Raw genomic sequence first — 70772 nt, 5'->3', positions numbered from 1 at the left:
CCCGGGGTCCCTCTCTCACAGGAATCCGCTCCTCACAAGAAGCTGGTTGACCGCTTCCTCTGCCATATTAGCTGCCCAGAGCTCCAGTGATTTCATGTCCTAGGGGTATTTTCATGTAACAGGTAACGCCTAGACCCCCAAATAGCCAGAGATATTTATCTCTAATCATGTAATATCGGCACAGGGACAGGCATTTGGAGCTATGCTGAAAATTGTAGATGGCCACTTCCATCCAAAGCATCCTTTTATTTTCCCACTTTCCTCCCAACATCAGATGAAAATCTGGCCAGCCAGGGCCTTGCCTCCCAGATCAACTACCCAAATTCAGTCTCACGTGTTTAGCTCACGATCTGGAACAGACAGATGAATGTAAGCTCGTGACATGGCCACGGAGTTTGGTGCAGCTCTGGTCCAGCTCGCCCTCTGAGGCCTCTGAGCATGGGGTTCACTTCTCCCCAGGCCCTGGTGCTTGAAGGAGGCATGGTCTCTCTGGGGTCCTGTGAGGGGGCCCAGGCCAAGCTGTCTTTTGAGATTACCAGTACCTATATTTTATAAAACGAGGAAGTGTCCAAACAAGGTTATGAAACTTATGATCCATTTAAATATTTACACTGCAAAATTTACACTTGCAACCCGAATAATGCAACCTCGTGGTGCTAATGTACAAAATACTTTCAGGATTTATAACAAATATTTACTTATCCCAAACTCTTACACAAAATCGTCCAATGGTAAGCTAGATGGCAGTTTAAAGTTGAACAGCATGTACCTTTTTTATTGTTGCTCTGTCGCTGTGTCTCTGCATCTGATTATAGCATCACTTATTGAGAGATGAGGTCCATGAAAATGAGACCCAGACCACCCAAGCTCTTGCTTGTTTCTCCAGGAAATGCCTAGGTGGCTCTCCTACCACTGGGCTGTGCTGAGTGACTGCTCCAAGCCTGATCCCAGACCCCGACGCCTCTCTTGCATCAAGCCTGCCTCAGAGGCCACCAGCTTCTCCTCCTGGCCAGGTGCAAATTCTTCTTCTGATGCAGGAGACCTGCCATCACGCTGCTCTGCCCTCCCTCCCCTCCGCCCGCTTCTAGGAGGGTCACCAGCTTCATCTCCTCTTAGTGCTCAAGAAGTAATTCTTAAGTACAGTATTGGAAAGGGAGAGTCAGTTTACAAAGGACAAACATTACCTCAGCCAGGTGACTAAGGTCAACACCAACAGGCATAGGTCATGTTGATAGTATATACCCTTGATATGTAATAAACCAACAGTGACAGGTCATGTTGGTAGTATGTATTCTTGATACATAATGCAAATGGCACTTTACCCCTGTGATCTTCCTCCCCAAAAGCCATAACCCCAGACCCATCGTGAGAAAAATATCAGACAAATTCTAATCAAGGAACATTCTACAAAATTCCTGACCATACTCTTCAACATTGTCAAGGTCATCAAAAAACAAGGGAAGTCTGAGAAACAGTCACAACCAGAAGGAGCCTAGGGAGACATGACAACTGAATGAAATGTGGCATCCTAGAGCAGAAAAGGGACCTTAGGTAAAAGGTAAAGAAAGCTGAATAAATTACGGACTTTACTTAATGATAATGTATGGATATTCGTTTTTGAATAGTGTGTATGTACCCTCCTAATGCAGGAGAAACTGGGCACGGGGTACACACACTATCTCTGCACAACAGTTCTAGAAATCTAAAAATATTCTAAAATAAAAAGTTTAAAAAAAAAAAAAAAAAGACCCCTCTACGCTTCGGTTGCCTTCCTAGGAACAGGAAGGGGGTGATAACCAGAACATCTACTTCATGGAACTGTTGACAAAATCAGTACGTAAAGCTCTTAAGCAGAGCCTAAATCAGAAAATATTTGCTGTGATGTTAGTATTTTTTGTAGCCGAGAGATGATGTCTGGAAGGAAGGCTGCCCAACATGGGGGGAGCTGCATGGTCAAAGGCCCTCCCACCCCCCACCCCCAGATCACGATGGCCATCGAGTCCTGAAGAGGATGGACGCCCGGAGAGGAAGAGGAAGCAGGTGTCTGGGAGACCTCCCATCAGTGACCACACTCAGGAGCCTCCTTGGAATGCGGGAAGTACAGGGTGTTGCTGTGACTTCTACAAAGGCATCCTGGTCTCTGTGTTCATGACCCAGGGCACTGGTGAGCACAATGGCCGGAAGAGCTATTCACCGCCCGACAAACAGACAGTGTCTGCCGCCTCCCTTCGTCGCCCAGGAGAGCTGCTCACCAAATCCTGCTGAAGCAACCCCACCTCCACCAGGAACGGTGGACATGGCAGGCCCGCCAAATAAACATCCGGGTAGCCTGGGCCTCCAGCGCCCCCAGCAGCCAGGCTGCCGCAAGGCCATCTCACAGTGGCCAGGCCCCCGCGTGGGACTTGCGACAAGCTGGCTTCCTCTGAGCCTTCCCCTCAGCACTGACGGAGCTCCACCTGCAATCAAGTCCCTAAGGGCCATGGCCTTCCCAACAGGTGACAAAGAGGCCTGTGCCAGGCCTGAACCAAAAGTCATAGGAGTGGATGTGAATTCCGCCGGGTCGCCGATTCGCTGTCACCCAACTTCTCAGTGCCTCGGCTTCTGCTCTGTCGCTGGAAGAAACACCACCTGTCAGGGATGTCTCAGAGCCCCAGGAAAAGCACAGGAAACCATGCAGATGAAGGCGCTCGGTGAGCCCCAAAGCACACAGCTCTCTTGCTCCCAAGGCACCTGCCAAGCAGGACCTTCCGCTTTCAAGGTCAGGTTTTTTGTACTTCAAAGGACTTGCACCTAGGGGGCGCTCAGCCGGTTATGTCGGGAGAGCATGTGATGCTCAGTCTTGGAGTTATGGGTTCGAGCCCCACATTGGGTGTGGAGATGACTTAAAATCTTTAAAAACAAACCAAGACACAAAAACAAAAACAGAGGACTTGTACCTAGAACTCACGGAGGCTTACACGTGAGGACTGACCCTAAGTGAAGGCTCACAAAATGGAAACCCAGTGTGCGGACTTGATTCGCCCAAAGTCACCCCCCAGGCTAGTGACATAGCAGCCACGGGATCCACTCCTCCTCCAGTGTCGTTTCGCCTCCTCTCAGAGGGATGAAGCTTCGCTGTCGGCCTCAACTGAGTTCGGGGACAGGATTCCCAAGTCTGTTCCTGGCCTATGGCTTCATCATTTGTCTCTCTGTGACTCCATTTTTCCTCACCTATAGACTGCAGAGAATAAGCAGGAAGAACATTCGGTGCCATTCAAACAAAGCTCTCCGAGCCTTACCGACCACCTGCTCTGTGTGAGGCTTCAGCAGTCTCTGTGGTATGTATAAAAACAGAAAGCACTTTAGTGCCTGCCCACAAGGAACATATAATAAAATAGCAGTAATTAAAATTTTGGAAGCACCTTACAGCTTTTCTTTCTCTTTCTCATTTAACCTTCAAAACAGGCAGGTGTGACTGGCACTATTTCACGAACATGGACCTGAGATGGAAGGAGCTTGCCCAAGTGGGGAATTGGGATGGTCTCACCGAATCCCGTTACACTTGCCACAAGGCACTGTCTCGATTTTTTTTTAAGATTTTATTTATTTATTTGACAGAGAGAGACACAGCGAGAGAGGGAACACAGCAGGGGGAGTGGGAGAGGGAGAAGCAGACTCCCCGCTGAGCAGGGAGCCCGATGCGGGGCTCAATCCCAGGACCCCAGGACCATGACCTGAGCCAAAGGCAGATGCTTAACAATTGAGCCACCCAGGCACCCCTCAATTTTTTTTAAAGTAGGGCTCCATGCCCAGTGTGGAGCCCAGTGTGGGGCTTGAACACATGACCCTGAGATCAAGACCTGAGCTGAGATCAAGAGCCACACGCTTCACCATCTGAGCCGCCCAGGCGCCCCTGAGGCACTGTCTCTAAATAACTCGAATCTAAGACAAAATTTGATGATGACTACCATTTCTTCTAGAACTCTCTCAGCTTCAAGTGACCAAAAAAGAAAAAGAAAAAGGCAGAAACCAAATATGAGCTCACAAACTGAAAAGTCCAGCAGCAGGGCTGGGCTGTTTCCAGTGTAGCCTGACTGGGGTTTATGTGACCACAAAACCCTGGTTTCTCTCCCTGTCTCAGCTTAGCTTTGATCTCCGCCCTGAGCTGGCCTTCTCAGGCTCCCTATGATGACAAAATGGAGACAGCGGTTGCAGTGTTTATGCTTCCAGGCTCAAGGCTGTGGGGGAGGAGCCCCCACCTTTCTTCCAGAAAGTCTCATTGGCTCTGGTTGGAGCCCAGGCCCCTCCCACGCTCATCACTGTGACCTTGAAGACAGACCGTGGCTTTGGCCAATCGGGCTGACTCACAGAGTGGGGATCAATCCCACCCAAAGCATAAGTGCCAGAATGGGGAGAGGGCGGTTCTTAAAGCACAGGGAGGCGCTCTTTTCTCCCGGAATGGTGAATGGATGCTCAATGGCCTGACAATGAAGGGTGAATGGATGCTCAGTGGCCTGACGATGCACATGCGTAAAAGTGAATGAAACACGTCATCCACCTTAACTTGACTCAGTGGCTTTGTCTCTGGTTCTTCGAACCACCTCTGACTGGATAACAATTTTGTCCCCTTGGTATCTAAACCACAGCCTCTGAGGTACTGAGGTGTTTTCAAGACAGGAGAGGTTAAGCAAAAACTTCACAGTCCTGCATTTGGATTGGAAATAGCAGATTTTATGGCTGGTTGTGCAGCGGTTATGAACCGATATTCTCTGTCTTCCAAGCAGGTCCTGGGGGTCCATCCTTCCCTTCCACTCACCTCCCCCATCTACCCAGTCAGTCACCAAAACTTGACAGTTCCGATTCAGAAATGCCTCCCAGCTCTAGACCCTTCTCTCCATCCCATGGCCACTGCCACAATGCCAGCCCCTCATCTCTCACCCCGACTTTAAAAGTGTCTTAACCAGGGGCACCTGGGTGGCTCAGTCAGTGGAGCGTCCAGCTCTTGATTTTGGCTCAGGTCATGATCTCAGGGTTGTGGGATCAAGCCCCACGTTGGGCTCCATGCTGAGTGTGGAGCCTGCTTGGGATTCTCTCTCTCCCTCTGCCCCTCCCCCGACACACACACACACACACACACATACACACACACACACACGTGTGTGTGTGTGTGTGTGTGCGCGCGTGCACGCTCTCTCTCTCAAGAAAGAAGTGTCTTAACCAGCACCCTTGAGACCGTCTCTCCCCACCCCAGTCTACACCATCAGGGCTATTTTCCCCACCAAATGCTGGCTAAGCCACACCCCATCAGGCAGGCTACTGGAGAGAAACAGAGAGAACACCTGCAGGGGTTTTCTAAAGTGAACCGACCAGGGGTGGAGATGCACCTGGGGACTAGCCCCATGGGAAGCCTCCACCTTCCTGGGCCCGAGAGACAGAGAGAGGAAGCCAAGTTACCAGAGCCAAGGAAAACCAGAGCTATGGCGGCACAGGGACGCCACCGCTGCCCGGAATGTGACAAGGCAACAGGGGGATAAATACCCCAACCCATCTCTCCTCCCGCCTTCCAACAGGGGGTCAGGGCGCGTAGGTGAAGCAGCCTATAGAGAAGTCGAGAAGAGGGTAGAGAGTGGGTGGGCTAGCAGGAAGCAGGGCAAAGAGAAAATAACCAGCCCACATAGTTACACGCATGCGTGCACACGCGCACAGCCAGATTTCACTCCCTCTCACTCTCAGGAGCAAGCCCAAGTTCATGAGTCCGGTACACTCTGGCCACACTCTCTCCCTACAACAGGGATTCCCATTAGCGCCGCCCACCACCGCCATGCCCAAGCCCGCTACCCCAGACCTACAAGGCCCTCTCCTGACTTCCCGCCTTGTCAGGTGCTACTCCCTCTGCTTACATTATGCCTTCCCTACTCCCCCAGCTCTCCCCTTCTTTCCACATCAAAGTCCCATTCATCCTTCAAGGCCTTTCTCAGATGGCACCTCCTTCGTGCAGCCTTGACCAAGTCCCACACTCAGAGCATCTCCTGGGCTCCCATAGCCTCCTCCATAGACTCCATCCTAGCAGCTGTGGCCTTGTTCTGGGACGGTTTGCTGGTCTACCTCCCTGTTCAGGCTCCGAGCTCCTCGAGACTGGAGACTGACTCTCTTCATCTCTCCATCCTTGGCCTAAACACAGTATCAGGCACATTGTCAGTCCATAAATAGTCATTGAATCTATGAATCAAAGATGAAGAGAGGACTTTGGTTTCCTTCTAATTCTTGCCCCCACCCCTATTTTTTTTTGCTCCCACAGCAGAGAAGCAGAGCGGGGCAGGAGTAAGAAAGAGAAAGGGGAATGTGTACTCCAATATCCACCCGGTGCTTTTCTCTCCCAATCCGGCTCCAGGCTCTGCCTGACATAATACGAGAAGCCTTTCTCCTTGGCCTTTCTATTACTGGACAAGTCCAGGTTTGAGATGAGTGGACCTAAGAAAACAGCTTTGTCCATGAGGCCCCTGGCTTGCCCTCATCACTTTCTGTGGTAGCATCCTCCCCACCCAGGAGAGGTCCCAACCATCTGGCATGGTCATGAGCGGGGCTCTACTGTCCCTGCTTACTATAAGCACAGACATTTTGTCAAAGCATGTCTGACTGGGCCAGGGGTGGGGGGTGGCGTGGTGGTGGGGAGACAAGACTCATTCCTTCCCCTTCTACAGAATTCATTCATTTATAATGTGTACTGAGTGCTCCAAAGTACCAGGCACTGAGGACACAGCCCTGAATGAGCACAAAAGGTCCCTGCCTCCTGGACCCACAGTCCAGTGAGAGGGAAGATGTTGAACAAGTAACTGTTCACATATTGTGTGGGGACTATAGAGAAGGGGGAGGAGGTGGCAGAGGGAAGGAGCAACCAAGAGAACAGATGGAATGAAAGAAAGCCAAAAGCTGAAGAATCCTCACAAACCAGCTCCTCTTCTCATTTCTGCTTAAATTCCAGAACTCGAGGGACCGGGAGAGAAAGAATTACCGGCCAGGAGAGATACTGTATCCGTTTCCTGGGGCTGCCAGAACCTACCACAGACCAGGGGGCTGAACAACAGGAATGTATTATGTCATGGTCCCAGGGGCCAGGAGTCTGAAAGGAAGATGTGTGCAGGGTTGTTTCTTGCAGAGGCTGTAAGGGACAGCATCTCATGCCTGTCCCCCAGCTTCTGGTGGTTGGTGGACCATCACTGGTGTTCCTTGGCTTGTAGATGGTGTTCTCCCTGTGTCTTCACAATGTCTTCCCTTTATCTGTGTCTCTTTCTCTTCACAGGGCCTTCGTGTGTGAGTGTGTGTGTGTGTGTGTGTGTGTGTGTGTGTGTGTAACATACATAACAAAAAATTTTACCATTTCAACCATTTTGAAGCAGAGTTCAGTGGCATTAAGCACATTTACTATGTTGGGCAACCATCACCACCATCTGTCTCCAGGACTTTTGCATCTTCTGTCCCCATTCAACACTAACTCCCCACTCCCCACTCCCCTACTCCTCTGGGAGCCCCTACTCTGTGTGCTGTCTCTATGAGTCTGACTATTCTAGGTACCTCCTAAGTGGAATCGTATAATATTTGTCCTTTTGTGTCTGGCTGATTGCACTTAGCCTGAGGACTTCAAAATTCCTCCTTATCTGCACAGCATTATTTTTATGAGGACACAGTCATATTGGATTAGGGGCCTGCTCTACTCCAGTATGATCTTATTTTAACTTGACTGATTATATCTGCAATGACCTCATTGCCAATTGCAGTCACATTCTGAGGTATTAGGAGGTGGGGACCTCAACATATGAATTTGGGGGCAACAATTCAACCCATATCAGATAGGCACTGATCAAGACAGAGATGGGAAATACAGAAAAGTCACCTCTGCTGGGCAGAGTGGGAGGAGTAGATGAGCAAGCTCTTGTTTTGTTGACCCCTAACCCTGCTATGCTCCTGACAGGGGCCACTTCCCTGGCGTACTTCCCCAGGCTGGCTGACTCACTGCACAGGAAGGGACAGGCAGGAATGGCTGGATGCTGAGCCAGGGACCCCTCACCTCTGGCCAGGCCTAGCATGGCTTCCTGGGGAGTCCCACTCACCAGCCCTCCGCACTCTGTGTCCTGCCTGGATAGTGGGTGGCCACTTAGCCCTCAGAGGGAGGCCAAGGGGGGGCCCTTTCTCCCTTGACAATGTCCTTATCCGGGAGCCCAGCTGCCCTAGCCCAGAGGCTTCCGCTGCAAGTCACATCCATCCACACATATGAAGCACTCCCTTCCTTTTCAACGAAAATGCATTAACACCCACTGAAGGCCTGGCCTAGGCCCTAGAGATAGGGCAGCAAATGAAAGGAACCGCCACTGTCCCTGTGAAGTTTACATTCAAGTGGAAGGAGACAAAGACAAAACAAATCAATGGGCACCAGGGCAGGTGGTGACAAGGGTGATGGAGGGAACAAAGCCGGACAGGAGGGTAGGGAATGGGTGGGCTGGGCTGGGCTGTGTCATCTGTAAAGTGGAGAAGCCATCCAATAGCAGAGGTCCAAAAGAAGGAGGGCTGCTGGCGGAAAGGGATCCAGGCTGAGGAAAGAGCAAGTGCCCAGGGCCAGAGGGGGAGGGTGCCTGTGGATTCTTGAAATAGCCCAGAGTCGGGGGGGGGGGGGGGGGGGGGGGGGGGGGGGGGGGGAGCGAGGTGGGGGGAGCGGGGGAGGTGCGCCACACACTGTGGGCCCTCCAGAATTGGGTTTCACCCTGAGGAAGTAGAGGATAAAAAAGGAATGAGTGGGGTCTGCCAGGCCTGGAGAGACAGCGCAGGTCTCAATTTAGAAGCCCAGTTTTCTGTGTCAGTGTTGGTTTAAGTCTCTTTGTTCCAAAGGGGGTTGTTTGTTTGTTCATCTTAAATTTAAATTGGGAGAAAAAGTACAGTAATCTCTGGGTTAACCACTTTTGCCTCAGAAAGCTGGCTACTCCAGCCACAGCTAACCTCATGCCATGGGAGGCAGGACACGTGTGTGTGTGCTCGCATGCACGCACAGGGCAGTGTCTAACACCCTCCCCAGCTGGCCTCGTGGGCCAAAAAGGAAATGAGATCTCCCTCCCACCATCTTCCCTTGTCCCCTCCAACTTTTGGTTCTCCTGGGACTGTTCCTGTCTGCTGGAGGGAGGGACAGCCCAGGTACTAGAGACAAGGAAGGAGCTGGGGAGACACTTGAGAGTGTGTGTGGCAGAAACAGATGTGTACAAGCCAGCAAGGCGATGGGGACAGAGAAGTGTGGGCAGAGCTCCGCTCATGTTGTGTGACCAGAGCACATTCCTGCAACTCGATGAATTTGGGAAAACAAATTTGCAGATCTAGACAAGTTTATGAGGACGGGGGCACAGGGGGATGGTCCAGGGCCAGAGCTAAAACGAAGGAAGCACTTCCATGCCGAGGAAAAGCATCTGTGGGTTGGCGTGGTGGGGAGAGGAGTTTCCGGCTGTCCCCAAGCACAGTGAGGCCAGAGCAGTGGGGAGGGCTGGGCCGGGCCTCTGTGGGTTGTCAGCAGTGAGAGAGGACAGTGCTTCCCCCAGAGAGGAAAGAAGCCGCTCCTGCCAGGAAGCAAAGCAGAGAGAGAAGGCCCACAGCGGGGCAGGAAGGGCTGAAAGCAGACCTCCCCCAGCAGAAGATTCTGGGTGATGGGGCACCTGGGTGCCTCAGTCATTAAGCGTCTGCCTTCGGCTCAGGTCATGATCCCAGGGTCCTGGGATCGAGCCCCACATCGGGCTCCCTGCTCAGCGGGAAGACTGCTTCTCCCTCCCCCACTCCCCCTGCTTGTGTTCCCTCTCTCGATGTGTCTCTCTCTGTCAAATAAATAAATAAAATCTTAAGAAAAAAAAAAAGAAGAAGATTCTGGCGTTATGGCAGGCCCATCCCTGGAGGCCTGCCGTTGGTCAGCGCCCTGCACTCCCCAGTAGCCAGAGGGGGTGGAGTAGTTAAGGAACCCAGAAGGTGTGGCCCGGAGCAGGAAAGAAGAGAAGCAGAATTTACTGGACTTTACTATGTGTGGGATAGTTTCCGTAGGGTCCCAAGATGATCCTGAAACGTAGGTGGTTTTGTTCCTTTTCTACAGATTATGAAAACAGAAAAGACTCACATAACCCCAGGGCCACTCAGCAAGTAAGTGCCCCCCATCACACACACCCAGCCTATGATGCTCTTTCTGCCACCCCACACCCATCTAAAAGGCAGAAGAGCCGTGGTGTGCAAGGGAAGCAAACTCATCCCATGCAGCCCCAGAGGGCAGAACATGCCCTTGGTTACAGGCAGAGTGCAAACCTTTCCAATAACCACAACTACCCCCTAGGAGGGGCCCAGCCTGAGGAGGGGGTGAGCTCACGCCAAGCTGACTACTGAGGGGGATCCAGGAGGTCCCCATCCCTCAGAGAAGCTATGCTGTGAGGGAGCAGCACGGGAACCTGCCAGGGTCCCATCGTGCCCTTGACCCGCCTTTAGTGTGGGAAGGAGGGAACCTCAACTTTGGATGAAGGGGAGAGGAGTGGTGGCTGCCACTCTCCTGGAGCACCCAGCAAAAGATCTCTGTTATAATCATTCCGTCCACAGTATCATTAACAGCTGTCCTTTTCTGTGCATTTACTATTGGCAGGCGCTGTGCTCAATGTGTTGCATGCGCTAATATGATTTAACCCTCAAAGCAAGTCTATGAGACAGGCACTCTCATTACTGCCCTTTCTTTTTTTTAAGATTTTATTTATTTATCTGAGAGAGCAGGAGCGGGGTGAGGAGCAGAGGCAGAGGGAGAAGCAGGCTCCCCGCGGAGCAGGGAGCCCGACGCGGGGCTCCATCCCAGGACCCCAGGATCATGACCTGAGCCGAAGGCAGCCGCTCAACCGACCGAGCCACCCAGGAGCCCTTTATTACAGATAAGGAGACCGGCTCAGGGAGGTGATATAACTTGCCCACAACTGCACAGCCTGTATGTGGCAGAGCCAGGACCCCAGCCCAGATCCATCAGACTTCAGAGCCAGTGTGTAATGTGAGGAGCCAATGTTGCTACGACCTGTCCTGATACAGAGAGATCTCCAGGACAGAAGGTAGTCATTTTCCATTGCTGCTGTGACACATTACAACACACTTAAACACACATTTATTGTACTGCGTTTTCTAGAGGTCAGAAGTCCGACACATGGGTCTCACTGCGCTGAAATCAAGGTGTTCTGGGTGCTTTCGGGGAGAATTCATTTCCTTGCCTTTTCCAGCTGCTAGAGGATTGGGCTCATTCCTTGGCTTGGGCTCCTTTCCTTCAGCTTCAAAGCCAGCACTGTCCTGTCTTTCTGACCTTTTGTCACATCTCCCTCAGACGACAGCCAGGACCATAGCTCTGATTTTAAGGATTCATGTGAAGAGCCTAGGTTCCCTTGTATAATTCAGGATAATCTCCCCGTCTCAAAGCTCTTAACCTTAATCACATCTGCAAAGTCCCTTTTGCCATGTGAAGGAACATATGTACTGGTTCTAGGGATTAGGATGTGGACATTTGTGGGGGGAGGCGTTATTCTGCCTACTGCATACAATAAAGATGGGAAAAGGCGAATGTCCCAGTAGCAAGGTGCCAAAAAATGGTGGGGGAAGGGAATGAGACATAATATATATTAGTATTCGCATAAAGAGTCATGCATAAAAACCAATATTCGTTACTGGGGGCGGGCTAGACTGGTAGGGGATGGAGAGGTCGGATGGAGATGTATTTTGTCATTATTGGAGTGTTCAAACACACACAAGAGCGCAGACAGTAGTATAATGCATTCCATGTACCCATCACCGTGCATCAGCAATTACCACCACATCCCCATTCTTATGTCATTTGCCTCCCCACTTTTGGGGAAGGGGCTGAGAAGTTTAAAGCCAGTCCCGGACACCAGATCGTTCTAGCCTTAAAAATTTCAAGATGAATCTCTAAGAGATAGGGTTTTTCAAAAAATATTCCACAACACCATCATCCTCCTAAAAAAATTAACAACATGTCCTTAATATCATCTGATACTTAGACAATATTTAAATTTCCCCCATTGCCTACAGAAAACATTTTTTTTTTAGTAATTGATATGGTTGAAGGAGGATTCCAACCAGGCCCACATGTTGCCCTTGGTTGATAGGACTCCTTAATCTTAATCTAGAACAATTTCCAGAAGGGACACTTCTCCCTCCCTACCCTTTTATATCTTTAGCTTTCAATCATCTAAATGTTAAATTTTAGATGTTAAATCATCTAAAGTTAAATTTAGAGGAAAATACAAACCTAATGCTTCAGGGAGAGTTAGCATCCCCCAAAGGAGGGGGGTGTAAGAAAGCCCCCCAAGAAGTGGAGAATCAAGGGTGGAGAGGATGGTGAGGGTGGCAGAAGGCCCACCAAAGTTCCAGGTGGTAGACAGAGTCAGGGAGACCAGGGGTCTAGCATTCTGGGGGGTTTCCTGGCCTGCTCCGCAGAGGCGGGTAGAACGATGGTGGGGACAGCAGCCACGATCTAGCTTGAAGTAACCTGAGGGAAACCCCCAAAGCCAAGGATGATACAATCATTCTAAGTATGCATGGTAGTGAGAAACCACAGGAAGCCTACCATCCACCAAACTGAGCCAAGTGTCCTACCAAAGCATATGCAGATTAGACCACCAGGGACAGCGGAGACAGGCAAAGCACAGAGGACAGACAGCCCGAAGAAACTAGAACTCGGCTGCCTGAGTTCAGGTCCTTGCTCTGCCACCAGCCGCCTGCACTGTCCTGGGAAAGTCACCTGTGGACCTTGAGGAACCATGGCTGGGGGAGGCGGGAGTGAGTAGTAATATATGTTAGTATTTGCTTGCGTTTGCATAAAGAAAGAGACAGAAAACCCAACCGAGAATCAAATGAGATCCTGGGCATGGGTATGGAAGTGGCAATTTCCCCACTTAATATGGCGGAACAGCCAGATCCCCAAATTCCACTCCTACCAAGTTCCCCGCATTATTTCTGACCCAACAGAAGGGTTGCTGCAGGATGTATAAGAGTTTGCCGTGAATAGGAAAGTTACTATAAACAAGGAAATGACAGGCACAAAGGCAAACAGACGGGAGTGAGCCCAGTGAATTCAGAGAATTAAAAGCCATGCGAAATACTAAATCACTGTGGGATCTTGGACTGGATACTGGAACAGGAAATGGACATTAGTGGAAAAACCGGCGAGGTCGGAATAAAATCTGCAGTTCAGCTAATAGTACTGTACCCGTGTTAACCTCTTAGTTTTGACAAATATCCCATGGTTACATGAGATGTTAACATTAGAGGGAAGCTGTACTCTTCTGGCAAGTTTTCTGTAAACCTAAAGTCATTTCAAAAAAATTTTTTTCAAAAAGCTATTAAGAAAGAGAGAGAAAGAAGAATAGTGCAAAATGACTACAGCATATAAGGTGCTGGAAGTGGGGAAATGGGTGAGAGACATCAGCCCAGGCCAGACGGCCGGGCCCTCCTATATGGTGCAGTCTGCAGGCAGTGACTCTGTGACAACGTTCTCCCTCTCTGAAACTTTCCCACAGGTCCCAGGGGGACACTAGTGACAGCTTCTTTTTTTTTTTTAAGCTATTTATTTGTTTTTTTTTAAGATTTTTATTTATTTATTTGACAGAGACAGCAAGAGAGGGAACACAAGCAGGGGGAGTGGGAGAAGGAGAAGCAGGCTTCCCGCTGAGCAGGGAGCCCGACGTGGGGCTCGATCCCAGGACCCTGGGATCATGACCTGAGCCAAAGGCAGACGCTTAACAACTGAGCCACCCAGGTGCCCCAAGATTTTTATTTATTTGACAGAGAGAGTAAGAGTGAGCACAAGCAGGGGGAGTGGCAGGCAGAGGGAGAGGGAGAAGCAGGCTCCCCACTGAGCAGGGAGCCCTATGCAAGATGCAATCCCAGGACCCTGGGATCATGACCCGAGCAGAAGGCAGATGCTTAACCGACTGAGCCACCCAGGCGCCCCTAGTGATAGCTTCTTAACCCCCAGGTTCTCCTTAACTATAATTCACCTGTCCATACTTGCCTGAACCCACACACTAAGGTCCCAGGTTTCTCTCTCTCTCTCTCTCTCTCTCTCTCTCTCTCTCACACACACACACACACACACACACACACACACACACACACACACACACACTGCCCCTCCGGGAGGAGCCTGTGACCAGCCTCTGATCCTCCTCCTGAATCCAGAACCACTACCCAGAACAGAAGTCAGCAGCCATCCCCACTCAGTGAGTCTGCTGTCCCCACAGCTGTGGAAAGGGAGGCTCAGAAAGACAAGCCAAGGTGCAACTACCACCTGTGGTCAGCCCCTGAGACTCAGAGAGTCAGCTTGCTGGCTTGCTCAGTGGCACCTTCAGGATGACACCACCCTTGCAGCATTACCTGCAGCCCTTTCACCCTCCTCGATGATCAGAGGCAAAAAAAAAAAAAAAAAAAAAGCAAAGAACAGTGCCAGTGTTAACACATCCACTTAGTGAGCCCCTGGTTCTGGAACTGGACAATCCTGGCTCTGCTGCTTCCTAGCAAGTTCATTAACCTCCTTGTGCCTCAGTTTACCCATTTGTAAAATAAAGATCATAAGGCTATCAACCTCATGGGGCCATTTGTGGGCTCAATGAGCTTATCTAGCAGCTAGAACAGTCCCTAACACATCATTTGTGCCCATCCAAGTGTTATTCTTTGGACTATTTTTTCACTGAGTATCTCCGGAATACCTACAGTGGGTACCCCAGGAGCTGATAATCTAGTTGGGGAGATTTTTTTTTTAAGACGCATGAAATGTCATATTACCATCCAGGACAATGTCTGAATAGAGTCTAGCAGGTAATTCAGAAAGAAATTCCTACAAGAGTACAGGGAGGTGGCAGAGCAGACTGAGGTGACCAAGGGTACTGGGGCAGGGGGAGGGCCCCCGCTGGCCTCAAAGCCAGGTCAGCTGCATACAGGGGAAGAGAAGAGGATGGTCCTGGGCTGGGAGCTGGGGCTGAGGACAGAGGAGGTGGGAACTTAGGCGTAGACTCAGGAGGGCACACGGTCTCCCAAGAGCAAGGACAGAATTGTAAATATCCATCAGTTAACACAGGATGGTAAAGGGCTTTTGTGATGATTTTAGAATTGGAACATTAGCTTTTCGTATGTTCAATAAATACATATTTATTGAGCACCTACTGTGTGTCAGGTTCAAGGCACTTGGGACACATCTCCAAAGAGGACAGTCCAAACCACCCACTCTAGTGGAGTTTAAATTCCAGCAGGAGGAGGCAGACCATAAACAGGACACATCCTAGGAAAAGTCTCCACTCGGGCGCCTGGGTGGCTCAGTCAGTTAAGCGTCTGCCTTAGGCTCAGGTCATGATCCTGGGGTCCTGGAAACGAGTCCCCACATCGGGCTCCCTGCTCAGTGGGGAGCCTCCCTCTCCCTCTCTCTCTGCCCCTCCCCCCTGCTTGCTCTCTCTCTCTCTCTCTCTCTCTCTCTCAAATAAATGAACGAAATCTTTAAAAAAAAGAAAAGCCGGGCGCCTGGGTGGCTCAGTTGGTTGAGCGACTGCCTTCGGCTCAGGTCATGATCCTGGAGTCCTGGGATCGAGTCCCGCATCGGGCTCCCTGCTCAGCAGGGAGTCTGCTTCTCCCTCTGACCCTCTTCCCTCTCGTGCTCTCTCTCTCTCATTCTCTCTCTCTTTCAAATAAATAAATAAAATCTTAAAAAAAAAAAAAGAAAAGCCTCCACTCTGTTAGAAGGTGAAAGTGCTCAGGAAAACAGTGTCGATGAAGGGGGAGTTAGGAAGTTTTCAAGCAGGAACACTGAGTAGGAAAGAACAAAGCAAAGCTTTAGGAGCAGGACAAAAGTAAATTCAATATTCATTACCTCCAGCCCCCTCCCCACTCCCAGTCTCCTAAAGAGGACAGATCCTGAGAAATACGACTTGCTTTGCTGAGCTGGGGGAGTGGGAGTGGAGAATACAAACCGGAACGCGGAGTGAGTGCTCCACTGCTCCACGGGGACAGAAGGCTGGCTGGGGACAGAAGGCTGGCTGGTGGCACCGGTGGCAGCTGAGCCGGGGGCAGGGGACAAGGCAAGAGTAGCTGCCACAGAATGGGGGCTTGCAGAAAGAGACACCCAGAAAGGGTTTTTAGAATGGTGTTCTCTGGCCTGTGAGCTGTCTGTCACCCCTCCTCCAGCTCTCCATGGCATCTTCATGAACTGCCCACTATCCGTGGGCAGCCCACATTGAATGGGTGTGTGTTTACTGCAATACAAAGGTGTGGCCGGGAGGAGAGAAGCCCAGCACAGCCCAAGCCCGGCGATGGTGCAAGGCAATGGGTCAAGTGATGTGTGCAGACTGAACAAGTGACGACAGGGGGTCAGGAGGAGGGTAGGACAGTTGTTTGGGCTGAGGAAGAGCTTTGAGGGCCTGGCCTACAGGAGGCAGGAGGAATGAAGGCCGAGAAACGCACCTGGAGCTGGAAGCAGAAGGCCCAAGGCCTGATCTCAGGCCATAAATCACCATCTCCTGCCTTAGGCTTGCTTCCTTATCTCTAAATTGGGCAGCCTGGTGGTAACTGCCGGCAGGACAGGGAGGGGGCAGAGCAGACTGGGAGGGAGTCGGAGCACTGGCCCGTCGGGCACTCTGCAAACGTGTGTGGAGACACTGCTGAGGAGTGGGCCTTCCTCTGGCTTTGGGCCTCTGACCCTCTCTCAGCTCTCGCTGAGTACTCACCGCCTCGCGCCATTTCTCTTTGGAGCTGACCTCTCCCTAAACTCATCATGGTATCCAAGGGCCTGTTGGGCAGTTTCACTTCAATGGCCCCTCACGCCCGAACCACCCCCCCCCCAATCTGTGAGGAGGTTACCTTGCGCGCCAGAGGGCGTGAGAGATTCTGGAAGCAAGAGCCACATTTGAGAGGCAGGTGTGGGACTAGAGGGCGAAGCAGTCCCAGGTGCTGTGAATCTCGGGGCTGATGGATGACAGGGTGAGGAGAACGGCCTCCAGGGCAGGGAGGCGCTCAAGCTCATGAACTCTGATCTGGATATTTGTTTTGAGATTCCTATTGCTTCTGTAACAAATTACCACCCACTTAGTGGCTTACCATAACACACATCATTTTACAGTCCTGAAGGCCTGAAGTCTAAAATGAGTTGTTCCTTCGGGGGCAGCTTTACGGGAGAATCGGCTTCCTTGCAGCAGCCAGCTTCTGGAAGCAGCTGCTTGCATTCCTTGGCACGTGGCCCCACATCACCCGGACCTCTGCTTCTGCCTTCACGTCTCCTTCTCCAGCTCTGGCCCTCCTGTCTCTTCACATAAGGACTCCCGCTGATCCTACCTGGCCCACCCGTGTAATCCAGGATAACCTCCCCATCCCGAGATCCTTAACTTAATCCTGGGGGCGAAACGCCCTCTGGCGCGCAAGGTAACCTCCTCACAGATTGGGGGGGCGGGGTTCGGGCGTGAGGGGCCATTGAAGTGAAACTGCCCAACAGGCCCCTGGATACCATGATGAGTTTAGGGAGAGTCAGCTCCAAAGAGAAATGGCGCGAGGGGGTGAGTGCTCAGCGAGAGCTGAGAGAGGGTCAGAGGCCCAAAGCCAGAGGAAGGCCCACTCCTCAGCAGTGTCTCCACACACGTTTGCAGAGTACCCGACCGGCCAGCAAGGGACTGGGTGCTACGGAGAACACAGAAATTAATCAGGTGAAGTTTACTTTAGAGGAGCTCACCACCAAAATGTGGACCCACAAGAGAACATGATAAAGGTCAATGAGTCACGTGTGAGGGAGATTCAAACAAGGTAATCCATGGAGGAAAAGACTGGGGTGTTCTTCATGAAGTGGTGGCATTTGAGATTAGTAAGACGAGAAGGAAAGACGTTTCTAGAAGTGAAGGAAGGGCGTGAACCAAGATGGTACAGCACCAGGGACACCGAGGGAGAAATGTCCAGAAAGAAGGTATGGTCAGCAGGGTGAAATGCTGCAGAAGCAGCAGCAGCAGGGAGAAAACAGACCCCAAAATGATCCCTGGTGGGGTAGCCAGGAGGGCAGTGAGTGGCCAGGGAGAGTGTGGGTCCTGCCTGCCGCCTCCGAGAGCGTCAGCGAAGAGCGGGCCCAGGATATGGGTGTGGCAGGTCAGTAGCTCGCCTGGCCCCTGAGGGTTCAAATCTTACCACCAGGGGGCGCAGACAAGCCAAAGTGGACCTTCGGCCTGAACCCGGGTTTTTCCAGAAACAGGATGCCCTGAGGGAGGGGAGGGAAAGTTTCCCCACTCCCAGCACCACAAAGCCTGGAAGCCCTCTCTGCCTCCATGTGATCTCTGACTCAGGGGCTTACCCAGATTTTCCCCTTCCAGCTAAAGCAAACCGTATTTTTTCCATCTCTCCCTTTCCTCGTTGCCGGTAGAACTGACTGCCTGTAATAGACACACTTTGGCCCAGAGGCTTTCTGCACCATAGATTGTCAGAATGGAGGGGACCCTGCCATCTCCTAATCCAAAATGCTCATTCTACAGGTGAGGAGCTTGACGCCCAGAGACAGGAAGCAACTTGTCCAAAATAAACCAAAGGGTCGGACCAAGAATTCAGATCGCCACACTCACATTTATAAGGACCCCTTTGATTGTATGTAATTTGGAGCTTCACCATACACCCCTCCATTGCTTCTGTAACAGTAACAGTAACAACAGCTAACATTTCTTGCACACGTGTGTGACAGGCACTGTACTAAGCCCTCCTAGGGGATTACCTCATTCGATATGCACATTACCCTAGGAAGTAGTTTCTCTTATAAGCTTAAATATTTACTGAACTCTCCTCCCACCCGCGCTGGTTAACGGGTGGGGGTGAGGGAAGGAGAGGAGAGAATATCAAAAGATAAAATCCTCTTTCCCTCGACCTGTTCTCCCTGGATAGGTGGCCTCTGCCTGAGAGCAGCACAATGGGACATTGTCTGATTTTCTACCGCCCCCACATACTGCCCTGCCCCAACCGTCCTCAGTGGACACTAGATTAGGGTGAGTGACGAAGGTGAAGCATTACCAAAATTCCTCCACTCAGCCGCTCTTGGCATTATGCAACACTTAAGGGAATCCTGGTCTCTCCGCTTCCCCTTCCTCCTCTCAGTAGTTTCCCAAGAAGCGTGAGAACACGTGAATGGAGTTCCCCATAATCTGGCTCCAGCTATTCTGTCTGGGATCTCCCCCACCCCTCCTGCCTACACACACACACACACACACACACACACACACACACACACACACACACACACACACACGGTCCTCTCTTCTGGTTTTGCTGCACTCTCTAGCCTACACCCCATCGCCCCATCTTATTAACTTCTCTTGTCTCTCACCTGACCTATTCTAAAGCCTCCTAACTGCTCTCCACATGCCCTCACCTCACCTTTTGTGTCCCATGCTCCCCTCATACTACCCAGTTGCAGGGCCCCTGATACAACACGTCACCTGTCACCTTCCTCATAATCCCCCAAAGCTCTGAGCCAAGGTCAGGACAGACAAACAATAGTGCTTATCCTCAAGGGGCTTGCTGCCTACACCTCCTGCCCTCCTCCACCCAACTGCCTAAAATACAGGTAGCCATCAACCTAAATCACACAGCAAGTGGAGGGCCCCCCCCTCAACTCACCAGCTGGGTCTCCAGCTTTACCTACCCCGTACCTCCCTCAACTATGAGCTCCAGCCCAGACCCCAGACAGCTCTGGGCCCCAGACTTTAATTGTCCTGTGAAACAACTTTTCCTTTGGTTCTGCAGCATCACTTCCCAGTCTGTGTCAGAGGCTCCTCCTTTGAGCTCCCTCAGCTCCCAACCCTATCTCTGTAGCCCCAAACCGTACTCTCCCCCATTGTCTGGCTGCCTGAATCCCTCGCCCCGGGGACACCCAGCTCCTGCCCCTAATGATTCCCTTATGAGTAGATCCTGAAAAATGTTTTTTGAATTAATCAATGAGACAACTGAGAGTGATAATAAGCAGCAAAATAAGAGCTACAAAGGGCAACACCCTCTGTTTCTAGTGGGTGAAATTTGACTTACGTTCTTTTTTTCCTTGTTGGCATTTTCTGATGTTTCTTGCTTTTGTAAAGGAAACTTCATTTTGAAAACAAAAATACACAGGGATTTGGGGACTGCAAAAGAAGAGAGAATCTCCTCATCCTCTGGTGAGAAACAGTAGTTTGAGGAGCCTCCGAGTTTCTACAACTGGCCAGGCAGCCAGAAGGCACACACCACATGCGGAAGGCAGGGCTAGGCCACACAGAGGTGGGGAGCTGAGTAGGGCAGTGTGTGCCAGGTAGAACAGCGTTCAGCACAGACTCAAGAGGAAGAGAATGCAAGATGGGGAATTTCAACTTGGGTCATTGCATGGGGGGTGCTACAGAAAGCTGTTGAGCGGAGGAGCAAGGGGCTCAGAACTCAGCATCTGGAGGTCAAAGCGCAAGAGGGGAAGGTGGAGGCAAGAACAGAAGCCTGTCTACGAACTCTTCCCTTCTCTCAGGGCATCTAAACGCCAAGGCCAGGAAGCACTGCAGGACCACCTGACACTCAGCCATATTACTGTTCGGCAATCGTATTTGAAACTTACTCCCGTAAGCCTCCAACCTCTCTTCCCACCTGTACTGCCAGCTGTGCCAAATACAGAGTGTCCTCCATGAAGGAGCAAGGAGCCGCCTCAAGGAGAAATAAAGCCAGGCAGCTTCCCTTCAAATCGAGCCCAGCGCGAGAAGAGCACTCATTCCGCGGGCAGACTGCCTTGAGTAAGGGGACTCGACCCCAACCCCCAAAGACCCGAGAAAGGTCTCCCAAAGTAGAGGGCTCAGGCAGGAAGACCAGAATCAACAAAGCGAGAACTGAAGGGCAAGGCCTCCATAGAACTCTTAGGTAAAAGGGGGGGGGGGGTGGAGGGGGTGGGGAGGGGGCAGTCTGGAAAGATCCCAGGACGGTTGAGAGGAAAGGGGGAGGTCCGCGGCGGGAAGGAGGGTATGGCCAACTCGGTGGGGGAGAGGGCTGTGCCGGAGGCAGGAGGGGAAAGGGGAGTGCGGGCTCCAAGACTGCTGAGCCCCGAGTCCCCCCGGAAGCTGGGCTGGAGCCCGCCTCGGGGCATGGGCGGGGCAGGTGGGGCCAGGGGCCGGGTCGGCCGGGGGCGGGGTCCGCGGCACATGCGCACCGCAGCCACCGCGCGCAGTAAGGAGTGGCACTTTTTAAAAGTGCAGCCCCGAGGCCCACCCGCAGCCGCCGAAGCCTCGGTTTGAAGTGCGGTGCCCCCCGTCCCGGCCGCGCGTACTCCCACTTCCACCAGTCCGGCCCAGGCCAGTCTAGCCCGCACCATGCCGGTCAAAGGAGGCACCAAGTGCATCAAATACCTGCTCTTCGGATTTAACTTCATCTTCTGGGTGAGTGAGTGCGACCGCCGCGCGCTCCTCTCCGGAGCCACCTGTTTGTCCCGGGGACCCTGTCTGCGGTCGGGGCTGCCGGTAACTGGCACTGCCCGCGCCGGGTGGACTCCCGGCGGGAGGAGACGAAGCACCGCGGCCGCCAGCTGGCTCCTCAACCCGGTCCGGAGACAAGCGGGGCGGGCACGATCGTAGGGCGCTCCTCGGAAGCCGAGCCGGCGGCGGGACGCGGGGTCCCTAGGGAGCTGGGGCGTGGAGACCGGCCCTGGCCCTCTTTGTCGCCGAGGGTTTGGGGTGGGAGTCGTGTCTGCTCCCTTCCCCTCAGCCCCTCCGAGTGCAGGAGGGGAAGGCGGCAGGGAGAAAGGGAGCACCCCTCTTCTGGGAACTTCAGGCCCTGGCCAAGGAGGACTGTGGCGGGCAGTGCAGTTCGCGATCTGGGTGGGGTCTCACGAGTGGCGGGGGCCGCGAGGAGGGGGTATGCGGGCGCTCTGCGGACTTCAGTGAAGCGGGGAGAGCTCAGCCCAGAGCTGTTGACACTTTTACACTGGAAAGGGAGAGGGAGGGAGGACTAGGAGTCCTCACGTCCCTGAGTGAGAGTGGGAGACCCCCTCCACCCTCGAGGAGGTACCTGCAGGCTTGATTCTGAGCCCGCCGTGAGAAAGTCGGAACTCCCTCGAAACTACCTGAAAGACTAGCTTGTCTTGATTTTTTTTTTTTCCCCCAAAGGCGATAAGTATCAGAACTGGAGAGAACTCTGGGAGAGTTGGGGAGAGGTGGGGCAAATGCCTGTTGGCGCTTTTAGTCCTGTGTTTCTCCATTTCCGGGGGAAGATGAGGTGCCATCCCCCCACTGCCAGCCCGGGTCCTCCCGCCTCGCCTACACCCCTGTGCCGGCCCACCCAGTGGCTAGGCGGGGCCACGGAGAGTGGTTCACCTGGAGAGGACGCCGGGCGGGGAGCCGCATGACTCCCACTGCTGGCCGCACTCAGCCTTTCGGCAAATGGAAAGCCTGAGGAAGGCGGCGGAAAGGGGGTTGTCCCCTCCACACCTTCTCTTGGGGGATTAAGGGACCACCCAGAGGCAGAAAGAAGCAAGGAATAGGGAACCTTGGTGTCCTGAGTCTGAGGGCCACATCCCCTGCACACAGATGGACAGAAGGAGTTTGGAAAGGCAGCTCCTGTACCACTAGAGAGATGGCTGTAGAAACAGGCTTGCCACCAGAGCCTTGTAACAAAAGATATACTGTATTTATTCCCCGGGAGCCGGTCACTGGGGTCCCCACGAACCTTGGGGCAAACCTCTTGAGATTTTAATCCTCTCTCCAGAGCTGAGGGTAAGAGACTGACCTGCCCTTGCAAGAGTCACCATACACATGTTCTAGTGAGGATGGCACATAGATGTGCCCCTGCCCAACACTTGGACTGTTTTAGGGAGACCCCTCCCCGGCAGTGGGCAGTCCTTCCTCCTGGTGTTCCCACCAGCCCCCAGCAGCCAGCCAGCTCTCTCCCAGGCTTGCGTTCCTCCACCAACCTCTGGCACCAGAAAAGAATGTGAGAAGGCAGGCTAGCCCCGCCCCACCCCACCCCTGTCCTTGGGGGGAGTCTTCCTCTCCCCTCCCCAGCACAATCTTCCCTGCCAGGCTGTTGCTTAGTCCTCAGCTATCTGCCTAGGCTGCATCAGGGTTTCAGGCCAGGAAGGAACCACAGACTGCCATGTGCCTTCATTTTACACACACACACACACACACACACACACACACGCACACACACCTTCTGCCGTGTGGCACATGCAGGAGCCTGATGGGAGGCTCCAGGGCTCCTCTGGTATCTGCTCAGTCTCTTATTGTCTTCAGCCCACCACTCCACCCATTTTCGGAGCTGCCCCTGCCTGGACCAGCGCTGCTGGTCAGCTATGTCATCTGAAACAGACATGACTGAATCTGGAAATGTTTGGGCCCAGAATTAGGAATGACTTTAGTGATCATCCGGTCCAGCCCTGGTATTTACAGTGAGGAAGCAGAGAACCAGAGAGGGGTGATGGCCCAGGATCCCAGAGACCAAACCAATACTGCAAGCCCTGGGTCCCTGACTTGAGTCCCGTCCTCTTCTGTCTCTGTCACAAAACCAAGGGGACCTGGTAATGAGCTTGGTGGGGGCGGCGGGTGTGGGGATAAGCTACATTTTCCCGAATTAACAGTTGTTCAGTAGTCCTGTATTAAGGTCCCTGTAGAGATGATAGAATAAAGGAGTATCAGGATCCACTTGTGCAACATTTTACAGTCTGCAGAGGCTTTTTCCAAGTCCCATGACATAAGCCAGAGCAGGAAGCATTATCCCCATGGTACTGATGACCAGGAAACCAGTCCCCAGAGAGGTTAAGTGACTTATCCAGGGTCATGTGGCAGGATAGCATCAGAAGTAAGTTTGAAGGCAGGTCTGGTTAGCTTAAAGTGCAGCTACTCTCCATCCCAACCTGGTGCCATGCCCAGCTGGGCAGAAACGAGCTCTCAAAACTACCTTTAAAGGGAATGGCTCGGATTGTTATGATGGCACCAGTTACCTTTCTCTCTTGAGACCAGAAATTTATAAACTTGGTGTTTGGGATCTGATGTGGGCCTTGAAAAACAGGAGTTGTGAGGCCAGGAGCCACCAGCACCTCATGAACAAAGGATGCTGAGAGGGGTGGCCTCGCAGGGACCCAGAGAGAAGAAACCCACCTCCGTGACAGGGGGATGATCAGGGTGGGGAGAGGGTACACCTCTGTGCCGGCCCCAACCTCAGCCCCATGGGACCCTGGGTGACAGCTGAGCCTGCCCTCAATAGGGCCTCTGATGCTCACAGCCAGACCAGCAACCAGTCTGTTCATCCAACACCCCTACAACCCTAACTTCTTGGCTCTCAGTTGTTTCCCTGTTTTCCTCTAGACGGCCCTGCCTACCCCCCCCAAAAAAAAACAGTGGAAATCTGGACAGGGACCTGGGTATTAGTTTAGCTCTGTCCTTATGTCACTTTGACACCATGGGGAGGTCGCTTTTGTGTTCCAGACCTCAGTTTGCTCATCTATAAAACCAGTGGGTTGAAATAAATGGTCGCCAAAGGTCCCTTTTGCTCAGTCTGTGAGCCCAGCCCCACCCCCAGTGCCTGCAGAAACAGCACTTCCCACACAACCCAAAACCCGAGTCAGGAGATAGAAATGCACAGGGGCTACTAAGGCTTGTCCTCGGAGCCTGGCTTCATTGGGTCTTTACCTCTGAGGCCCGATTCTTGGTCTCTTTCCTTTTAACCTCACATTTCCCTCTATTGCCCTGGGTGGGGTCCCTCTGTTTGGGGGTTCTCTGTTTTCCTGGCCCTCAGCTATCTGTGGTAGTCCTGCCCACTGGTCAGTGCATGGCTCTGGATTCAGCCCCCTCCCCATCAGCAGCTGGAGCTGGTGTCTACCCCATAGAATTGCCATGGGTTAAATGAAACAATGTATGGGATGCCCTTGGCATAGTAGCTAACCCCAGACACAGTAAACTTCCAACCCAAGCTGTTGTTACTCCACAGTTGAGAAAGTAGATTGAGGCAGTGGAGAGGGTGGGAGCCCTTCCCCAAGAAGTGTGGAAATTGAAACCAGGGGTGTAGGCAGGCATCCACACTCCACACATTCCCCCCTTCTCTTCCTGCATCCTCGTGATGCACCCCACCTCTGTGATTCCTGCTTCAGGACACCCACTCCATTGCATGTGCAGCTCCATGTTTGACTGTGGGGTGGCCCCACTCCTGAAAATAAACCACACGGCAGAGAACCCCTAAGACCTCAGGCTTCTGGGTCTGGGCAGGGTACAGACCTAGCGGGGCAGGCAGAGGAAAAAGCCCCTCCCACCCAACTTGCGGCTTCCCCCAGAAGCTGTTGGCCTTCAGCATTGGGCTGAGCAAGCAGCTGGGACTGTTGCCTAAAATGGCTCCCCACCTTTGGCACACAGACAGCGGGAGCTCTGGTAAGGCTGGCAGTGTTTGTACTGAGGCTGGCAGGTTTGGGGAGAGGTGAGGTGAGGCCAGGTGTCTGCATCTGCTAAGGAAAAGAGGACTTCTCCCCTACCCGGAATCTTGATGGCTTGCCCCTTGCTTTTCCCTGCAATGGTTGGCAACAGCAAAGCTCCAGCTCCTGATTTTGGGGGGATGGAGGATTCCTCTACACACACACACACACACACACACACACACACACACACACACTCTACCCCTTTCCTTTCAAAGTGCCCCATGGCACCATTCCAGACCTTACTCTTTTGTATTCAAAGGAAGAGGCTTTGGGATTTGGAACCACTTTAATAAGTGGCCCCATGGAGGGCTGTCCTTGCCAGAGCACCTAACTCTGCTAACTGAGTCCTCTGTGGCTTCAAACGTCACAAGTCAGCGTTCTCACACCCTTTTGTATTGGAGGTGAATCTTCCCTGTTAGACGCAGCGCTGGGTGTCCCATGTTTGATTTGCGTGTTTGTTTTCTGGTTCAATTCCATTTTATAAGGAGGTGTGGCTTTGGGTCGCACAGTTTGGAACTTAATAACACACCTTGAGCTGGCAAAAGCGCCTTTTCTTCTAAAGAACCCAAGCCTTGACAGTTCTTTCCTGGGTGTGCCTGGCTGTGGGTGAGGGTAAGGGACCTGAGGTCATGGGTCATCATGGCTTCTGTGGCCTGTTGTCTCCTTAGTGGACAAGGAGTATTCTGGATAGACCTGTGTCCAGCTGGGGAGAAGAGAGTGAAGTTTGAGGAGGTGCATGTTTATATTCTGCATTCCCCCCCAGTTCTGGGGGGGTGGGGGGTTCAGTGGGACTGCCTCTGGGTCCACCACAGGTCTTTTCAACCAAAGCTGTGCAGAAACCGTCTCTCCATCTCTTCCATACGGGAGAGCATTGACTTATTTGTTCCGGGGTTTTGAAACTGGGCAAGAGCCTGTTGGCCCCGTGTTCTCAACTACTCAGAAATGTCCTCTGCAACTGAGGGAATTCAGGAGACCAGAAGGGCTAATCTGAACGATACATTTTTTTTTTTAATTTATGTTTTTGAAGTCCGACAGGAGATCACTTGTCTGTTTCATTCTGTGGAAAAAGTAATGCTGGTCCAGGGACATTTTCATTTTCCATCAAGTGATGGCATGCAGCTGTGAAAAGAAGCATCCTGTCTCCAGATGAGATAATTTTATAATAATTACATCCATCCGGTAATTCCAACTCCCCCTGCCGCCCCCAACCACCACCACCACCCCGAAAAAGTGCTTTGTTCTGAATCGTTTTTAAGTACTGTGTGCCATCATCCTAGACTCATGGACCTTAACCTTTTTAGGGAATTCCACAAAATCAATGAGACCTACCTCCACAAAAAATGCTTTTCCCTCTTTTTTTTTGGCTTTTTTTCTGGAGGCCAATGAACACCTCATATTGGTTTTTCTCTCTTGGTTTCCAAGCAACCTCTTCCCTGTTCTGAATCCCGTGCTTCAGCCATGAGCAGGGGGTTGCCTCACCACTACTCAGGGACTGTGTGGCAGAATACGGGGTGATTTGAGAAAGGCTAAGTTCCCCGATGATCAAGAGCAGCCTAGACTGGAGAGCTAGACTCCCCACCCATACTTGCTCTGACTCTCAGCTTAATCATTGCCCAAGGAGTAGCTTTGACTCTTGATTAATTTAATGAGTATTCTGTATTTCTAGTCCACATGAAGAATCCAACTTTATGAGCTTCTAGCCAAGTTTTGCTCCTTGGGTTAGGTTTTCCCATAGCTTGGGTAATTTGTATTTGTTTAGGAAGAACTGAGTTCTGTCTTTCCCTCCGCCTCCTTCCCACCAAATGGAGACTAAGATCAGCCAACCTTCCCCGGCCTTGTCCTTGAGGACTTTGGAAAGGGAGGAGTTTGGGGGGGGGTACGTTGTTTGGGGATTTGGACTCCTGAGGAGATGATACGCAGCTTGGTTGAATAGCAGGGGAGGGTGAAGCCCTCTGATGGAGAGGGGACTGGATTCGTTTGATTCTAGCAAAGATCCCTGGGTGGAGAGGTGTGGGGACTATTGACTTGGAGAAAATCAGAACTCTGGGTTTGAAAGGTCCTTCTTGTTCAAGTCCTCTTGCCAGGCATTGTGCAGGGTTGCTGAAATAGTGACTCTTGCTGGCTCTGTTATGAGTCACCCTTCAAAGCTTAACCCTGTTACTATTATGATCAACAACGTACCTTCCAGGTTCCAGTGTACACCTCTCAGGCCAGGCAGGCCAATGGCCCATGACTTCTACCAATCCCTCACCTCCAAATTGCTCAGGACACAGCCCTTTGCTTCTGTTCGCAGTATAAGCTGCATGTCAGTGTCCAAGTATAAAAACAATACAGCTCATGGATCATAGCAGAAAATCCTTGACTGGGACTTAAAAATACAGTAAAGTAAATCAGACAGTTTTACCGAATTCAAAACAGGTTTCTGTAACATTCTAGTTTTATCTTTAAACCTACATTGATTGAAGCAATAGCATAATAAATGATAAACTGATTTATTAAAACTTGATATAGAAAGATCTGCAAAGGGACACCTGGGTGGTTCATTCGGTTGGGCATCTGCCTTCAGCTCAGGTCATGATCCCAGGTTCGTGGGATCGAGTCCCATATCTGGCTCCTTGCTCAGCGGGGAGCCTGCTTCTCCCTCTGCCTGCCATCCCCCCCTACTTGTGCTCTCTCTCTGTGACAAATAAATAAATAAAATCTTTAAAAAAGATCAGCAAAATCATACTTATGAACTCATTGCTTTGCAAGTCAATGGAAGTTTGGTGTTTTTAAAAGACAGTTTGCTATAGATTGGAATGTTTGTATTCCCCCCAAATTCATATGTTAAATCCTAAAACCCAGTGTGATGGTATTTGGAGGTGGGGCCTGTGGGGGTGATTAGGTCGCGTGGATGGAGCTCTCCGCGAAAGGGATTAGTACCCTTATAAAAGAAGAGGCCCCAGAAAGCACCCTCCTCCCTTCCACCATGTGCAATTATAGCAAGAAGACAGCCCTCTGTGAACCAGGAAACAACCCCTCACCAGACACCAGCTGTGTTGGTGCCTCGATCTCAGACTTCCCAGCCTCCAGAACTGTGAGAAACAATTGGTGTTGTTAAGCCGCCCTATCGTTGGTCATTGGTTACAGCAGCCTGAACGGACTAAGACATAGTTATTTACAGGTTCCCATTGACATGCCCTCTCCCCATCTAAGGGAGTAGTTGCAGTGTGCCATTTTTCACATCCAGCTCACATCGGTGCCCCCCCTCTAGTGGGCGGCAGGCCCCCTCACCCCCACAGCAGCCCTGCTCCAGTCCAGAGAGACAAGAAACCCTTCCCACTAAGACTCTTCTCCCTGCTCGCCCCGATGTGATGTGAAGGCCTCACATTGCTTCTCATGATATGGGGCTATGGATTTAAATCCGTTGTTATGCTCGGGCTTTCTAAAGCTTCCTTTCTCCCAGCCTGAGAACCTCTTCTCATCCTGTACTTTCCCACACTCCCACCATAGTCTGGTCGCTCTGACTCCCTAAGACAGATAACCCTTAAGAGACCCCGAAAAGCTTATGTCAAATGGAAATTAGCTTCTCTCCCAGGGCTGGGGAGGGCCCGTTAGGATGAGAAGCTGGCATTGTCCTCCTCCTGTGGCAGGTGCCTCCCAGGACCCCATAGCCAGGGCTGTAACACAGGCCTGTGGTCATGCCCACCCGTGCCCTTTGGTGGCAGGATGGTGCTGTGGGGAAAGGGTAGGGTGCTGGGCCTCCCCCTGGGGCCATTCCTCTAGGGGACGCAAGGACGGTGGCCAGTGGGCCGCTGTAACCGTGTCTGCACTGTGAGGCTTGCAGCAGTAGCAAAGCTGGAATGAGAAGAAAACACGCCAAGTTACTCTGAGGCATCCACTTCCCAGAGCAGTGCTGTGTCCACGCTGACTTTCTGGCCAGTGCAGCAAGGGCGTGGATGAAGTTCTCGGGCCAGAGGCCAGCAGGAAGAAGCACATTCTCTCTCTCTCTCTCTAGACTCTGTCCATCAGGCAGTTGGCCTCAGAGAGAGGCCAGGGTCAGGTGGCACCTCCAGGCCAGGTGGCCAAGGCAGGTGCCTTCCCGTCCTGAGAAGGTAGGGCCCTCTGCTATTTCAGGTGGGCTCCCCTGAGATCCTTTATGGGTAGAAAGTGCACTTTTGAAATGGGATCAGTTATATGGCTGGGAGGGAGACAGGACAAAAGTGAAAAATTCTGAAATTAATGACACTGATGAAAAAGACAGTTCCGCAGAACAATTGAGAATCTGATGCTTTGCAGTCAGACTGTCCAGGGTTCAAGTTCTTACTCAGCGGCTTATTTGCTGTGTGATCTCCAATGAGCCGCTTCTGTGCCCAAGTCTTCTCAGCTAAAAAATGAAAGTAAATATTACCTACTTGGTGGGTCTGTTGTGAAAATTAAAGAGTAGAGGTGAAGTGCTGCAGGTGGGGTGTAGCACATGGCAAGTGTTACAGGCTAGCTGGTCAGGAGCATACAGTTGACCCTTGAACAGTGTGGGGGGGTTGGGGCACCAACCCCCATGCAATCAAAAATCTCTTTAGAACGTTTGCCTTCCCCAAAACTTTACTACTAATAGCCTACTGTTGACCAGAAGCCTTACCAATAACGTCGTCAATGAACACATACTTTGTATGTTATATGTATTATATGCTGCATTCTCACAACAAAGTAATCAAGAAAAACGAAAATATTATTAAGAAAATCATAAGGAAGAGAGAACACACTTACAGAACTGTACTGTATTTATCCCAAAAATCTGCATATAAGCTGAAACCCGTGTTGTGCAAATGGCAGCTGTAATTAAGAGACCCGAAATGAAGGCAGAGATCATGGCAAAGGGATGGAATAGATGATAGTTTGGACGCAGCAGTTGGAGACCTTGGCTCCTGCCCCTCCCCTGACTTTGTGCTCAGAACACCCCATGATGGGGAAGGAGGGCCATTTAACCCAGGAGCAGTCCTGGGTGTGCCTGTTACCAACACCACCAATCCACACACCACATGGCATTGCTTCAAAGGTATAAACAAAGGGGCATCTCCCACCACTCAGGGCCATGCAGGCAAGTGGTAACCGGTCCTGCAGATGGAATGAAAGCTAGCTGGGCCACATGGCTAAAGTGTGTAAACAAGAGTGGAGTGTGTGTGTGTGTGTCTAATCGCCAGGCATCTTAGGCGTACACAATAGAAAACAAATGTGTGGTATTCTGGAATTTAAAGCAAAACATCCCTAAAACAATCCCCCACATCAGATGATTTTGGTTAAGATCAGAATGCCTGCTTTCAGCAGAAACCAGATTTATGGGCTGGCTGATGTATGCTCCATGTCTGGCAAACAGGCCATGGAAACTTACAGTGAGGTTGCTTGTTTAGAAAGAGGTTATCTTGGGCAGAGGCCCTCCCTCTGGAGCCTTCATCCCCAAACTACTTAATATTAACACACCATATTAGCTAAAACTCTTCTCTCTTGGGCCGAATAGGGCTCTGGTTTTTAAATGATGCTAACTTTGTCCTTGGAAGGGAGGATTTGTCATCTCTTGAACTTGTTCAGACCAGGTCACTGCCTAATTACCATAAAGGTGTGCTGACAAAAAGCCTACAAGGCCCTTCATCCCCCGCCACACCCCAGAGAGGGGACCTTGCTAGCTCCCTTCCACCAGGGATGAGCCAGGCAGTCAAGTATCTGACCTCTGCATGGCCCGAGCTGTTCATGTGACAGAGAGAGCTGATGGCTAAGTTGCTCCATATCTGCTCTGTAACCTTGGACAAGTTACTTTACCTCTCTGAGCCCGTTTTCTCATCTCCAGCTGGGATGTTCCTAACTACTTCAAAGGGTATAAGGCAGTCCTACCAGCCCTCTTAGATTCAGAAGGGGCAGCAGGGCCTTGCCGTAGAAATCTAGCTCCCTCATATTCCTCTTCTCCCTGGGAAATCCCCTGTTGCTCCTATAGGGCATGTTCCCCTCTTAGCCGTGCACCAGCCTGAGGCCAGGCTGGAATACACCATGGCCCCAAAGAGCCATGCTTAGCAAACTGAGGGCACCCATAGGCTGGTAGCTGTTGAGGCCCTCCGTCCAGGAAACCCCCCCCCGCCAAGTGCACAGAATCCCCAGAAAGTGAACCCCTGCAAGGTCAGAGAGCAGGCTAAGCAGGTATTTAGGACATCAGCAATGCAGGTAAGCCCAAGGAATCATGGGGAAACTAAGCACTTTTTTGAACTTCTTTATATTTATTTTATAATTCCAATTTTTAGAAAAATATTGAATTATATAGGTGGTGGGATAGGTGTCATCATTTTTTATACTGCCCGTATTTATACATTTTTTATACTGTATTTAGGGCAGTAAATGGTCACAAGAGGCAGAAGTGTGCCTCCACAGGGGCCTGGCTTCTCAGGGATGCTTGGGTTTGTCGTTGACCTCCCGGCATGCCCGCCCGACGTGCCCCGACGTGCCATCAAGGAGCAGCACACAGTGGTTGGGAGTGGGAGGCGTTGTCAGAAATGCAGATTCCTGCTGGGAAAGCAGCAAATCAGCGACTCTCCCTATGCCTCACTTTCCTTATTTGAGTCATGAAGGTAATACCGCCAGTCTTAGGGTTGTTAGAAATGATGGCGTATTTAACGTAAAGCGTATCGAGGTGCCTGGCTCAGAGCAAGAGCTCAGGTGTTGGGTTGGGCAGCTGTGGCTATAGTGACTGTTACCACGGCCTCTCAGAACGTTTCAGAGATTGAAGTTGTCCTAAACACTCACACTCCTCTGCGTCTTCTTGCTTCAATTCTGTAAAGCTGCCTCACACAGGATTGTTCCAGGCTGAAACTTCACCACGAGGCTCCATCCCTTTCAGAAGGGGAATTCGAGAACTCCTCCTTCCATCTGTCCACAAAATGCCCATTTCAGAGATTTCCCCAGTGTGGGAAAGGTGGGTGAGGAAAGGGCCCAGTTTTTGAACACTTAGCTGGCCGTGGCCCTGGCATCAGGGCCATTTGGCAGGACCCCCCCCCCGCCACGCCCCTTGTGGAGTCTAACTAAAGCCATAGGGAAGAAGAAATCTGCTCTGCCTCCAAACCAGGAAGGGGAGCCTCGGCACCTCTCCCGTGCACTTCTCATGCTTCCCAAAAAGAGGTCGATTCCTCTTATCTAGAACTCTCTTGATACCTTGAAGCCAGGTCTCAGAGCGGGCCGGGGCCAAAGTCGCCACGGCTTCTATGTGGGCACCACAGGGAGGAAAAAGAAGAGCTGGCCCCAGGGGGTGCCTTTTCATCACCCGGTGATGGTGGGCTTGACACTACCACCTCTCCCAGCCTCAACAGAGGGGGAAGGGGAAGAAGAGAGAGAGAACGAACCCCAAGAAGTTAGTGGTCAGCACTCCGTCCCTCTTGGCCTTCCCCTCGGCGGGGGCCGGTGCCCTCAATCTGAATCGCCTCAGCGTAGCAGGCAAGCTAAGGTTTAGGTCAGAGCATTTTGTCAAATTCAGCATGTCCGGAAGACCTTCTTGTCCCCCAGGAATAGTTCTTAGGGGTTCCCAGTCTTCCCATTCCCCAGCTGGGCAGGGAGAGAGCACAGTGTCAGGAGGAGGGGAACTTTGAGTCGTCTACGTGGATCAGGTTCAGTGTGAATGCAGCCCCTTGCAGGCTGTCTCTCTTCGAGCAAGTTATTACTTAACCTCTTGGAACCTGTTTCATCTCTAAAATAATGGTGATGAGATGATTAAATGAGATGATGTACGTCGGTCACCGCCTGTAATGTGAGATGCGCATGGATACTCACAGAGAGTAACTGCTCCTATTATTATATTATTGAGTTTCCTTTGTCTAGCCTCTGAAGGAGGTGCTCATGACAGAAAGGCTGCCAAAAGTCAATTCAACACTAGCCTACAACGTCATTACCCATCAGCCTCTGCATGTATTCTTTAAAAAAAAAAAAATTTCCCCTAGGATTTAGGGTTGGCTGAGGAAAAGAATCCACTCACACATAATGGTAGCCCAGCCTAGGGAGAATGCGGGTTGCAGAAATCAGGAGGAAGTTTTTACCAAGAGTGCCCTGCTACAGAGGCTGTGGGAATCATTTTGGCTTCTTGGGGAGGAGAGTTCACAGGGCTGAGCCTGTGTAATGAATATACTTCTTTGGAAGCCAAATGCAGGTTCTAACTTGACCCATTTACTGTGACTGCCCAAGCTCAGTGGGTTCAATATGGACTTGTCCAGCCATTATCTCTTTCATACCTCTTGCTTCCTTCCTGTTTCCCTGCCCTGTATCCTCCCCCTGTCACCGTGCAGCAGTTCAAGGTGGCCCTGAGGCCCAGTCCCATGGCTCTCCAGCGCGAGGTGGGACGGTTTGAGCCCCACTCTCCGGATTGCAGTGTAAATTGGAATGGTGAAATTCTGCCCCATGTTGGGCAGAGCCCAGTGAGAGCTCATACCACGCCCCCACCCACCCCCTCCATGGCTTCCTGCCCTTCAGCACTGGCATTTAGAAAGCTGGTCTCTGGGTTCAGAACCCCCAGAGAAAGCTTCTCCGTGTGGTTCCAATTGTTCGGTGCTTACATAAAGGCCCGGAGCATTGGTTCTCAGATGTAAGGGAGCATCAGAATCATCTGGGGGATTGCTGGGCCCCCCCCCTACTCGCCTCGAATTCAGTAAGTCTAGGATGGGGACAGTGAATTTTCGTGTCTAGTAAATTCCCAGGCGATGCTGCTGGTCTGGGGACCACACGTTTCCCAGTGGCCCAGCTTCTGCCCTCAGTGGCTCGGTAAAAGCCCCAGAGCAGAAGGGGTCCAGAGGGCCGAGATGACCCCCAGGATGACCGTGTTCACAGAGGGACTTACTCTCCAGGACCGTCACCTCCAGGGTTTTTTCCGACTCATCTCTACAAAGCTAAAGTTAATATTGTTATCTTCAAATTCTGTGAGGAAGTAACACTGTACTTGGGATCCTCAGCGAAGGCAAGTCATGGCAGTTTTTCCTGCTCAGTAGAGCGGAGTTGGGTTTTTGGTGGTGTTTCTCTGCGCGGTGGGACCAGGTCCCAGAGGACTCTAGCCTTGGCTCCCTCAGGGTGCTCGTGCCCTTCCAAAGATGACAGCTTCGGCCTTTGTCGGGAGGTGGGAGAGGAGGGTGCCAGCAGAGGATCCGAAGAGGTGGTAGGGACTGGGCTCCTGTTTGTGCTTGTCGCCAGGGCCTGGCCCGGCCTCCTGACGAGTGAATCAGCCCATCCGAGGCTTGGCAGTCCGAGGTGAGCCAGGGTTGCCATGGAGATGGGTGAGGCCCGAGCCCACAGGTCTGGGTGGCCTGACTTGTTTTTTAAATGCTGAAGCCTGTGTGAACATAGAGGTCCTTATCTCCACTTCTGAGGCTTTCTTAAAGTGTGACTGGTATCTTGGGGCCCGGAAAAGGCTGATAGGGGAAACTCACATCCTTGGTATTCGGTCTGTTACTGATTTCCTGGGTGCCATGGGCAACTATGCCTACAGGTCTCCCAGGCTTGGTACCTTTTTAAAAAATAATACTAACAACCGGGGCTGGTACATATCTTTCTGAGGGAGGGAAGTGAAGAGGTAACATCCCCTCCGTCTCTGCTCCACGAATACCTCCTTCCCACGGAGGTAATTCGCATGACCATTCCTGCCGCATCCTCACAGAGCTCCCGGGAAGTGTGTATGGGTGTGGGGAAGGTAAATGTATCCGTCGTCCCTCCACTGCAGGGCACTCATGCAGACCCACAGAAACTAGAACTCCAGTGCCCTAAATCGCCCTGCTCCCTCCTGCCTGGCTGCCTCCTCAGGTCATAGACGGACACGACCGACAGCCACCGACTGCCATGAATCGCCGCCCTATCGTCTTGTGTCTTTCTCCAGGTTTATTATTCTCGTTCCTGGCATTATTTTCCCCACAGAATCCCGCCGGCTGGGCCACGTTGTGGCTTTCAGAGTGTCGTCTGTGCCTCGACTCACTCAGTACCCCCCTCCCAGCTAGGTGAAAGGGACGACAGGCACCATGCGATCTTTTTTCACAAGTGAGACCTCTGAGGTGTGGAAAAGCCAAGGAAAGTGCTTAGTGTCAAACAGCACCAAGGTGGCAGAGCAGAGTGAGACCCAGAGTCCACGGCCGGCCACAAATCCAGGGCTTCTCAGCAGAAGTGTGCCAGAGGGGCACCTGGGTGGCTTAGTCATTAAGCGTCTGCCTTCGGCTCAGGTCATGATCCCAGGGTCCTGAGATCGAGCCCCGCATCGGGCTCTGTGCTCCGCAGGAAGCCTGCTTCTCCCTCTCCCACTCCCCCTGCTTGTGTTCCCTCTCTCGCTGTGTCTCTCTCTGACAAATGAATAAATAAAATCTTAAAAAAAAAAAAAGTGTGCCAGAGACTCCCCTAGTGGGATGGGGGACTCTATGGACACATGTATGGCATCCCCTCAGGGGCCTCTGACACCTGGCACACGTAGACCAGGCCCTGGGGGGCACAGATGGCGGAGCCGGGGCCGCCTCCTTGCTTTATTCTTCTTTCTGTGAGGCCACCTGCCCCTCACTGAAGAATGTTACAGCATCGCCTTGACCACAGGTTCACCAGAGCAACAAAAGGGCCATTGCTTTTCCAGAAGGACCATGGGAAGCAGGAAAGCAAGCACCCCCATTTCCCCTACCCCTAGCCCCTTGACTGCGGCCTGCCTCCAACCCCAGCAAAGTGCCAGTGGGACTGCCTGAAGTCTGAGGCCGGCCTCAGAGAACAGGCATGTGGAGAATGAGCCACTCTGCCCCTTCTGGGTTTTTCAGGCAGTTGGATAGAGACATTATAATGAATATTATGTCCTTTTAAAAACAAATGTATGACCAGTCAGGTCATATTACAGAAGAAAAGAGGGCACCAGGAGGAAGGGGGGGGGTGCCTAGCCAAGACCACCCAGTTTGTTCACCATGAGATTTTTCTTTGAAGTGGGATTTGTCCGAGGCAAACAGGGCTCTTTGCACCTGAGGGGGTGGGCTGCAGGGCCTCGTGCACGCGCGCGCGCGCGCGCGCGCACACACACACACACAGCTGCTCTTTTCCTTCTTGTCACATCTGTCTGCAGGCTTTCTTCAAGTGCTTCCATCAGGGTGGCTGCCTGTATGTAAATACCTCCTCAGGCCCTAACTAGAGCCAGTTTTGCAAACTTGGCATAGGGTCCAGAGCAGTGAGGTCCTCCTAAGTGGCATTACGCTTTGATTTGTTTTCAGTCCGCCTTCGGAATTAAAGCCATTTCCTCTAACTCCAGGTGTGTTTTAGCATAAGATTTCTGGGCCTGGCCCTCCAGCCAGGTTTGTGGGGTGACTCACTGAAGTACTCATCTTCCCGTGGGTGCCTTTAGCAAGGTGTGCGTTCAGTGGTGGCAGAGGGGTGGACCAGGAAACTGTTCACCATGGGCCTGAGCGGACGCACTGCTGGGTTCTCGTGTCCCCTGGAACTGGCATAAGCCCCAAGTGACGGGGTTACCTGTGCGCTCATCAAAGACCGGAGTGTCAAACTGGACTTCTTTGTGGGGTGAGGACAGTGACTCATGGGCTCTTCATAAAGTCTCATTTTCAAAAGACTTTATACAGATTTGTCCCAAAGTCTCACTGTGATATTCGTCACATGCCCTCGTGGGTCTTTCTCATTATTTTCTCTGGACAAGTTACTGTTCTTGGCAGTTTCTGACTTTTGTAGTGAGATCTGGATGAAAAGCCAGATGGGAAAGGAGGATTGTTAAAGGGAAGAGGAGAGAGAGAGAGGAGCGTCTGGTGGGAGTTTCAGAGATTCTGTTCCATTGAAGTAATCCTCTCATTGATGGGATAATTATTTGTTGATTGACTGATAATTTATTCACTGTTAACGTCCGAGGTGCGGACGGGGCAAGGAACTAGAAGGCCTGAGAAACAGCCCTGCCCCCTGAAGGAGCTTGTGCTCCAGCGAGACCCGAACCCAGCACACCCACGAGAGGAAAGGCACATGTGAGGGCGCTGGAGAGAACATGCTCGAAGCTCGCGTGCTTGCCTTTCCTTGGGAGGAGGCTGAGGACATCTTGGTGGGGAAGCAGCAGGCCTCGGTGGCCAGGACGGCCTTGCAGGGGGAAGGGCTGGTATGAGCAGAGGCGAGAACGCAGGAGACTTACTTGGGAACCTGAGTGATTCCATCTAAGGGGCAGCTGAGTAGGAGGTGGGCTCAGAGTTCAACTGTGGCATGCTCCTGAGAGATCAGAAAAGGTGAACCACAGCTAACACCTTAAAACTTAAAACAGGGGCGCCTGGGCGGCGCAGTCTGTTTAAGCATCTGCCTTCGGCTCGGGTCATGATCCCAGGGTCCTGGGATCGAGCCCCACCTTGGGCTCCCTGCTCATCTGGAAGCCGCTTCTCCTGCCGCTCCCCCTGCTTGTGCTCTCGCTCTCTGACAAATAAAAAAAAATCTTAAAAATATTTTTAAAAAACCAGCAACTTACAACTGAGCGACTAAGCCACGTGAGCCTTTCAGGGAATTGGCTGCTGCCGCACATGGAGGGCGGGAGGCAGGCTGGGTTATATAGTGACTACTTTCTGGGGACCTGGAGGTAGAGAAGCCACCAGCTCAGGTGTCAGAGCACCGGGCAACCAGAAGGGAGCAGTGAGCCTGGAGGAAGAGAGGGTTTGTTTCTGTTTCAAATCTTAGGATAGAGAGACCTGGAAGCTTTGAAAGAAAAAAACCCAGCTTAGTTTTAGAACCGTTTCAGATCTACAGAAAGGTTGCAAAGAGAGTATAAAGAGCCCCCTACTCCCCCATCAGTTCCCCCTATGGTTAACACCTCTAGGACCACATTGCATATGTCACAACTAAGAAAAAACCAACGTGGTACATTACTATTACCTAAACCAGGCTCCCTCGGGCCTCACTTGTTTCACCAGTAAGGCCCTCTTCCTGTGACACTTCGGGTCTTCCCTGGTTTCTCAGAGATGACCTTAGCACTTCTGGGAAGTGCTGGCCAAGGATTTTGTAGAATGTCCTCAATTTAGGTTTTTCTCCTGGCTACCTTCTAAGAAAAACGAACATGCATGAGGAATTCAAGCATTTCCAACACAACAATGGGGAAAAGCTCTCCTTTTTCTGTCTGCACTGTCAGATAGATGGGCCCATTTGGGAGCAAAGAAGCTTTTCTTGGCAAAACTTAAATGTTTCCCTTTGGCTTCCTTTGGGAACGAGGTAACCAGGTAGACTCTGCGGTGCCTCGGGCTGGGAGTCGAGGCTCTGGACTTTTCACATCCATCCCTACCACACAGTTGGTGATCTTGGACAGATTGCTGTCCTTTTCCGAGGGGGGCCTGGGAGCAGGAATTGGCTCACTGAGCGTCTCCATCAGACCTGCTCAGATCCTGCATTGTTGCAAAAGCAAGATGGCAGCCGTGGTAACGGTGTGGCCCGCGTTCCTGCCACAGGCCAGCTCATTCACCCGGGTGGAAACCAGCAACTTCTTGGCCTCCTGTTTTCGTAGTTTATGGAGTCCCTTCATAATTGACTCCATGCCCTTTTTTCAAAGTTAAAGCTCTCTCTGGTTCTTGCCATTTGTTTTCTCATAGTATTCCAAGTAGCTAGGGGTGAGAGCCAGGTGGGGGGCTGCTGGGGCACCCCCCAGTGCCACACCAAAAAGTGAATTCTTCTAGAAAGTACTCCAGAGCTCCTTAGATAGTGCCACCTGCACAGCCAGGAGCCATTATTAAGTGGTGCCAATTATATGTGGCCCTGTGACCCCGAGCCATCCATCATGACCCTGCCGACTGAAGCAATTTCTCCAATAGCATTCCAGAAAATAGGGCAGCTAATGGCTTACATATCTTCCCCTCAGGCCAATTAACTCAATAATTCAATCCAAAAAGGCTGTAAGACTCACTCCTCTGATTTCTATGAACCATGTGCTCCCAGGCCTACCCCTGACCCTCCCTTCCACCTGGGTGTCTTGAACCTTCCTCCTCCTCCTCTCTTTCTGTGAGTTTATAGGCATAAGAAACTCAGATCAAGTACTGCTTTTTCCATTTCTCCAGAGCCAGCTGCTTTCTATTCCTCATTTTAGTGAAACGCTGTGGCTTTGACAACCAAGCGGCATGATGCTAGATTTTGGGTGGGGTGCACACGTGTATGACCCCCAACTCTCTCTGGCCATGTCCTTGGCCGGGGTGAGACCTGAAGTCTTTCTTCTCCTGGTTCCAATTCTCCAGCATGATGTCCCTCTCCTCTCGCCACCGGTGTGTGTAGACCAGATAAACGATCGGACTTCTACAGATTTGGCTCAGGCTCCTTGAAATGGTAAGATGGAAGAGGCCTGACCATTGCAGGTGTTTTTTGGGTACCACTGTTGTTATCCATGGAATCATTCCCAAAGAGAAATAATTGAGCATAATGGAGAAATAATTGCGCATAATGGAGAAAGCATAGAGCAGAAAGGACAATAAATGACACAGGCCTTTCTTTGGTCCCAGGCATTCTCAGCAATAGCCCCAGCAAGATGAGGGCAAGAGGGAGGACTACTGAGGACAAGGTTTGTGTCCAAGCACCGACTGAGATTGAGACCTCCCTCCGGTGCATGGGAAGCCCCTGCCTACAGCATTCTCAGGTTAACATGGTCATGTCCACAGGGAGGCCAGCGGCCTCAGTCTCCCATCGTCCAGGGCTCTCATTCGGCCTCCCTATGTTGTGGGGAGACGAGAAAGCATTGCCTTCTTTCCTTTAACTCTCCAGGACCCCAGAAGAGCTAGGCCAGGGCCTGACCACCACAGTCAGGACCCACTTAGCGTGTGCTTGTCCTAGACTCAGGGCCCGGGGATGTCCCAGCCTGGCCCCACCGTGTCCCTGCTCCAACGGTGGCACTCCTGAGTCAGGAGAACCCAGTCTGAACCAAGGTACCCGGGCTAGAAATGGGGGAGAGACTCCTACATCTCCCCCCTCCCCAGAGCTGTGTCTGCTGTCTTTGGATTAGGCCAGGAGCCCCTCACTCACCTGCAAGTCTTTTGTGAATAAGAAGGAAAGCCAGGCATCCATGAGTTTTTCATCTCTGCATTGTGTAGCTATGGGGCACCTTATGTTCCGTACTTACTGATGTGCAGTGTTGCCTTCCGGCAGATGCGAGCTAAGGGGTCTGCGGAGATGCTGAATGACTGTCCTCCTCGGGGAGGAGTGCGACCCTGGTAACCTGAGTGCTGATCAAGTTATTCTCACGAAGCCCACTTGGTGGTACCTCCTTCGGAAGGACTTCTAGTATCATCTCCTTTATTTCTAGCCATACTTAAATAGCAAGGAGGGGCCACATGTCACCATTCCCGTTCTACAGAGGTGAAAACTGGGGCAATAGAACTCTGAGCCAGGAATTCCTGTGCCTCGCTGTGGAAATGCAGCACTGGAGGCATGGGCAAGGGTTTGACCCTACCGCAGCCTACGGCCCTGGGTCATCACGTCCGCTGTCACCGCCTCCACTCATCACATCTGCACCCATGGCCAAGGCCTGGCGGGGAGAGGAGCAGACAATTACAGAGGGAGAGGCCTGGCCGCACTACGGCTGTCCCAACTCCCAGGGCAGAGAGCCAAGCTCCCTCAGGAGCAGTGCTCTGACACAGGGTGCCTCTGTCGAGGAGGGTGAGCCACTGTCCCTTGGGCCCTGCACTGCAGCCTGGGAGTCACTCCCATGCAACTCCTGGGCCGGACGAGAGACGGGGAGCTCAGCTCAGCACTGGGGGTCGAGGACCACTTTGCTGGGGCCTCCTGCACAGGCCTCTAGTTCCACAATGCTGGGCCAGGATTTGGCACCTCGGTTGTATTCCTTAGTGGGAAAGTCTGCCCTTCAGGGTCCAGTATCTCAACTTGCCCACCTACAAAATGGGCTTTTCGGAAGATTGGGAGATTACTCAGACGTGTCTTACCTGATGTTTATAAGGATCACTCATTCGGAAGCGTGCGCCTAAAACCTGGAACAGGACAGGTCAGCCTGTCAGGTTTGCCAGCATGAAAAGGAAAGGACAAATGTGGGCCACTCAGGGGAGACTCTGCTCTGTCATTTACTGAGCCGTGTGATTTCGTGAGGCATCATGGATGTCCTCATGGGTGCTAGACTGTGGCCACTGAGCAAATGTCTTCTTTTTTAGCGTATGGTACAGTAGTGCATGAAACACCAATGGCGTAAAGCCTAATTACGACGTGAGTATCCATGGCACCACCACCCAAGTCCAAAGTAGACCATTACCAGTGCCCTAGACACTGCCCTCACTAGTGCTGTGCCCTCCCTCCCCCTGCAGGGCATCGCACACTTGACTTCATGATAATCGCTTACTTTTTCTTTTCCTTTGTCATTTACACGTACCCCTAAGCAGTAGAGCACTTTCTAACTGTAAGGGATCACACTGTATGTGTTTTTGTGTGCCTTGCTTCTTTTGTTTGGCATCGTGAGATGCACTCACGGTATTGCGGGTAGCTGACAGTGGTCCGTTGTCACTGCTGTGTAGTATTACAGCGTCCATAAAGGGCCCATTCTGCTGCTGGGCTGCTGGAAGGTGATTGTTCCCAGGCGGCTGATATTTTTAGCAAATGGATTGATCCCCACACTGGCTGCTGTTACTAGCAGGTACAGGGTGAGAGGCAGAGATGGAGGCGGCTCCCAGAGCCCTTTGCAAGTCTCCCCTCCGGTGTCGTGGCACTGTTGCCCCCTGGCAACCAGGACTAACGCCCACATCCGGGATATCTTGCAGCTTGCTGGCATTGCAGTCCTTGCCGTTGGACTATGGCTCCGATTCGACACTCAGACCAAGAGCATCTTCGAGCAAGACAGTCAGCCTTCCAGCTTCTACACAGGTGAGGGGGACAGGGGCACTGAGTACCTCGAACTGTGGAGATTCTGTGCTGATCCAGGGACTGGCCTTGGCAAAGACTTTGGCTCTGGCCCCGTTGGCCTGTCAGGTCCCTTTCAAGCCATGCTTGCTGCAGTCCAGCCCACGAATTTGCATTTGACTGATGTGGTTTCTTTAACATGCTGACTAAGTCTGGCATCCTGACCATGCCCCCAATAGGAAGTTGGCTCTGCCCAAGTTGCAGACCCCCTCTTAATGCCGTGTCTTCATAGTTTTGCTCAGTTCCTTAATTCAGAAAACTTTGTCCTGGGGCCTCAGAGCGCCAGGAGTACGAGAGGTGAGTCCTCCCCACTGTGCAGATAGATAGGGGCTCTGAGACCCCGAAACACCTGCCTCCTGGATCATACAGTCAAAATGAATAAGAGACTAGCAGAGATGCCAGTCCGGCAGACCCCGGGTGCTGGTAAATGCCCTGGGTATTGGATTTTATTTGTTTGTTTCCTAAACTTTGGGGCAAAGGTGTGCAGCTGAGACACAAACGGACTTACCAGCTTCCGTGTGGCTCCTGAGCGTCTTTTCATCTTTTCTAGCATTATTCTCTCCTTTCCACCCACTGCTGAGGCTTGTCAAATGCAATTCCCCAGTTTCTAGTCAACTCATGAAATCCGAAATCTGCAGCTTTTTCTGTTTGGGGGGATAGGAAACACTTCATTTACGAGAAACAAGAGCAGCCCCCTATTTTTAGGATGATGCTGCCATGTCATCAGGCTCAAAGTGTAAATTTGGTCATTTCCTTCCCACCCACCAAAGAAGTTATTTAAAAAAAAAAAAAAAAAAAAGATGGAGAACACGGCCTGAAGAGAGTCATCCCCCAGGCCTTCTGGAAGGACGCGGTGGCTGGTGGGCACACGGACCCCCTTACCGCCTCCCAGACGCCACCTGAGCCAGGCCTGCATGGGTCACTTGGCTGCATGCACCCGGCCCTGTGCAAGTTTCCCTGCTTGTGTTGCCCGTTGCTATTGTTTTGGGGATTTTTTAGGGTGTGTCTCCCTATTTCCGGAAAGAAAGTGAGGGAAAGAAAAGCACAAGTATGTTTTTGAAAGAAACTATGTGCGCGCGTGCGCGCGCACACACACACACGCGCGCGCGCGCGCGCGCGCGCGGAGTTTTTAGGGAGTAGGTCTCTAGAGTGCCCTGACTTGTTTTAGCAACAGCATTTTTGCAGGGTGGCGGGGGAGGGGGGGCCTGGAATGCTGCCCTGTGGAGAGGGAGCAGCACAGGGGTGCTGTGCCGAGGGGGACCTGGCGCCCTCCTGCCCTGCTCGTTGTCATGTTGTCATGCCAGGGAGCTGCCAGGGAGCTGCAGGCCCTCTGGGGGAGAGAGGAGAGCAGATCTGCGCAGGAATGTGGAAGGGGGTGGCAGCCGATGGGGCCGGTGTCCTGAGGAGAGCCTGGCTTCCTGCTTGGCTGCCATTGCGTTCTGCAGAGCGCCTGGCTGGCTTGCATCTTTTGTTTTCTAGGACTCTGGCTAATTCCCTGTGTTTTTAGATGTAGAAGGCAAGGATCTCATTGGCGAGTGGTGGAAATGGGAGGAAGACAACCCCTTTTCCGTGTGTTGCTCACTGTCTCACACATGTTGTTACGTGATTTAATCCTCCTAACTCTTTAGGGTACATGGAATGATTTCCGTCTTACCAATGAAGGAACCAAGGCCTAGAGGTTAAAGAGCTTGCCTGAGTTCGTACCCGTCAAGAGGCAGGGCTAGGATTTGAACCCAGGCATACGAAAGCTGCTTCTTGGATTGTCCGTGCTAGATTGTGGGGAGCACTCCCCATGGAGGAAGAGACAGTATCTCTGCCAACTGGATGTTCCCCATTGGGGGGGCTGGGCGGGGTGGAGGCTCCTTTGGCCTTTGACCTCACCCAGATTGTAGTTGGGGGGCGGGATGCCTACAGCGCTGGTAGCCCTGGCCGGCAGATGACAGGTGGGGAAGGGACGCAGGGTGGCTGGAGAGTGATGAGCCCATGGTCGGAGGAGCCACAGCTTGCCTGGGAATCACAGGATGCAGGATGGCCAGTGGTCCTAGCCTGAGGGACCAGAGGCACGGTCCCAGAGAGAGACACACAGGGATCCCTAGTTGGAGGCCAGCGGCCCCTGTCCCCTCAGCTGCAGCAGAGGAATATTGACACTTTGCTTCCCTGGGAAAGGGCTCAGCTTTGGAGATTGTTCTCCGCCTGCAGAAGCCCAAGCAAAGGAGAGCAATGCAGGTGACACTAGAGCATCAGTCAGACAAGTGACCACTTGAGTCTGGCTGGGCCTTGCCCTCCACCGAGTGCGCTGGGAAACGGAGTCATCATCATTCATGGGCAGAGGGCTAAGGAGGCTTCATTCTCTGGATCCCCTTCCCCCTTGAGCTGTGACACCAGCCTTTGTATTGGCCCATGCCCCGTCTTCTGGCAGACTATCAGCTCCACCCCTGCCAATATTCTGGGCATCATGGGGTGACTGTACTTGCACAGGGGCCCTCACCCTCTGCTGGGCAGCCCACCGGCCTGACCACACAACCGACCCTTCAGAAAACCTGAAGGACCCAGGGGTGGATTTTCTCCAGGAGGGCAACAAGGGCTTTTAAAATAGAGAAAGAATGCATAACCAGGCCGAAAAGCAAGTGAAAAAAGAAACTTTCCAACATTCACAACAGTCAGTAGTGAATCCAGAACGTCTGACAGCCTTATATGGGCCTTCTCTCCAATTCAGGTCCTGGGAGATTCAGCCCGTCAGCAGTATCCATAATCCCAGGCCGCAAACGTGTTGGGGAACTTCGTTTTCTTGGTCCCAGGCCAGCAGCCCTTCTTAACTCCTTGGTGTCCTTCCAGAACCATAGCCACTGAGTGAGGGCATCTGGGGGCTCCAGCCAGAGGCCATGGGTGTGCATCCACCCCTCCCTGGGACCATTCCTCTTTTTATAACAAGGTGCCTGACAGTTTCTGGGATACATGGCTTTTGCCCTCAGTGAACTTGGGCCCTCGGGCACTTTGTTTTGTTGCTCTGCACCCTGTTCTCCCCAGCCTGAAACGGGCAGAGCTCACACACCCACACCTCTCCAAGATAGAGAAGTACCCTGCTTGGCAAATGGAGTACCACCATGGTGCTTATCAGTGTCAACGGCCATCTACAAGAGGGAGTGGGACCAAGAGAGAGCCATTGGGGAGCAGCATAGGGTTCCTTTGAACCCCTGATCAAGTATTTGGAGACCAGAAACTGTTGTTGTAAGCTGCACACTGGGGCTGGGGCGATGGCCAGAGGCTGATGTGTCCCTCTGGAGCTGAAGCCCAGAGCCCTGATACGCAGGTGAAAAGAATGCTCAGTTTTGTGTATAAAGGACACCCTGGCATTTGCTTCTGCTCTACCAAAGGCTTTTTTTCTCTGACCATATAATGTCAACCTGAAAAAAGAAGAAAGAGCCTTCAAGCAAATTAATACAGTAATCCTGGAGAAGGCTCAGTGACGAATAACTTTTTCCATGAGTCAGACAGAAAGCTAACATTCACTTGTTTTGTAAAGGGGAACGCTTTGTCATTTCTCCTTGGCAGCCTTTGCCAACAAGCTCAGGGTGCAGGCTAGGAGGAGCCTGACCAGAGGGAAGCCCAGCATGGCCCTGCTGAGAAGCAGCCAAGCCCTCCAGTGGTCCCACGGCTTCCGGGGGGCAGGGGGCTGGTGGGCTGTTGCAGGGGAGCCACCCTCTAGTTTCATGGCCACTACTAAAAGGCCTGTAAACAGCTCCCAGGGAATGGCTTATCTTCCTCCCCAACTGGAGAGGGTGAAGCCAAGACACCCCACATCTGCAGCTGTCCGAGCAAGATTTAACACCAACAACCTTTGTCCTGCAGTCTTCATCTACTGAGCCCAAGAATGGATATTTACCACTAACCAAGAAGCCATTAGGAAGAGAATCAATTGCATTCTCTCTCTCTTTCTCTCTCATATGGGGAAATGCTTTTTCCTCTAGTAGCTCACCACTGCTGCCGACCCAACTCCCCTGACTTCTGCCAGGGCTGTCCTGGTTTACAAACCGGGATCTGGACTTAGAGAAGACATGTCCGTCTGTCCATTCCCACTCGACTCTATTCCATGTGCTTGCAGATCCTTTTGATCTCTTAATACCCACTATGTATTCAGCCCCTGCTATGGAGCTCAGAGGAGTGACCTCATCCTTCGTTGCCTTGCCCCGATGAGATGGGGAGAAACCAGGGCCATTTGACTGCTGCGGCTCGGCTCGCTGGTGTCCCCATGGCAGAGCCTGGAGCCGAGCGGGGCCACCCCTCCCGCGACACCCGTGCAGTGCGTGGGGCCGCGCTGCCTGTCTGAGTCCAGCCCGCCACCTCACACTATCGGACAGCCCAGGAGGCTAGGACTTGAGGACAAGCTACATTTGTCCCCATGCCCAGTCTGGGCCAGGCATGCAGGGGAACAATACCCATATTCATACGACATAGGGGTTTGCCAGTAAACCCACGTGACTTGACATCACAACAGATGGGGGGGGAGGGGAGAGACACAAACACTCCCTTGTGTGCGCTCCACTCGGGGCTGCCCGGGAGCCTCAGCTGCAGGCGGGCTGCATGGTTTGTTGCCTGCAAAGCCTCGGCTCTGGACTAGGGGTGCAGATGTGGGACAGTGAAGTCACTGTAACACCTGCCAAGGTTCTCACTGCACTATTCTGTTATGCATTGTGTGGAAACATCACAAACACTCTCTCAGCTTTGGCCAGCACTTCAGGGAAGTCTCTCTAGTCCCAGTGAGTAGGCAGGGATCAGCAAGTATATAAAAATGCATCACTGGTTCTGAGTGATTGTCATCCATCCCTCGTATTATTCAGAATGACAGCAGCTAGCATTTGTTGGGCACGTTTGGATCCTATCCCTTCATCTGCACAGCGAGCCCTGAGGTAGGCATCATTAGCACCCCCGTTTCACAACTAGAAAATTGTCGCACAGAGAGGTGCAGTGGCTGTCCCAGGGTCACAGAGCTGGCTCTCAAACCCAGACGAGCTCTCGCCACGTGACAGGAGCCCCTCCCCAGGTTGGACAGAACCCGCCTGCCAGACAGGAAGGCCCGGGACCTCTGCCAGTTTCCCCACGGGGCCTGCGTGCTGGCGAGCGCGATGGCTGTGGCTTCTCCAGAATAGAACTGCAAGACAGACCCCTCTGGGCATTTCCTGGGCAGTGACAGAAGGACAAGGGCCAGGCTCCACTGCATCCCCCTCCCAGGGTTTTGCACTGCATTGGGCCAGGAAGAAGTCACTGCCCTTCTCACTCAGATTGAGGACTTAGAAACCGTGTGCTCACCCTCCCTTTAAAGGAGGATCCTTTTCACCCTTCACCTGGAACACATGAACTGCAACTGTAAGACCTCTTCACCAGTGCGCTCGAAGGGATGTTTTGAAATTTCCTAGCCACCAGGCTCTCATTTTACCGATAAAGACACCAAGGCCCAGAGAGGGGAAAGCGTCTTACCCAAGACCACACAGCAGTTAATAACAGAGTAGGGATCAAAGCGAGGGTCTTCTGACACCAGGCCTGTGTTCTGTGCACTAAAGCAGGGACTTGTACCTCTGCCAACACATGGCCTTGGTCTTACCGCGTGGGCCTCACTGCCGCCCCCCCCCCCCCGGAAGCAGGGCAGGGAAGGCATCCCTTCCGGGAATGAGGCAGAGCTGGCCCACCCTGAGCATGGCTGGCTGAGTGCACACAGCCCCTTCCTGCTGAAAGCTTGCGCTGACACACTCTTCTGTCCAGGGAGAGGCCAGCCCAAGGCTCATCGGAGTCCCAGGAAGTAAGCCCCGGCCTGGAGGGTCTATTTTAATTAGTGTGAGTGGACTCATCTTGCTGGGAACAGCTGACTGACTGGATCCATTTGTGTCCTGAGCCAAATCTGGGGATTTCTGTGGATCTCTTCGTCCTGGTTAGCGGGTCGTTGAGCACCTTCCAGGAAGGTGAGGGTAAGATGGGAGTGAGGGCTTGATGGGGCGGGGTCCTAGAAGAGAGATTGGTGGGAAGAGATGGAGGAGGCGGTTTTTAAGGACGGGACACTTCTTTCCTGAGGGAGGGGCAATAAGGATGGGGGCACGGCCCAGATTGTTACAGAGGGGAGAAGAGGAATTGCAGGACATATCTGGGCCTCCACACCAATGACTCCATGCCTTGCCCTCTGTTTGCTCCCTTCTCCCCATAGGAGTTTATATTCTGATTGGAGCCGGTGCCCTCATGATGCTGGTGGGTTTCCTGGGCTGCTGTGGGGCCGTGCAAGAGTCCCAGTGCATGCTGGGATTGGTGAGTACCCCTTCTGCTCCCTGAGGCCGCTCTGACCCCCAGGCCCCCGCCCCCAAGATCTCATAGAAGATATGGGGTGGGATGGGGTGCAGAGGGTACCCCAAGGGCTTGAGCTCTCCTCAGCTCCTCCCCTGCAGGCCCCGCCCTAGCCTCCGAGCCAGGCAGCCATCTTGTCCTCCTTCCCTGCAGGGATGCCTTGCCCCTCTTCCTTTCTCTGTCTTATCACTTCCTTTAGGCGACTAAATGCCAGGACTTTGTTTTCCCCTTGTTCGAGGACCACGTTTGCTTTTTTTCCCTGAATCCACAGGTACCTTTGCTTTCTCTTATTTTAGAATTTGTCACCGTTTCCTTCAAATTCCGAAGTGTATTCACTTTCTTTATTTCCGCAAATCCCTGTGGTTTTTGTGCGTGAGCGATGGTATTTTATCACTGACTCTTCATTAACACCTTAGAAATACCAATTCTGGGGTCGGCTGTACCCCGTTCTTTTCCTCCTGAGGAATCTCTTCCTACTACGGCTTCCTCTCCTCGCCTCAGCTTAACGCTCGCAGTTCCCTAAACTTCTTCCCCATCCTTTCCAGGCTGTTCATTTGTGCCCCCCGATTCCCGACCCCTAGAGACTTGTTCTTCCTCGTTCTCCAGAAAACCCTTTGGTTGCTCTCATTGGCTGGCTGGGATCTCTCCTCATCCTACCCCTTCTTTGCCTTCTAGTTCTTTGGCTTCCTCTTGGTGATATTTGCCATTGAGATAGCTGCGGCCATCTGGGGATATTCCCACAAAGATGAGGTAGGTTTCTTCTCCCGTAAGATCTCTTGGGGGTGATACAGGTTTGGGAATTTGGGGGTGGGAGTGATGAGGGCGGAAGGGTGTCCCAGCTGGCCACTTGGGTCAGCTCTCAGCCATCACACATGCCTCTTACTTCACCACGTTCCCACGTGCCCATCAGAGCGTGAGCTCCCCCGGGGCGGGGGATGTGGGTGTCTTGCCAACCACTGCTTCCAGTTCCCTGGATGGTGCTGGCACATAATAGCTGTTCAGGAAATATTCACTGGGTCCGTGTATGTGTACGTGTGTCTTACAACTCAGTAGCCCTGCCCCCATCTCCTCTGGAAAGATGGCTTAGGAAAACAGGGCTTTGTGTGGGCTGGACCCCCCTGCCCCTTCACCTAGTCTCTGAATATGTGTCACTATGAGCCAAGTGCTGGCCAGGCCCCGCGTAGGTCCAGAGATGCGCAAGCTGTGGGCCCCTCTTGAAGCAACTGCCACCGACATGTGGGAGAAGGATATGCATTTGATAAGTGTCACATAAGTCATTTATATCCAGAAGTTCCATGGGGTTGGAGAAGGTAGCATGCCAAAGGGAAACCTCTTCTGGCTTCGCGGAGAAGCAGGCATCGACCTGAGCTTTGGATGAGAGAGAGGATTTCAGGAGGAAAGTTGGTGGGAGACTGAGTACTTTCCTTTATTTTATTTTTTTTTTAAGATTTTAGTTATTTATTTATCTATTTATTTGAGAGACACAGAGAGAGAGAGAGTACAAGTGGGGCAGGGGTGGCAGAGGGAGAGGGAGAGGTAGAAGCAGACTTCCCGATGAGCAGAGAGAGCGATGTTGAGCTCAGCCCCAGGACCCTGAGATGATGATCTGAGCCGAAGGCAGATGCTTAACCAACTGAGCCACCCTGTGCCCGCCCCCCCCCCCCCCCCCCCCCCCCCCCGCCAAGTACTTTCCTTTAAAGACAGCTAAGGCCTCCACGGAGAGCCACTGAAGAGTTCTGGGCCAGGATGGGCCACGTCAGAACACTGTTTTAGAAAGGGCTGTCTTGGCATGTTCAGCAGCAGGGAGTGCAGGGAGACTGGGTGCTGGAACCCTCTTTAAAGAGAGAGAGAGAGAGATTTAACTCTCCAGATGTAAATGCTGCAACCGTAGAAATAGGAAGGGATGCTAGTGGAAGCTGCTGAAGGAGAGATTCTGGATGTTGGTCACTTAACTGATTGGGGGTGGGGGGTCGAGGGACAGGCGTTTGTTAAACTAGGGTATACCCAGGTACCCAGAAGCAGGAGAACAATTGTCCATCATATTATAATAGCTAGTACTTAGTCCAAATTTACTCTGTACCAGACACTGTGCTAGGACTTAACATGCAATATCTCATGTAAATCCTCACCATAACCTCTGAGGCACAGACTGCTATAATCTCCATTCTACATACACAGAAACGGAGGTACAGAGAGGTTTAGTAATTTGCCAAAAGTCACACAGCCTCTAAGTGAAGAAGAAAATAATGGAAGCCTGAGGAACTAGTCGGGTCAGGAATAGGATTTTTTTTTTCCTTTATTTTTTGTTTTGTTTTGTTATTACTGTTCCTTAGATTGAGGAGAGTCCATTTTGTTCACAAGTAGAAGGGAAGGAGCCAAGTGGGGTAGAAGGGACCCGCCAAAGGTACAAGAGAAGAAGCGAAAATGGCCGGAGTGGGTTAGGGATGTGGGAGGAGACGAGAAGGGCCCCGGAGGCTCTGGGAGAGGCAGGACCAGTCTGGTGGCTTCAGTCAGGAATCTTGTTGGCTGAGCATGAACAAGATGGGACGAGTGACATTTGTTCAAGAAAATGCCCTGTCTGCCCATCACAGGTGATTAAGGAAGTCCAGGAGTTTTACAAGGACACCTACAACAAGCTGAAGTCCAAGGACGAGCCCCAGCGGGACACCCTGAAAGCCATCCACTACGCGGTACGTCACCTCCGCAAACGCTCCGTCGGGACGCGGGTGCGCACGGGGTGAGGCTGGGCGCAACAGCCCCCGGGTCTGTGTTCCGGTCACCTTCGTCATTCGTCTCTCCCACCCCATCCCTGCCCTGCCCTCTGCAGTTGAACTGCTGTGGCCTGGCTGGTGGAGTGGAACAGTTTATCTCCGACATCTGCCCCCAGCAGGATGTCCTGTCAACCATCACAGTGAAGGTAAACTCGTGGGCCCCCCGCCTGGCTGCTCTGGACAAATCCCAGCAGCGTTGACGCGAAATCTTGCCCCCTCGTTCTGGGAGGACAGGCGTCTGGGTGATTCAGAACTACTTCTCGCCCCTGTGAAAGGGCCCCACAGCGGGGCCACCTCTTTCCTCCCCGGCCTGGGGCCTCTGTTTCCTCAAGGACCGGATCAGGGAAATAACAGAGTATTCTAGCTGCCTGCAATGAGCTGCTCACTGCTGCCTTACATTCTGCCTCCTCCAGTCCTCAAGCCAGCGGGTCGGGTGTGCTCTGAATGCTGGACTCTTCGCTTTTTAGATGTATCGACAGCTCATGATGGGAAGTGGGAGCTAACGTCCAAACTTCAGAATAATCAGAAGTAACCCAATGGCCTGATACGAGCTAGACCCCAAGCGGGGCCTTACCCTTCTTCCTTCCCTTATTTCTTACCGGGACTTTAGGGACCCACCTCCATATCCCTCAGTTCTCCTTTCTGTCCACCAGCCAGGACACCTGGGCACTCCTGTCCCCAGCCCTTTCTCTGGGACCCCCAGCACTCCTGGCGTGAGACGGGTGCTGTGGGAGGGAGGAGGTGCCCTGGAGCAGGGATTGTGTGACCTGAGTCTTGGTTTGCCCTCCTCAGCCCTGCCCTGAGGCCATAAAAGAGGTCTTTCACAACAAATTCCACATCATCGGCGCGGTGGGCATTGGGATTGCCGTGGTGATGGTGAGTATTGAGGACACCAGGAGGGAATGAGTGTCTTAGTGGTTAACGTCTGTTAAACACACGCTCTGGCCAGGCACTGTGTTAATACGTCAATTCACTTATCAACTAATTTAATCCTCACCATACCTATGAGGTGGGAGACTAGGGAGTGGAGAGATGGAGAGGTTGAGTTGATCAAAGTCTCTGAGCTCATGAGTGAAGCATCTGGGATTTAAGCTCCGTGTGTCTCCAGACACGCGTTGTCTTAACCATTAAGGTTCAGGGGTAAATGTAAGGTGATGCCGGTGCTGCTGGTCCACGGACCACACTTTGACTAGCAAGGGTGTAGGTCACCCAGACCTGTTAGTTATCCTGGGATAATCTTCAGGACATGTTTTTGTTATGTGCCTGCTTTTCCTTTGCCCAAGAAAGAAGTTCCATAAAAGTTACATGGATGGGAATTGTTTCTCTCTCTCTCTCTCTCTCTCTCTCTCTCTCTCTCTCTCTCTCTCTCTCTCTCTCTCTCACACACACACACACACACACACACGAACACACACACACACACACACACGAACACACACCATAGTGTGAAAGGCATCCAAAGGTGGACAGCCAGAAGGAAGATTCCAGGCTTCAGATAATCTGTCCTGCTAATCAGCCCCTAGAAACCATAAAGGGCAACAAGGGTTCCCTTGGGTCACCACCCCTCATGCCCCAAGAGGGAGTGGTAAGAACCATGTAGGGGACTTAGCCCTCCTCTGCCCCAGTAAGACTATCCCAAAAGTGAGAATTGCTTCCTTTTCTTGGTGGTTGTTTGCACCTAAGAAAGGCTTGAGGCCGCTTTCAGTAAAAGCCATAACAATACTTTTTTTCAAAATGGAATATAAAAAACAGGCACACACATAGATGGAAAGTACAGGCCTGTGTGGATCATTGGAATATCTGGCCTTTGAGCATTAAATTTAGCTCTGAGCTTATTTGTAACACTCTGGAAGTTTCCTTGGGGAAGTGGCTTGTGCAGTTTACATGAGCAAGTGGCCGCAGACCGGCAGAATCCCAGCAGTCAGTGACTCTTCCCATTACCCAGCCCCCGTCTCTCCTCCTTTGGCACCCTTCAGCGTGCCTGGCCCTGTGGTCACTATATTTGTTTGTCTTGGCCCGAATGACTCACGTCCCTCCTCTCCTTCACCCTTCCCTCGGGAAAGCTGCCCTATGCCTCATGTTTCTTTCTGTCTTCTAGATATTTGGCATGATCTTCAGTATGATCCTGTGCTGTGCTATCCGCAGGAGCCGAGAGATGGTCTAGAGTCAGCTTGCGCCCCCTGAGCAGGAAGGTCCACCCCTAAAGATTGTTGGTTATTTTCTTGCAGTTTTGGTTTTTTTGTGTTTTGGGGGGGTTTGGGGGTTTTGGGGGGTTTTTTGGTGTTGTCTTGTTTTTGTTTTTTGACTTTTTTTTTTTTTGCCACTAACCTTAGTATTCATTCTGCGTTTCTAAACAAAAAAGTTATTCCATGTTTGTCTTTTTAATGCTTTATTCAATATTGGTATTTGTAGTTGAGAAATTTGGGGATTTGGTTTGCTTTGGTTTATATTTTTTTTGGTTGGTTGTTTTTGCTTATTATGTTAAGCAGAAATCCTGCAATGAAAGGTACTATATTTGCTAGACTCTAGACAAAAGATATTGTACATAAAGAGAATTTTTTTGTCTTTAAAGAGATAAAAAAGTCTATCAAACTTAATCAGGTTGTAACTTATGTTGAAGACAATTTGATACATAATAAATAAATGATGATGACAATATCCTGGACCGGTTTTTGTTTTTTGCTTCCTTTATATTTTTAAAGCTATTTATTTTTCAGATGTCTTCTAACCACATTTATATGAGAAATAGGTTGGAAAGTTGGTCTCCCTCTTTGACTATGAAGAAAGCAAGAGAGGAAGGGATTTTGATCACAAGATCACTCAGTTGTTAATAAGAGTCCACACCAGAACCTAGCCCATGACTCTTTCCTGTAGCATCAGGTTGTATCTCGGGAAGAGAACAGTAAATGTGACCTCCCTGATGGCGGGGGACTTGTTTTATTCACTGCTCTACCCCCAGCACCTGGAACCTACTGTCTCTAGTGCATAGGAGGTGCTCAATAAATATTTGTTGGCAATTAATGTTGGTTGGTTGAATAAATGAGGGCGTTTGATCAGGGAGGCAGAATATTAAATGTTAAATATTCTAATATATTAGAATTTACATTTTATGTGTGTGTGTATAATTTGCTGCACAGATTTGACCTTGTACAATCATTAGAGTTGGTTTGAAGTCTCTTTAAGACCATTGCCTTTGCATCAGACACTGGAACTTGACGCCGTGTGGTCACAGGTCAGATAGGAAGGACAGCCGGATGTAGTTGGGGAGAGCAAGAACAGACCAGAACTCAAGCAGGAGCTAACACCCGTGAAAACAGACAAATCTGTGTCAATTCTTGTTCCTCTCATGGGGGTGTGGGTCCTGCAGAGGCCAGGACCCTATGTGTTGGAGCTAAACACACACAGGCCAGGAGTTGGAGGAGCTGATATGAGCCAGCAAAAAAAGCAGCTGCAAAATGCCTCATTGCCTTTCAGGCCTCCCATGCGAGGAGGGGAAAAACCCAGGGTTAGCACGCTTGCATCTCATTGCTATTCTGGGCCCCCAGGAGCCTTATTAATCTGAGCATTTGAGGGCTAATTGTACTGTTTCGATGTGGAAATTGCAGGTCAACTGTTCTTTTTATGAAAGTGTGAATGAGCCTGTCTTAAGTCAGCATCACAATCCCTGATTAATTCTAATATCCGCCAGTGCCCTCTAGGAAAAGCAGGTTCCATCTACACACTTTCCACTCTGCTTCTGTGCTGAAGAGTGGATGGGGTCAGAGTATACCAGGCTTGCTACTACTTAAATCGAGGAATGCCTCGGGGTTATACCCTGTCTTTTCAGTTTGTCATAAATAATGGGCCCACTGACTAGCTTAAGTGACAGCTTAAGAACACAAGTGGTGACTCCCGGAACCCAAGAGTGGAAACCCAGTTGAGCCATAGGAAGTTTCTAGAACCATGGACTAGGAACTCTTGGAGCTCTGCACTTCTGAGTGCTATATTCTGCTCACCAAAGAGACCACTTGTCTCTGCTACTCAGTCCACATGGGTTGGAAAAAGGGCTCGTGTTCAACCCCCAAGTTTATACAGACAACCTCCAGTAGCCTCACTTGAAATTTCTGGAGAGAAAATCACCAGTTTTCAGTGCCATATTTATCCCTGACTTCAGAGGCGGGGTACATGTAGTAAAGATTCAGCCACCCTCTGACCTTTAGACTGAACCCAAGACCAGAAGAGGAGGGATCATTGAGAGCTGACGGACACCCAGAAAGAAGCCAGCTGGTCAACGCTGCCCTCAGTCCAGCCCAACGAGCTCACCCTGACTCCTGGTGGATGGGTCTAGTTGAAGCTCCGCAACTAAGGCAAAACCAAGATGCACCACAGCTCTCGGGGCCTGAAGGGCTTTTGGAACAAAGGCCTTTAGGAAGTTTTAGGTCACAAGAAGGCAATAAACTCGGGGGGAGGGGATGGGTTAGCCTGGTGATGGGTATTAAGGAGGGCATGGAGCACTGGGTGTTATACGCAAACAATGAATCATGGAATACTACATCAAAAACTAATGATGTATGGTGATTAACAACATAATAAAATAAAATTTAAAAAAAATTTTTAAATTAAAAAAAAAAGGCAATAGACTGCCAATAGCAATAATAGCTATGGGTCCAGAAAGAACCTCCTTGGGCAAAAGAGGAATGGATACACAGCTGAGTGTGTCGGCCTCCTGGTTCAACTATGAAAGGCAGTGCAGGGGCAGCAAATTTGAATGTAAACAGGTGGATAGTAAAGGTTATTAAAGGTGCCCTTCAAGGACTGAAAGTGCTTTAAAATTCCCGAACTCCACGCCGTCTAGGGTGGAGCTGAGTGGTGCTAGGGTGGAGGCAAGACCACAGGTATCTGGCACTCCTTCCATGTTGCTGCAATTTCCCTGCAGAAGGAGTTTTAACTAGTGCATTAGGACACTCCCTAAGGGCAGTGTATTTTTGTTTCCCTGAAAATGAGGGCATCCCATGAGCTGCTTGGGCACAAGATGGAGTAGTATGGGTGGTCTTCCAGCACAGTCAGGCAGATCCATAGCTGGGTGAACACTCCCATACAAGGGGAGAGATCCGCAGCTGGGTGAACACTTCCATAGGAGGGGAGAGATCCGTGGAGAGGGGAGGGGGCTGCTTTGCCCTATCCGGTCAATGTTTTAAATAACTTGGAATACAATTAAATATTACAGGTTTCACAAAGCTCTGAGGAATACCCAGTAATGTGAGTAAGAGAATTATAGTTCAAAGAGATCTCAGGATCTGGAATAATGGATAATGACGCCCAAAAGGATATATCTTACGGGGAATAAATAATAAGTAAATGAAATCAAGCAGTCTACATATGTTTTAACATAGCTTCTCATCCCTTAAACTTGTAGCTGAAGAAGTTAAATGCATGTTTGGCTGGCTAGATAATAGGGTTTTTTTCCCATATGCATTAAGTCTGGAGGCAACCACAGGTGTTGATTTAGCAGCTGAGCACTCACAAAGACGGCATCTCTGTGATTCTCTTGGCTTCCCTCACTCTGTCAACAAGGCAGCTGCCACAGCTCCAACCATCTCTACATTCACAGCAGGAAGTAGGAGAAGGGCAAATCCTTGCTACAAGTACCCCTTTTATCTAAAATGCAAAAGCTTCCCCCAAAAGCTTGGAAGCTGACTTCCATTTGTGCTTCATTGACCAAAATCTGTCACATGAGTACTCAGCTACAAAGAAGATGGGAAAGGGACACATAAGTTACAGGTATTTTATTCCATTTTAAAGTTAGAGGACTTGAGATTTGGAGAAGCTAAGTATTTGCCCCCAGATCATACAGTTAATATACTGGATACAGATTTGAATCCAGTTCTCTTTCTCCAGTCTTATTGCACATTTCACATAGTGGCGTCTCCAGGATTAATATCAAAGGAAGAAATTTAACAGGAACGTACTGGAACCACTTGATTGGAAGAACTCATTACATAAATGCAGGATGGAGAAAGAATTTCATTTGAAAAAAAAAAGGGGGGGGCAAGGAAATATAGCTTACCACAACCTTAAAAGAAGCCAAAACTGTGAAGTAAGGCTGTCTTGGCTTCCTTCCAGACACTTGTCCAGATGGAGGGAGATAATAAAGCCACCACAGATGCAGCAGTCAGCCTCCAGGGCAGTATGATGCTCCAATCTGGGGCCTCTCCTCAAAAAGTAAGGGAGACTACTACAAAGACCTGGAGGTAGGGGAGACCTCATTGGGGAGGGGCCTAAAACCATGTCATCCAAGAGGAGAGTGAAGGACCAAAAGATTCTAACCTGGGCGGGGTCGGGGAAACCTACAATACAACAATCTTGGTTTTCAAATATCTAAAGGACTGTAAGGTGGACCAGAGACATATGTGGTCCCAGAGGCCACAATGAGAACTCATGGTGGAAATCACAGGGAACAGATGTTGGCTTAATAAAAAGAAAACTCCGTAGAAGCTGGGGCTGTCCAACAGAGTAGTGGGCCCCAAAGTGTGAAGGAGGCTCCAGGAGAAGCTGGAGATGGGGTGTGCCAATTCCTGTGCCAATGGGGCCTTGAGGAACTCCTACAAGCCTCCCATCTCTAAAATCATATAGAGATGTAAGTCTCCAAGCAAATATTCAGTGTTGGGGTGGAAGATTTTTCTCTGCCCTTCAAGGTCCTTCCAGTTGGACTAAGAATCAAATTGACAAGAGACAGATTAACAAGAGAAAGCCATATTTAATAGCGTACAATTTGGGGAATCCACACAGACATGGAAATTCCAAAGACAGGCAACATGATGCTTGTATGAAGTAAGGAGAGGAGTAAATGTCTGAGGATACAAAGGGGAAAAAGACCAGGGAGGTGAAAGGAGATGTTTGGAAAACAAAGGTTGCCCTATTATGTAGGTAAGTGTCTTAGGTAAAGAAGAGTCTTTGTTAATAGCTCTCTTCCTGGTACACGCAGTTAGTCGAGGGGGAGGTAGAGAGCTTTTCCTGAATCTGCTAGGTTTTGATTACTTTTAACTCAATGTCCATGCCAAAGTGGCCCATCTTGGGAGTGCCTGCCCTTGGCCCCTCCATCAGGAAAGCAGTGCTCTCTCTATATATTTTTCTTTTCATTATGGGCGGAGGGGGGCAAGAGTGAGGGGAGGACCTCTAATAAAGGTTAAAGTAATAGGAACCATGAATATTTCTATGGGCAACCCAAAAATATATCAAAATAATGTTTTATATCTGAAACTGTTGCATTTTTTTCATACTCAGTGCCATTGTTGGGTTCTTCAAGATGCAATGAAAAGAGCACCCCAACCCTTAAATAATACGGTTTGTTGAAAGGATATTCAGCATCTCAGCAGCCATACCACAACTTCTGCATTTTTGCACTTCTAGCCTGGATGGTTCAACAGGCCTAGCAGAGGTCTGAGATGGGCTCATCCCAGCTCTGCATATGCATCTCTGGTTCTCCCTGCATCTCACATTCAAGCTCCCTTAGCAGAAAGGATCTAATGACTAGTTTGGCACTGTCCAATAAGAAGCATCCCCATTGGCATCTCTTGTCAGGACACCCATCCCTGGTCCCATGGTTGTGGCCAAGGGAGCAATGTTAATGTTCAGGATGCCCTTTGAATGGTGTTCCAAGCACAAGAAATTAGGTAGAAAAGACTCCCTGGGACCACTTTCCTGGTCAGAGCTAACTGGCTCAGGGATGCCTAGGTCAGCCACCCTAGATGAGCCCTGCCACAGAGTTTTTACCCCAAGAGGATCTGCAATGGAATTCTTTTTTTTTTATTTTTTATTGTTATGTTAATCACCATACATTACATCATTAGTTTTGGATGCAGTGTTCCATGATTCATTGTTTGTGCATAACACCCAGTGCTCCACGCAGAACGTGCCCTCTTTAATACCCATCACCAGGCTAACCCATCCCCCCACCCCCCTCCCCTCTAGAACCCTCAGTTTGTTTTTCAGAGTCCATCGTCTCTCATGGTTCATCTCCCCCTCCGACTTACTCCCCTTCATTCTTCCCCTCCTGCTATCTTCTTCTTTTTCCTTTTTCTTAATATATGTTGCATTATTTGTTTCAGAAGTACAGATCTGTGATTCAAAAGCCCTGCAACGGAATTCTCAGAGTAAATATGCTTGGTGAGGATGTTCTCCTTAAGTGTGACCACACCCCAATAGAGGTAGGATTTTATGTGTGGGTCTCTGAGAAAGGCAAGTTCCAGAGAGGTCTGTGAACCATGGAAAGTTAATGGCAGAGGCAGCTACAGGTTCATGAGTCCCAAGCCAGGGATCATCAGAGGCTAAGGACTTTTACCCCACCGAGCTAAGTTCTCTCCTCATCCCCTCAGCCCACCCCACCCGCCCTCAGTTTTAATGCTGGCTTGGAGAGGCCTGAGAAGCTAATGTAATAGTTTTTACTCAAGCATTGGCTAGCAGACCCCTGGAGAGCTAATTCAATTTCTTTACTTTTAAATTAGATTTCCCCAAACCATCTGTTTCCCCTGGAGCAATGCAGGGAGGATCAGATCTTATCCTAATGTGGAATCTCTACTACCCTGCAGGGCTCTAGGAGCCAGAACTGACATAGCCAAGCAAGGCAGTGAGGGACCCTGGGGGGCTATTCCAACACACCCTGCAGGGACAGTCACTGGTACCCACAGATCTCATAGCAGGGTTTGGGCTATCCAACTGACCCTCAGCACTGCCCTGGGAGTTAGGGAAACATGAGGAGTATTCTCCATTCTTAACACATGGGGACACTGAGGACCAAAGAAAAGAGGCAGTGACGTGCCCAGGACCACAAAACTCAATGTAAGTATGTAACAGGATGATAACATGGAAGTTTCAACTCAGACATCAAGATACAGTAGATATAAGATTCCACAGTGGGGTGCCAGATGCAAATTTTCTATGGATCCATCTAAACACTGGTTACAGAACTCTTGAGGCTTCTTGCCATGGTGGTGCTGGGTGGTAGCAACTTCCATGAACTTCCATTAGGAGCTGGAGGCTACTCATTGGCATGCAGGCCAGAGTAATGATTCTTTTTTATTTTTCATTTTGTTTTATTTTTCATCATAATAAGTGCACTCTAACTTCAATCCCCTATTTCCCCCCAAACCCCCACCCACCTCCTCTCTGGTAGCCATCAGTTTGTTCTCTATAGTTAAGAGTCTGTTTCTTGGTTTGTCTCGCTTTGCTCATTTGTTTTAGTTTTTAAATTCCACATATGAATGAGATCATATGGCATTTGTCTTTCTCTGACTGACTTACTTCATTTAACATTACACTCTCTAGCTCCATTCATGTTGTTGCAAAGATTTCATTCCTTTTTGTGATTGAGTAATATTCCATCATGTATGTATGTATATATATATATATATATATATATATATATATAGCACATCTTCTTTATCCACTCATCAGTCGATGGGCACTTGGGCTGCTTCCATAGTTTGGCTATTGTAAATAATCCTGCAATAAACAGAGGGGTGCATGTAACCTTTTGAATTAGTGTTTTTGTATTTTGGGGGTAAATACCCAGTAGTGTGATTCCTTTCCATTTTTAACTTTTTGAGGAACCTCCATACTGTTTTCCAGAGTGGCTGCACCAGTTTGCATTCCCACTAACAGTGCAAGAAAGTTCCTTTTTCTCCACATCCTCACCAACACTTATTGTTTCTTGAGTTTTTGATTTTAGCCATTCTGACAGGTATGAGGTGATATCTCATTATAGTTTTGATTTGTATTTCCCTGATGATGAGTGATGTTGAGCATCTTTTCATGTATGTGTAGGCCATTTGGATGTCTTCTTTGGAGAAATGTCTGTTCATGTCTTCTACCCATATTTTAATTGGATTATTTGTTTCTTGGGTGTTGAGTTGCATAAGTTCTTTATATATTTTGGATACTAACCCTTCATCAGATATGTCATTTGCAAATATCTTCTCCCATTCAGTAGGTTGCCTTTTAGTTTTGTTGATTGTTTCCCTCACTGTGTAGAAGCTTTTTATTTTGATGTAGTCCCAATAATTTATTTTTGCTTTTATTTCCCTTGCCTCAGGAGACATATTTAGAAAAATGTTGCTACAGCCAATGTCAGAGAGATTATGGTCTGTGCTTTCTTCTAGGATTTTTATGGTTTCAGGTCTCACATTTAGGTCTTTAATCCATTTTAAATTTATTTTTGTCTATGGTGAAAAAAAGCGGTCCAGTATCATTCTTTTGCATGTAGCTGTCCAGTTTTCCCAACACCATTTTTCTTTTTCCCATTGTATATTCATTCCTCCTTTGTCAAAGATTAATTGACCATATAATTGTGGGTTCATTTCTGGGCTTTCTGTTCTATTCTATTAATCTATGTGTTTATTTTTATGCCAGTAACATACTGTTACAATTACTACCATTTGTAATATAAGTTGACGTCGGGAATTGTCCCTTGACCTCTCTTTCTCTATTGTATTCTCTTAGCAATATCCCAACCCTCACTGCATCTAGATTTCTACTTACACCACATGTACATCTGAGCAGTGAACAACTTGGCTGACTGATACCTTTTAAATTCCTACCCCCAGATCTCAACTGGGTCCTTAACCATCTTATTGGATTTTTCTGATGATCTCCTGCTCTCTCAAAGGACACATTTATATTTTCTCGCTCCTCTCTGACTCATTTCTATAGAGAAATAGTCATTTTATTGCATCTTCTGTGTCACTTCCTCCACTTCTTCCTCACCATCCCTTTACCAAATCCGCCCCTGCACCTGCCTCCCCTCCCCGTTATAATGAATGGATTTCTCTTTGCCCCAAGCACAGCAAGCATGAATACATTGCTCCCATCCACTGTGCTCGCTCACAGAAAGCTGTGGACTCTCATTTTTTACTCCTTTTTCACTCCCATCAACATACAGTCACAAAAAACTAACTCTCATATTTAAAAAAATAAATCCCATCTTAGACCCCACAACTTCTTTCAACTATATTCCCATTTCCCTGTCTTAATTCATAATAAAAATCCTTGAAAATATAAAAAAAAAGAAATCTGGAGTTGTGATACCTCCAGTTTTGTCTTTCTTTGTCAAATTGCTTTGGCTATTTGAGGTCTTTTGTGGTTTCATACAAATTTTAGGATTGTTTGTTCTAGCTCTGCGAAAAATGCTGTTGGTATTTTGATAAGGATCACATTAAATCTGTAGATTGCCTTGGGTAGTATACACATTTTAACAGTATTTGTTCTTCCAGCCCATGAGCACAAAATGTCTTTCCCTCTCTTTGCATCATCTTGAATTTCTTTCATCACTGTTTTATAGCTTTCAGAGTACAGGTCTTTCACCTCTTTGGTTAAGTTTATTCCTAGGTATTTTACTGGTTTGGGTGTGATTGTAAATGGGATTGTTTTCTTAATTTCACTCTCTGCTGCTTTATTATTAGTGTATAGAAATGCAACAGATTTCCATACATTGATTTTGTATCCTACGACTTTACTGAATTCACCTACCCGTTCTGGTAGGTATGGGGTGGAGTCTTTAGGGTTTTCTATACACAGTATCATATCGTCTGCATACAGTAAGAGTTTTCCTTCTTCCTTACCCCTTTGTATGCCTTCAGAGTAACTATTCGGACATGCAGGACGATTCAGCTTTGATTAAGGTTGATGGCAAAGTTATAGCTTTGTTTAAGAGTGCACTAAAGGTGGTGAAATCTGTGCAGGTTCTGACCAAAACTGTGGAACACATAAAACAAAGTCTGTGTAAAAGCATTAGAGAAAAGAAGGTGGAGAAGGAGAGGAAGGGGGAGGAGGAAGTCAAGGAAAGAGGAGGAGAAAGGGGTGGGAAGAAGAGAAGAAAAAGACGGGGAGGGAGGGGAAGGAGGAGGGACGGGAGGAGGAGGGAGGGGGAGGAGGAGGGAGGGGAGGAGGAGGGATGGGAGGAGGAGGGATGGGAGGAGGAGGGAGGGGGAGGAGGAGGGATGGGAGGAGGAGGGACGGGAGGAGGAGGGAGGGGGAAGAGGAGGGAAGGGAGGGGGAGGGATGGGAGGAGGAGGGGGGGGAGGAGGAGGGACAGGAGGAGGAGGGACGGGAGGAGGGGGGGAGGAGGAGGGACGGGAGGAGGAGGGACGGGGAGGAGGAGGGACGGGAGGAGGAGGGAGGGGGAGGAGGAGGGACGGGAGGAGGAGGGACGGGAGGAGGAGGGAGGGGGAGGAGGAGGGAAGGGAGGGGGAGGGATGGGAGGAGGAGGGAGGGGGAGGAGGAGGGACGGGAGGGGGAGGGACGGGAGGAGGAGGGAGGGGGAGGAGGAGGGACGGGAGGAGGAGGGAGGGGGAGGAGGGACGGGAGGAGGAGGGACGGGAGGAGGAGGAGGGAGAAAGAGCAGGAGCACACAACTCCAAAGAAACACTGAGGAGTGGAAGCAACAACAGACAATTACTCTGACATTACACCCACGAAAGGCAGCAGCATTTACTGAGCTACCTTGGTCTGGTTTGGAACTAAAGAGGAGCAAACTCTCCCTGGTCCATTTTTCTTCCTCTTTAAAGGAGTTATCAGTAATTAAATGAGCCAGAGAATGAAGATGAAATGTAAAGGTGCTATTCAGCAAATCAAAGTTAGGAATCCTCTGAATCTCTTGAAAACAAATCCAACCCCACGATGTCAAGAGAGACCCAGGGGAACATCTTTTCATCTCTTCTGCCGTGTTTCCTGCCCCCACTAGCCCTAGAAAAATCTAGACTCAAATTCAGCAGCCACCACCCTTTAGATCAGGCTGCCCCCCTCGTTTCCTTCTGAACAAGCGTGGAGTCCCTCATCTCTTCCTCACTCCCAGATCCTACTGATGATGCTGATGTAACGGAAGGTGTACTCATAGTTTGGTCCGTGAATGACATATTAGGCGCCCTCTGGGTTAAAAGTGGAGGCAGAGAAGGAAGGTCATAGCACTCAGTTAAGTACAAATCTCTTCCAGGGAGAGCAGTACTTTATTAAACCCTGGCTTATATAAGCAAATGTTACATCATTTTCTCCATAAATAACTCACTGTTAGATTTAATATAATTTACATCTTTCAACTGTGGCTGGTTGGATGTCGTTAAATAACCAATGTATAATCAGAGTCTGACCAAGAAGACAGAATCTAAAATAGGTAATTCATCAGAAAGAATTGAAGACAGGGAGTTGTGAAGGACATCTATTCTGAAAAATCAGAAAAGAGAAGGAGGGAATGCAGAAGTAATAACCACCAGGTAGGGGAGCAGAGGGAGGAGGTAAGGCTATCAGACCCCAGAAGCCCAGAGGAGGGGCCATGTTCCCACCGCTGCTGGCACCCAGAGGGCTGGGGAGAAGCTGATTCTATGCCTCTGATCATTGGCCGGGGATAACTAAAACCTTCTCCAACTGGGCGCTCAGAAAATGCAGTTAGGTGAGCAGAGGAGAGCAAGCAAGAAAGGAGACGCTGGGCACACTCCTTTCCAGGCCCAAGGAAAAGCAACCATATCTTTAACTATAATTGGAAGCTTTGACTATCACCTGTGACTAAACCTTGTAATTCTGGAAGGAAAACTGTGTTTTGCAACTCAAAGGCGCTGTAGGACTTTACCCAGAAGTCACCAGGATAGTCCTAAGACTGCCACACATCCGCCCTGGACAAAAATGAAGGGCTTCTGCTGCACACAATTTAAGAACAGGGCGAGACAAAAGAGAATGGCTGTAAGGTTACAACCCAAGGGCCCTGATTGTCGGGCCTACTAAGTGCAAATAGAAAGTGCCTCGCATGTAGTAGGTGCACAATAAGTAGCCTTGTTATTACTAGATCCGAGGGCTCTGACCCCTCCCGCAATGTTACATGGACACAGAGCTCATTGGGATCAGGATTCCCCTTCTCCGAGTGGGAGGGGCTGCCTCAAACTCAGCCCCAGCCCTCCCACAACTTACCATCCCGTGGAGCCAAGGTTGTCCCCTACTGTCAACAGTGAGCACCCACATCCAGACTGGTTGGCCCCAAGCAGCCTGTGGGTTTTTTCACTAACAAGGTTGCTTTGGTATTTGCCCTTTAAAAAAGGCCAAGGTCTCTCTACTAGAACATGACAACTTAGTTTTGCTGACCCCGGGCTTGTACATTTTCTTTTTCCCCACCCCTCAATAAATAAATAAAGCCTCCTGTTCCTTTATCCATGCCATGGAATATTGTGGGCTTCATCCTGAATCCCGACGCTTACCAGGTAGAGACCCAGATAGAGCCCATCTGCATAACAGCCCATCTCAACTCTGGGGAACACAGACATGCGAGGCCCTCTGTATTCTGGTCTCATTCCCTCTTTTCAAGTTTATAGACCTCTCCACCCAAATGCAGCCCTTACCCCAACCGGGTCCCCTTTGAATCAGTTTTTTCCCTTAATACACCCCGTACCCACCACCACCCACTGAAAGCCCGTCCCTCCCTCCCTCACTGGGTCCCTCTCCCCTCAAGGCCCAGACCCTCCCTCATTGCCCCACCATCAGAGCTTCTGGCCCAGAGGGCCTGCTGACTCTCAGATGTCCCTACTCCCCTCGTGGAGGATGCAGTTGTTACTGGAAGGGGCTGCCCGGCCAGTCTCCTTGCACCCAGGAGGGGCTGCGTGACTCCATCTAGCCAGTGAAATAAAAATACAGGTGATGAGTATAACTTCCAGCCAGAAGGGCTTAAGAAGCAGGTGTGCCTTCCCCACCTCCACCTGGCAGCTACACCCCAAGCACAGAGAGGAAGGAAGACAGGATCTTGGGTCCCCGAATGACCACACAAAAGGCCGCCTGGTCGGGACTGTGCACTGACAGGGACACAAGGAAAAACAGTTTGTATTGCATTAAACCCAGACTTCCGGTCGCTAGCTTGCAGCTCGGGCTGCCCCGACCCCTGCTTTGCTTGACCTTGCACAGCGCTCAGAGCCAAGGCCACCTGACGCCACACTCTACCTTAACTGGTTAAGATGCTTTGGGCTGCAAGTTTCAGAAGGCTGAGCTCAAAAAATCTTAACCAATGAGGAATTTGCTCACGCGCAAGAAATTCAGAGGGAGAGCAGCTCCATGGCTGGCTGTCCTCGGCACCCTGGCTTTCACCCTAGTGTGTCCCTTAAATGGTCACAAGGTGGCCATACCGACTCAAGGCTTCATCTCCTCCCACAACATCTATATTTAAATAATAGAAGAGAAAATATTTCTTCAGTGTGTCTTGTCCTTTTAAGAACATAAAAATTCTTCCCCAGATTCCCTCAGAAGACATCCCCTCACATCTCATTGGCCAAAATGGATTACATACGCATTCTTTTTTTTCCCCAAGACTCGTACTTTTTAAAAATTCTGTTCAAAAATTTCTTAACTGAAGCACGGTTGACGCACAGTGTTACATTAGTTTCAAGGGTACAGCATAGTGGTTCGCCACGTCTGTACATCACGCCGTGCTCACCACGAGTGTGGCCACCATCGGTCACCAAAGAAGGCTAGCACAACCACTGACTATATTCCCCACGCTGTGCCTTTCCTCCCCGTGACTTATTCACTCCATACCCCTGTACCTCCCACTCCCCTTCACCCATTTTCTCCTCCTCCACCACCCTCTTTGATTACGCACTCATTCTTAAATCCAGGCAAGTGGAGTGGAATTACCATAAGTGGGTCAGACTTATGGTCTCGTTCCCCAGGGCCCTGGCCCAGGGCTGGGAAGGGTCACAGCCTCCCCTGGGGCACATGGCCCAGGTGATTAGGATCTGGTGATTAGGTAGGGCCCTAACACTGTGAGCCAGGTTCATCCATGTCCCATGCTCTCCTTTCATCGTCTCAACCTGTGGAAGATATAAACTACTGGGCAGGAGACCCGGATTCTGAAGCCACCAAGATTTTACAGGGATAGTGTTGGAGACACTTTTTAACCAGGTACTAAACCTTCAAGAACGGATGAGGAATGACCTAGGAGTTTATAAATGACTAATCCTTAATCATTGCTCCATGGCTTCTAACTCTTTCCTGCATTATGACTCAAGCCTCAGTTTTGTCGTTTGTGAAATGTGGAGAATCTCTGAGGTCTCGGGTCTCCTGACTGTAACCTCCTGAGGCCAGGGCCCAGCCTGCACTCCTTCCCTGTAACCCCAGTGCAGCTCTGGGTACAAGGTTGGCATTCAGTGGAAACAGTAGCCGTTCAAGAATTTTGTTGTTGGGGCGCCTGGGTGGCTCAGTCAGTTAAGCATCTGACTCTTGATCTCAGCTCAGGTTTTGATCTCAGGGTCATGAGCTCAAGCCCTGCATTGGGCTCCAGGCTAGGCATGGAGCCTACTTTTAAAAATTAATTAATTAAAAACTAAAAATAAAAACAAAAGAATTTTGACGTTTACATTTCAACTCTGTGAGAGAACCTGTGACATTGTGAGTTATCATAAGAAATATGTATTTGTACCCCATTTCTGGCATAGAGCTCCTTTAGGAACTTCCTTGGAATTTCCTTAGTGATAAGAACAATAAGTGTCTTGATATTCATAACAAACCCCTTTCAACCACATCTGCAGTCATATGAATGAGGTGACTTTTGGAACAGCACCCAAGGGTGGGGGTTGGGTGTTAGGGGAACCAACCATGTGACTGGAGGGTTGGAACTTTCAGTCCCACCCCCTTGATGTGTGTGGAGAAGAGAGGGGCTAGAGGTTGAATTAATCTCCAGTGGCCAATGATTTAATCAATTTATCAGAATTGATCAAAATCAATCAAAAACCCAGAAGGATAAGATTTGGAGGGCTTCCACATTGGCGAACAAGAACGTATCCACGTGCCGCTGTGTTGGGCCCCAAACTCCATGGGGACAGAAGCTCCTGTATTGGAAACCCCACCCCATGTATTTCTTCATCTGGCTGTTGATTCATATCCTTTAACATCCTTTGTAATAACATGTAATCTAGGAAGTAAACTGGTTTCCTGAGCTTTGTGAGCAGCTCTAGCAAATTAATCAAATCCACAGAGGGGATCCTAGGAACCTCCCACCGATAGCCAGTCAGCTAGAGGCACAAGTAACAATCTGGGCTTGTGACTGGGGCCTGAAGCTGGGGGGCGGGGGGACTCTTGTGGGACTGAGCCCTCATCCTGTGGCATCTGATGCTGTCTCCAGGTGGCCAGTGTCAGAATTGAGTGGAATTGTAGGACACCCCACTGCTGTCAGACAATTCCTTGGTGTGGGGGGAGAAAAAACCCACACATCAGAACTGGAGTCAGAATTGTAGAACTCAGCCTCCATGAAAGGTAGTGATTTGTAGTTGTATTGAAGCGTGAAATCTGAATGTCATGCTGTGAGGATGGTCTGTAAGAGGGAATCGATCAGCTGTTGAGGGAGGCTGAGCGGTTACATTGCAAAGCCTTCTCTATGAAAACAGACCTGAGTTCAAATCCTGACTCTGCCACTGAGTGACCTTGGACAAGTCACTTAACCTCTGAACTCCCGGCTCTCTTCTTTTAAAATGAAGGGGAATTTATACCTTGCATGGTTCCTACAGAGCACAGAGAGGAGCTCAGTGAATGAAGGCTCACCTTGATATTGTATTGCTGCGATCACTAGTGAGCATGCGTAGAGACAGTGGAGGGATGAGTGAGGAAACCAGCCCCTGAGGCTGTGACCCAGGAGTCAGGAGCAGGTTGCTAGGGCTACTGAGGCAGGTTGGGATGTGCTGGTGGGGAAAAAAGAGCCAGAAGGCTCTTGGCTGGGGAAGCACAGGAAAGGATTAGAACGAGAAGTCTTAGAGCAAGGAGCAAGCACCGCCTCATTGAATCATGGACGGACTCCCGGGACATTTCTTGAAGAAATGTCCCTTTATCATAGGTAAAGTATCTTTCTCTCTGGTACTACCCCTATAAAGTCTTGGTGATTTCAGGATTCACAATAAACTCCTTCCAACAATCTGGCCTGTTAGTTGTCCGACCTTCTCACCCACTTGCATGGCCAGCGGCTTTCAAACTTGTTTGTCCATGACCCAACCATACACGTGACTCCGTATAACACCCACCATATATAAATACCCACATCCATACATACATAAATGAAATAGAGTTTTATAATATGATACTTACCCTTGCCACACGTATTGTGCTCTGCTATTTTCTATTCTGTTCTACTTCATTTTTATAGATGCACCAACTTAAATTTTATGATGTCTCTCAATTTAGAAAACACTGCCCTAGACTTTTTCATTACTTCACTCCAGTTTTGGAAATCAAAAAGCTGAAGAGAAACCAATGAAGGAGGGCGCCTGGGTGGCTCAGTCAGTTAAGAATCTGCCTTCAGCTCAGGTCATGATCCCAGGGTCCTGGGATTAAGTCCCACATCTTGTTCCCTGCTCAGCCGGGAGCCTGCTTCTCCCTATGCACCTCCCCCCTGCTTGTGCTCACTCTCTTTCTCTCTCTCTCTCTCACAAAAATAAATAAAATCTTTTTAAAAAAATAAAGATTTATTTATTAAAAAAGAAAAGAAAGAAAGAAAGAAAGAAAGAAAGAAAAGAAAGAAAGAAAGAAAAGAAAGAAAGAAAGAAAGAAAGAAAGAAAGAAAGAAAGAAAGAAAGAAAGAAAGAAAGAAAGAAAGAAAGAAAGAAAGAAAGAAACCAATGAAGGAGATTGATGTGAAGTAGCCAATGAGGTAGAAGAATGGAGAACCTTCCTCCACTCAATCCAGGTATCACACTCTTTAATCTCTCCCTGTCACTGAAACTCATTGTCTCCCATAGTTGGGATCCAACAATCTCCCAACCCTACCCAGAGCCTCCCAAACATTGATCTTATCGCCTTCTCCCTGCCTCTCACCCCCATGATGTAACTTCCTCTTTATCTGGTTTAGATTACACAGCTCCTAATAATAATAACCCATTAATTGATTCATTCAAGAAATAGCCGTCCACTCTGTGCCAAGCACTGTTCTATATGCTGAAGACACAGCAGGAAAGAAAACAAAGGCCCCGCCTGCAAAGAGCTTTTTATTGGGAGGAAGCAGATAGTAAGCAAATAAACGTGAACATTGAAGCTATTTCAGGATAACAGGCAGTGCAAAGGCCTAAGGCAGCAGGGTGCCCACAGGTCCTGGGGTCAGCACAGAGGCCAGCAAGGCTGGAGCGGAGTGAGCAAAAGAGGGAGTCACAGGAGAGGAAGCCAGAAGGAAGCAAGAGGGCAGGTGGTCTCATAGGCCGTTCCAAGGATGGCAGGTTTTCCTCTGAATGAGGTGGGCAGTCATTGCAGGATTCGAGCAGAGGGAATGTTCCGATCTGATTTATGTCTTAAAGATTTCACTGTGGTTGGAGAATGGATGGTGGGAAAACCAAGGAGGAGGTTGCAGGTTAGGATACTATTGGATTAATGCAGGTGAGAGCTGAGGCTGGCTTCCACCAGGCCAG

At 50.3% G+C, this 70772-nt stretch overlaps 1 protein-coding gene across 2 annotated transcripts; it reads left to right on the top strand.

The window, feature by feature from the left end:
- The first annotated feature begins 21187 nt into the window (after window positions 1–21187).
- Window positions 21188–54050, top strand: CD9 (CD9 molecule). 2 transcript variants are annotated; one of them, XM_027594464.2, is made up of 8 exons: window positions 21188–21413; window positions 42151–42253; window positions 48483–48580; window positions 49292–49366; window positions 51208–51306; window positions 51444–51533; window positions 52180–52263; window positions 53486–54050. In XM_027594464.2, the coding sequence occupies exons 1-8, from the start codon at window positions 21348–21350 to the stop codon at window positions 53549–53551; spliced, it is 681 nt and encodes a 226-aa protein (XP_027450265.1). In that variant the 5' UTR covers window positions 21188–21347; the 3' UTR covers window positions 53552–54050. The 2 variants fall into 2 exon arrangements, with proteins under 2 accessions (XP_027450265.1, XP_027450266.1); XM_027594465.1 differs by lacking the exon at window positions 42151–42253 and having other exon boundaries at window positions 21392–21413.
- The last annotated feature ends 16722 nt before the right edge of the window (window positions 54051–70772 follow it).

The sequence above is a fragment of the Zalophus californianus genome, chromosome 9 (assembly GCF_009762305.2).
Source record: "Zalophus californianus isolate mZalCal1 chromosome 9, mZalCal1.pri.v2, whole genome shotgun sequence".
NCBI classification, from domain to species: domain Eukaryota; kingdom Metazoa; phylum Chordata; class Mammalia; order Carnivora; family Otariidae; genus Zalophus; species Zalophus californianus.
Note: the sequence above shows the minus strand (reverse complement) of the source record. Positions and strands in the feature narration are given on the sequence as shown.

What these genes read in the sequence shown, in the direction of transcription:
- CD9 (XM_027594464.2), top strand. Translation starts at nt 21,348, where the DNA reads ATGCCGGTCAAAGGAGGCACCAAGTGCATCAAATACCTGCTCTTCGGA. An exon ending in TGTCAACCATCACAGTGAAG is followed by an intron (nt 51,534 to 52,179) that starts GTAAACTCGTGG and finishes TGCCCTCCTCAG; the next exon opens with CCCTGCCCTGAGGCCATAAA. An exon ending in TTGGGATTGCCGTGGTGATG is followed by an intron (nt 52,264 to 53,485) that starts GTGAGTATTGAG and finishes TCTGTCTTCTAG; the next exon opens with ATATTTGGCATGATCTTCAG.